A 72,089-nucleotide genomic window follows, 5' to 3' on the forward strand; every position below is an offset into this window, starting at 1 on the left:
GCAAAAGTTTCTTCGACAATCTGGAGGTTTTCCTTTTACAAATTCTGAAAGCTGTAAGTGAAAAAGACCCCCCAAACACACATGGCCAGTAGAATAACAAGAAGGTGCTATTGATTTTTATGGCAGAGTGATATTTGCGCAAATGTTTATCAAAACAATATTGGGCTAGATTCAGGTAGGACTTACGCCGACGTATCTCGAGATACGCCGCGTAATTCAAAATGTGCGCCGTCGTAACTATGCGCCATACCCCCCAAAATAGATACACCTGAAATTAGGCTTCTCCTGACCGACGTAACTTTCCTCCGCCAGTGTATCTTAGGCGCATTTTTACGCTGGGCGCATCTTGCACTCCCATTGATTTCCTATGCAAATATGCAAATGAGGGAGATACGCTGATTCCCGAACATACACGCGTTCGGCGCAGGCTACGCGGGGTGCGCGTAATTGGTACGCCCAGTGCAAACTTGCTCCTCCTAAAAGCAGGGGCAACTTAGCAACAGACGTCCACAGGTCAGCTGGAGAGCAGCTACAGCAGCACCGTTATGGACGAGCTGAGCAAGCTGAGCACCCACACTTGCAGGACAACACATCTGTATGCCAACATGCCAGGGGCAGCCATGGTCCTAGCAATTCTACTGTGTGAACCGACTCGTAGGAGGGCACGGGAGCGGATATACCGCACGCGCATGAACATCTTTGGCATGGGTGATTCGGAGGTCTTTTGCATTTTCAGATTCAGCCCTGAAGCCATCCAGGAATTAGCCAGAACCCTGCATGATGACATCACCAGCAAGACACATCGCTCACAAGCAGTGCAGCCACTGGTCAAGGTCCTGGCAACACTGCATTTCCTTGCCAGTGGCTCGTTCCAGCATACAAGTGGAGTTGTGGCTGGGATGTCACAATCCTCTCCATGAGCAGATGTGTGCACCAGGTTGTCCCCGCAATCCTCAGACGCATGTCCCACCACATCATCAAACCCAACCAGGAGCATCTGCGGGTGAAGGCAATGGCGGATTTCTATCAAATTGCAGGATTCCCACGCACCGTGGGGGCCATTGATTGCACACATGTGGCACTATGGCCCCCCGTGCCACAGAGCACATATACTGCAATCGTAAGCACTGGCATTGCATCAACGTACAGGGGATAGTCGATGCCCAATGCCTCATATGGCACGTCCGTGCCAAACACCCCGGGGCCAGCCACGACTGCTACATATACTGTCAAAGCCATATCTCCACAGAACTTGAACAGAACGTGTACAAGGACAGCTGGCTGGTTGGTGAGTGACATGGGTGTCAGGCATGACTGTCCGCCCCTATGATGCAGACATCACGAGGGGCACATGCACGACTAACATCCTCCTGTCTTTTCCCTTCCAGGTGATGCGGCATATGCACTTGGACCCCATCTCATGACTCCATTCCGGAATCCCCAAACCACAGGAGAGCAAAACTACAATTATGCACACACGCGTACCCATGCAGTGGTGGAACGCACCTTTGGCCTCCTGAAGTCCCGTTTCAGATGCCTGGGTAAGTCCGGGGGGACCCTGTTGTATTCCCCAAACTTTGTGTGCCAGATCATCGGGGCATGTTGCATTCTGCACAACTTCGCCATGAGAAAGGGCCTGGAGATTGACATACGTGATGACCTGACCCCCCAACCACACAATCCCCCCCTAACCAATGCTACCCGGTCTACTGAGGGAAGAGCAGTCAGGAGTTGCCTCGTGGAACGTATCTTTGCACGTTAAACACACACATTCATCATGGCACAAGGAGAATGCACGCATGCACACCACTGTGGTCCCTAGCACACACCCCACATCCTCAACCAATTGGATTAGCCCAAGTCCACCAAGCAGGACTTGGGAGCAGCAACGCCGCGCCAAGGCACCAATTATGTTGCTGAACATTCATACACCATTCACACGACCGAGGGTGACACCCCTTTGCCGGCAGGAGTGTCACCCCCCCCCACATTCACACACCAGTCACACTGTAGTTTACACTCCTCACCGTGTGTAGGAACTACAACTTAAAAAATAAAACTCATACTTTGAGCATAAGAAAAATAATAAGCAAGCTCATACTTTGAGCATAAGAAAAATAATAAGCAAGCTCATACTTTGAGCATAAGAAAAATAATAAGCAAGCTCATACTTTGAGCATAAGAAAAAAATCAAAAATTATCTGAGCAGAAATGAACAAAAAAATTAGCACTCATCTGCTCTTACGTGGGCAAAGGCTGTTGCCACGGGTGCCACGGCTCCGGCTCCTCAGTTGGCGGGAGGGAGCCTGGGGTGTGGGGGGAGAGGAGCATCATCCTCTGCTCGGTCACTCCTGGCATGTGGTGACTGCCTGCCCTCCATAGCGATGGCGAGGCGGGTGAGCACGGAGTTCGTCTGTGCGAGCATCCTTAGCTGGCGGGTCGTGTTGTGGTGCTGGTGCCGCTGGGTCTGCCTCCCCTCCGCATGCACAGCAGCAGTGTTGGCCTCTACAGCCCCTGCCAACCTCCTCACCTCCTCCGTGCACGTCGCCATCGCCACACAGTTCGCGCTGACATCCTGCAGGCTCTCGGTCATTTTGCCGCCCTGATCAGCATGCAGGGTGAGGGTCTGCTGCAATGTCTCTGCGCATGCAGCCTGGGACTTGGACGAGGAGGCCAGGCTGTCCGCCAAATGTCGCAGGTCACCCACCATAGCCCCGATATGGCGGGTCTGCCAGTCCTGCTCCTTCTGCAGCCCTTCTTGCAGGGCTCCGGGTACACCACTCGTCTTCCTTAAAGCCTTCCTGGGGGAAGGAGAGGCTTGGGCCCGTCCATATGGGGAAGACCGGGATGGGGTTCTCCACAACAACCTCAAGAGCTGAGGTATGGTCACTCCCCTCCACCAACATGCCCAGGATTCCCAGGGGGGCCGACTGAGCCACACGATGTTTTTCCGGGGAGGGTGTGGGTCGCACAACAGCCAACGACGGCCCAGCTTCATCCAGCACATCTGCGGATGACACAAAAAAAAACACATGTTGTTGGCCCGACACACTTATCACATGTTCCTTTCCACCCCCTCACATGCTACACACCGAATGGAGGATAAAACACACTTACCTGTCCCCAAGTCCCGATCAGTGGAGTCATATCCAGGAACGCCCTCCACCTGCTCCTGCAAAAGACACCTGGCAATAATCTCCTCCTCAGGTGTCAATCGCAATGCACAGGCTGGTCCTCCTCCCGTGCCACTGGCATGCTTTTTAATCAGGACCAACTTATCCCGGACCCGACGTTGCATGTCATTCAGCTTCTTCTGAATGTCATCCCAACTCCGGGTCTCTTTGCCAATGGCATTAACATCCAGGGCAATGTTTTTTTAAGAATTTCCCTCCTCTGTGCCTTGGTGGTATCCTTACGTTTGGCACCATGCAGGGCGGCATCGTACTTGGTCAGTGCCACCAACATTATCTCCATCTCTGCAGGGTTGAAGTTGTGCTTCCTCCTTTTCTCCTTGCCCACTTGAGGAGGTGCCATCTCCAGACAAGACAAAATTACCTTGCTCAGGGGAGAAAAAAGCAGATGTAATTTTGCGCCGCACGGGCACATATCTGGGCGTATTTATGCGCTCGGTGTAAGCCGGTGGGCCGGCGTATCCCAGGAAGTAGGACCAGCGTAGTTGTGAGCATGCGCACAGGGAAGAGATCATACGTCCACGTGACTGCGCATGCTCCGTCTATGATACGCCGGGCATAATCCACTGCTCCAGGTTCAGCCCATCATTTGCATAAGGACACACCCACTTACACTTACGCCGGCTTTCGCCTTCAAATTTACGGTACGCCGGCGCAACGTAACGATCAAGTGCTTGGTGAATACTATACTAACCTCACAAAATTACCCCGGCGTAGCGCATATGAGATATGCTACGCCGGAATAAGGATGCGCCCATCTACCTGAATCTAGCCCATTGTTGCTAAAAATACACTAAAATCTTTAATAGTGCACATAAACACAACATAGCTTGCAACATTCCTGCTAAATTACTACTACAGCCTCGTTCCCATGTGGAATACTAAAGTGTATGCCCATGGGGGTCCATGTTTACCTGCACAGGGATGCACAGGTGTTCCATGCACCCCCATTTATGTCAATTGGGATGCAACGGCTGCAAAGGCATAGCTGCTGTTTCCAATCTGACATGCGTGTAGTGTGGGTACATGACCCCGAGCAGACAGTGTGAACTCGGAGACATGCTTGCGGACCTACATTGATGTAGTTCGTGCAGGTGCTACATCCCAAATGACATCCATGGGACTGCCTTCACAGAGATGCACAGAACAAATGTGCATCCCTGTAAAGGTATGCTGTGTATGCCCTGTATGAACAAGGCCTTAGGCCCCCTTTCACACAAGCACACCAATCGGATCTGGCTGTCCATTTTTTAGGCGGGCCCAATTGGACCACCCATTGGTCTCTATGGAAAGGCTGATGTAAATGGACATGTGTACGTTCACACCCACCTGCATCCGATCCAGCCCAGTCCACTAAAAATAGAGGGATGTGGATCCCATTCCCCATCCATCTAGCAGATCTGATCGGATGTTCCATTTCCATCCGACTGCCCCATAGAGAATAGGGGGCTACTTCCATGTCTGCTCTGCATTAGCAGAGCAGACACGGACCTATCATCTGCCTGCTCTGCGGGGATCAGAAAACAGATCCCCGCTGAAGGGTTAATAATTAACAGCAGATTTTAATTGCTGAACAATTTTTTAACTCTGATCAGCAAGAGTCTGCCGAACAATACTGCTATACGTTTATGGTCATTGAAGTGATCATGAGCTTATAGCAGAGGGATAAATAAGGTCCGTACAGTGTACAGACAGGTCACATGCGAACACTTCTGTAGGTCTGTATGATGTACGGACCGGGCAGTCTTTCACTGCCCTCGGCTCCCGGATGTTTTATCCTCGGAACGTACAGGGGTGCGTTCCTTGGATAAGACTGTAGGCCGTCTCAGCCAATCAGGTTCACCGATTCTGGTTATCGGTAACCTGATTGGCTGAAGCGTCATTGAGGGCGGGAGAGGACATCGAGGGACGTGGAAGCAGAAAGGTAAGTGCATTTTACAGGGCACAGCGGCGACAATGTACACAGAAGCGACAAAGGGCACAGTGGCATGGCATCGATGGGTACAGTGGTGACAGAGGGCACAGTGGCAACAATTAAAGGGCACAGTGACATGCACAGTGGCAACAATGGGCACAGTGGTGACAATGGGCACAGTGGCAACAATTAAAGGGCACAGTGACATGCACAGTGGCAACAATGGGCGCAGTGGCGACAATTAAAGGGCACAGTGGTGACAATTGGCACAGTGGCGACAATTGAGGGGCACAGTGGCTGCGTTTGATGGCATGGCACAGTGATGACAATTGGTGGCACAGTGGCTGTGTTTGATGGCATGGCACAGTGACTGCGTCTGATGGCATGGCACAGTGGCTGCGTTTGATGGCATGGCACAGTGACTGCGTTTGATGGCATGGCACAGTGGTGCGAATTGATGGCATAGTGACTGCATTTGATGGCATGGCACAGTGGTGATAATTGATGGCACAGTGGCTGCGTTTGATGGCATGGCACAGTGGTGACAATTGATGGCACAGTGGCTGTGTTTGATGGCATGGCACAGTGGTGACAATTGATGACACAGTGGCTGCGTTTGATGGCATGGCACAGTGGTGACAATTGATGGCACAGTGGCTGCGTTTGATGGGCACAGTGAGGCTGCACATTTTTTTTTGCGCCCCCCCCCCCCAAAAAAAAATTTGAGCACCAGCCGCCACTGACCAGGACCAGATGGCTTACACCCGAGAGTCCTCAGAGAACTCAGGTTATCTTTTTTTTTCTTTTTTTTTTTTTTTTCTTTTTGCCACTTCAGACTTCACCACAGCAAGAGACTTGCTCATGATTTTATTCATAATTCCGTCTCTACATCTGGTTTAGCATCATTTGTGGTGTATTTCTTTTGCAAGTTTTTATACTTGTTATAATTTTTATTTTATTTATTTGTTTATTTTTATATTTTCCCCTTTTTTTTTTTTTTTTTTTTTTCCTCACCGTTTAGAACTCACTCTTTTATAGTAAGTACGGAATTTTTAAAAGATTATATCTGCGTGACAAAAAAAAACAATACCCAGCACCCCATCTCCCCCCTCCCCAACTAAATCCCCCCTCCCCCCCCTACCCACCCCCTACCCACCCCCTCCCTGAACCATCTCACGACTCCACTATAAGAATTCATTCTCTTAATTGAAAGATGTGTTCCTATTCCTCTCTCAGGTTTTCTGCGAACCTCCAGGACTTTTTAAATTCCAACCAGGGTAACCATATATCCTTTTCCCCTTCCTTATGTTTATAGCTCCCGTATTTTAATTTCTCTCTCCTATAAGTGTCCTCTACGGAGTCGATCCACTCCCACATTTGCGGACTTTTCGCGTCTCTCCATTTAAGGGGAATCAATCGTTTTGCTGCGTTCAGCAAATGAGGGATCAATGAACCCTTGTACTCCTTCTCTGGAATCTCCCCCCCATGAAAGAGAACTACCCATGGGTTATCTTCCACTTCTTTTTTTGTTATTACCTTTATCAGGGACAAGATTTTTTTCCAATAGGCTTTAATTTTCCGGCAGTCCCACCAAAGGTGTGCCATTGTTCCTCTTGACTCACAACCTCTCCAGCATTCCTCTGACTCTCCTACTCTGAATTTTACCATTTTATCTGGGGTGGCGTACCACCTCGTCAAACATTTGTAGTTCATCTCGGCAGTTCTTATATCTACTGCCGAGGTGTGAGTCATTTTCAGGATTCTTCCTATGGTCGTTTTCCCCCTTGGGACCCCTAAGTCTGTTTCCCAATTTTGGATGAATTTTGGCGTGTCCAACTCTTCCGTTTGCTGTAAGTAATTATAGATTTTAGATATATTTCCTTTTGAGCTTTCGATGCTACACAATTGTTCCAATAAGGTGTAATCCTCTTGTGACCTCAAAGGGTGTGGTAGGCGCTTGACGAATGAGACTAACTGCAAGTATCTCCACTCGTCGAGCGCCCTAATTCCAATCCTATATTTAATATCGTGAAGTGTCCTAATTTTGCCATCTAGTGTTATATCTTTTAACTGTGTTCTATTTGTGATCCAATTTCCCCCTACTTCTTTTGTCCCCGGAATGAAATAATCATTTTCTTTTAAATCAATAAGGGGTGAGTTGAATTCTGTTTTTAATTGTTTGTGAAGTCTATCCCAGATCCTCCATGCATTGTGAGTAATTGTGTGTGTTGAGGAGTGTAAGAATCTGTGTTGTGGTGGATTCCAAATTAATCTCCCTAACTGTGCCCTCGCTAATGTGCATTCAATATTTAACCATCTTTTGTCCTGGGACTCTTTAGCCCATTCTATAACCCGTGAGAGAACCGAAGCGTTATAATACAATCTGATATCGGGTACAGCTAAGCCTCCCTTTTTCTTGGCCCGTTTTAGGATTTGAGCAGACACCCTGTGTTTTTTATTATTCCAAATATAGTTCATTATGAGGGAGTTAATTATTTTGATGTATGACGGTGGTAGGTAAATTGGGACCATTTGAAACTTGTATAGGATTTTTGGGATGAGAACCATTTTTACCACATTTATCCTCCCAAACCACGAAATTGGTCTATTATATATGTTTTTAATTTCACTTTTTATTTCGTTGAGTAGGGGGATAAAATTTATTCTATATATTTTCTTGATGGTATTTGCCAGTTTTATTCCCAAGTATTTTATTTCTTTTTGCCATTTGAAATTATATTTCTTCCGCAGATATTGTTCTTCTTCTTTAAGAATGTTGATATTCAGGATCTCCGTCTTTTCTGTATTCATTTTGAAGTTTGACACCTCACCGTATTGTTTTAAGGTAGCTATTAAGTTCGGGAGGGTGACTCTTGGGCTACTTATATAGAATAGAATGTCGTCTGCGAAGGCGGATAATTTGTGCTCATCTTCTCCAACTTCTATTCCATATATTTCTGGATTTTGTCGAACCATTGCAAGCAGGGGTTCCAATGATAAGACAAAAAGAAGGGGGGATAGGGGACAGCCCTGTCTGGTTCCATTTCTCATCTCAAAGGGTGCGGATAGAGATCCATTGATCTTGATCCTAGCACATGGATGGAAATAGAGCGTTTGGATCCATTTGATCATCCTTGGGCCTATTCCTATAAATTCTAGTGTTTGTATCAGGAACCCCCAGTCTACCCTGTCAAACGCTTTCTCAGCGTCTACTGACAGGAATAGACCGGGGGTCTCTCTTTCTTTAATCTGCTCCATGAGAAGAAGTGCCCTAACTCCATTGTCCTTTCCCTCCCTCCCAGGTATGAAACCGACCTGGTCCGGGTGGACAATGGCAGTCATTACCCCCTTCATTCGTTCAGCCAGAATTTTTGCATACAGTTTGGTATCTGCATTCAGGAGTGAGATAGGTCGGAACCCTGAACAATTCGTATTGTCCTTTCCTTCTTTTTTAATAACAGTGATCGTAGCTGTTAATGCCTCTCTACTCATCTCATAGTCTAGCCCCAACCCATTGAAATATTGACATAGTCTAGGGACTAAGATGGTGCTAAACCTTTGTATGTAGGCAGACGTGAAACCGTCTGGTCCAGGACTTTTCCCATTGGGAGTATTTTTTAGGACCTCCCTTATTTCCTGCTCAGTTATACTTTCCTCCATTCTTTCTATCTCATGCTCTTCTATCTTCGGTAGATTAGTTTGCTGTAATACTGCCCTGATCTTATCCTTTTTTTCGGCTGGGTCCCTGATCTTCTGTTGGACGTCGTATAGTTTTTCATAATAGCTTCTAAAGGATTCTGCTATTTTATTTGTCGCATATACTAAGTCCCCATTCTCATTCCTGATTTTTTCGATAAAATTCCTGGTTTTCTTTTTTCTTACCATTCTGGCCAAGTTTTTACTAGGTTTATTTCCCCAGACATATCTTTCTCTCTCTACCCTGTCTATGAAATTCTTGGTTTCTTGCCCGGCAAGGGCTTTGTATTCATCCCTTGTTATAGTTAACTTACGGAGTGTTTCCCTCTTTTGGCCCTGTAATTTGTGTTCCTGTTCCAGCCTGTAAATCTCCTCTTTTAATGTTTTTAGTTTACTCATTCTTGTTTTATTTTTCTTTGCCCCCTCAGCAATAAAAATCCCTCTTATATACGCTTTGTGGGCGTCCCACAGGGTTGCTCCTGTGATTCCCTCCTTGTCATTCTCCTGAAAATACCATTCCAATTCTTTCTGTACTCTCTCGACCACATCCTCGTCTCTCAACAGACCTTCATCCAATCTCCATTCAGGAGGAATGCATTTTTGTATGGATGTGCTTATTTTCATGGTTATAGGGGCGTGGTCAGATAGCGTTATGATCTCGCACCTTGCTTCGGCCACCCTCTCCAAAAGTCTATGGTCTACGAGGATGTAGTCGATCCTCGAGTACGTCCCATGCACAGGGGAAAAAAACGTATAGTCTCGTGTCTTGGGGTTGAGGATTCGCCAGACATCCATCATTTGGTTTTGTATCATTTGTTTTTTCAGTAGCTTGAGGTGCTCACCGTTATTCCCCTGAGCATGGGACGTACTATCGAGGCTCGGGCACATGCAAAAGTTAAAGTCCCCCATTAACACCACATGTCCCTCTTCGAAATCTTTTAATTTTCTGAGAATTTTACTAATATATTTAGCCGAATTCACATTGGGTGCATACACATTTGCCAGAGTATAGTCCTCCTCTCCTAGTTTTACTTTCAAGAACAAGAACCTCCCCTCCGGATCGTTCAATCTGTCAACCAATGTGCATCTAACTCCCCTTGCAAATCCTATGGCGACCCCCCGGGATCTCGATGAGACAGTGTCTCCATAATACCAGACGGGATAATCAGATGAATATAACTTTATATTAGACTCTAAGGTAATGTGGGTCTCTTGTAGGTAGGCTATGTCTGCTTTATACTGCGTGATTTCGGCAAGAATTTTATGTCTCTTAATATGGGAGTTTAATCCTTTTACATTATATGATAAGAACTTAATATCTGTCATTTATCTCTCTTTTTTTTTTTTTTTTTTTTTTTTTTGAGTTTGAGAAGAATTCCTGTGGAGTCGTTCAGATGGTCCCCCTCCCGTTACCCTCCCTTCCCCCATTTCCCATTTCCCCCCCCCCCTTCCCCCCCTCCCCCTTGCCCCAACCCCCCCTCCCTCCCTCCCTCACCCTGGCCCGCTCTTGGCCTGGGAGCCGCTGGTAGAAGACTACTCGCCTTCATCCTTGGCTCCTCTTTCGTGGTGGTGTTCGGGGCTCTCCCTTGGCTCCGCCCTCCCCACCCCCTCCCCCCACCTCACCGTCCCGCTTCTCAAAGTTCCATGCTAGGCAGAGCCCATCTAATCAACCCAATCAGGGAGTTCAGGAATTGTTAAATCCATTTTGAGGCAAAATACATTCAGTTCCTCCGGGTACCTAAGTCGTGCTGTTTTGCCCCCCTTTATACCTATGAGGCACGCCGGGAATCCCCATTGGTACCTAATATTTTGTGCCCGCATCAGCTCTAAGAGGGGTTTCAAGCATCTCCTCCTTGCCAGTGTTTCTTTCGCCAGATCGGAGAATATTTGTAAGTCTGTGTCTCTATATCTCAGGGGGGGTTTTCCCCTAAGCCTACTCCATATTTCTGCTTTATCGGCGTAACTCCTGAACCTCACTACCACATCCCTTGGGCCGTATCTTTCCATCTGTTGGGGGTTCCCCACACGGTGCAATCTCTCAATCTTAAGGGGCTTATCTTCTACTGATCTCTCCAGCAGAGGGTTAAAGATTGTATTCATAATGCTTCTAAGGTCTTCATCCTTTTGTTCTATCAACCCCCTGATTCTAAGATTCTGTCGCCTGTTGCGGTTCTCCTGGTCCTCGATCCTATAAGCCGCCAATCTCTGATTTTCAGTCAGAGCCTTTACTTGCTTTTTCAAGGAGTTTATTTCCTGGTCCTGCTCCTCTATTCTCTTTTCCGTCTCTACCACTCTTTCACGAAGCCCTCCAAGGTCTATTCTTACCTTGTTAATTTCTGTCCTTATAATATTTTCCATGACATTTTCCATCCTCAACAGCATTGCGTTCATCTCTGCCTTTGTGGGGGGCTGTGTATCTTGGGCTAGTTCCTCAGCATTATTTTGCTCTTGCTCGCTTTCTAGTGTCGTTTCACCTCTAGAGCTCTCCACACTACCTGTTCCTACATCTTTTTTTTTTTCAGTTTTCTTCTTTTCAGTTTTTTTTGCGAGACCTGGGCTTTTAAGGCTCCCTTCCTGCGTCAAATATTGCTGTATGGAGCTATTCCCCGAGTTATTCTTGGTTGGTTTTGTGGTACCGCCCCTCGTTGATCTATTCATTTTATTAGAGGGTCGAATTCTCTTCCCCAGTTTGAAAGTGGATTTTTTTTTTTTTTTTTTTTTTTTTGTAATTAGCACCCTTTTCGGCTCAGAATTTTCTTCACCTATGGATGCTCCTATCTTCCCCTAACTGCTTCTCATGCCCTGGGAGAATAGATTTTTTAATATAGAGAGGGCCACAGGGAGGCGAGAGCCCCGAACTGAAAAGAGGAGGTACAGGGCTGGTCAACACGAGAGAAGACGTTTACTGCTGTGGGCAGAGTTACTTGGACTACCGGCTTTTCTTCTTATTGGGTGAAAACTTTCAGTGTATTTACCGAAGTTTCTCTTGTGTTGCATCCGCCCAGTACGTCCTAATTGTTCCGGTCAACAAGGTCGACACTTTGTGTCAGGAAGGGTCTAAATATTCTTTCCCCTATTCCCCAATCATTGAAACTGGGATTTTACCAGCTTCTCACATTCACGTATGCGTTTTGTACCAGTTCAGTCCGGAGAAAATAATATATTTTTTATTTTTGACCGCTTCAATGCCCAGGCCCTCGAGGTTGTCGTTAGTTCCGCTATAAGCCGGGCAATTTAGGCAGGTCACGGACGGGGAGTTTTGTGTTAGAGTCTCCCTAGGTTTCCCTCCTGTTTAACTCCACAGGCCCACCCGGGCTCGTCAGAGCGGTTCAGAAAGGCCAGTACAGGCAGTAGAGACAGGGGCCAGAACTCATTCATAAGTCCCAGGCCCAGCAGGCAGAGCAGATAGTATAGAGATATTGCAACAGGTGGGGAGCTCAATTAGACCAGATATCATTCCCCTCAGATTATCCTTCAATTACTTCACCTTGTCCCAGTATGAGTTATATATTTAATTATGTATTCGATTACGTTTTGTTCTCAAAATCCTTTCATATGCAGCAGACACAAAATTCAAGTCCAATGGTATGATAGTTATTCTCCAATTTTACACAAGAGGGCGCCTTATGATGTACATATGTAGGAACTTCTAGAGAGCAGTATTGTAACAAACGGGAGGGGGGGTCACGGGGGGGGGGTGGGGGACCTGCTCAGACTCGGCTCTACTGAGCGTCTCACCAGTCCCTTTGATTTTCCTCCTGGGCTGCTCCCTGGCGACGCATCTCCGATGGACCTCTACAATCCCAGCACGACTGCTGACCCCCAGCGCTGAACTCACGGCAGCCTCCGATCCTCCGGCGCGTGTCCAGTGGGAGCCCATTCACCGGCGCCTCTCAGGTAAAGACCCCCTGAGTATGCCTGCACCCGAGCAGGGATGAGGCATCCGCTCGCTCCTCGCAGATCCCGGCCTCTCACGCTGCAGACAGCGGGGCCACGAGCGGTGCTGACGGAGCCTTGGAGCGGCGTGTGTCTCCTGCCGCCATGGAGCCGTCCGGCACCTCCCACCTCACTCGCGTCACGTCCTCCGCATCCTCCTCCTCCTGGCATCTTAAAGGGCCGGGAGAGAACTCAGGTTATAATCATTGTTCGTGATCTTTGTGGATGGCATACCGACAGGATTTGTACCAGCTGATTGGAGAAAAACCAATTGGTAATAATGTACCAATATTCAAAAAAGGACAGAGACAAATCCCTGGAAACTACAGCCAGCCTAACATCAATCGTTTATAAATTATTGGAGTAGGTGATAAGGGACTATATCCAAAAATGTACTGAGGAAAAAAATATCATAAGTAGTTATCAACATGGGTTTACGAAAGGTCATTCTTGCCAGACCAACCTGCTAACATTCTACGAGAAAGTGAGCTGCCAACTAGACAGGGGAAGGACTGTGGATTTAGTGTACCTGGTTTTTGCGAAGGCATTCGATACAGCCCCCCAAGCGCTTAATCTACAAGTTGAGCTCCGCAGGCATGAACCATAAGGTTTTTCTTGGGTAAAAAAACAGGTTACAGGGGCGTGTCCAAAGGGTAGTGATAAATAACATGTACTCAGAGTGGTCTGGAGTGGTAAGTGGGGTACTCCAATGTTCTGTCTTGGACCAATTATATTACATTTATTCATAACTGATATAAAGGAAGGGATAAATAGCTCAATCTCAGTTTTTGCGGATGACACAAAAAAAAGCAGGGCATGACTATGGTATAACAGATGTGCAATTAAACCGTATTATTACCCCTACTACCCAAAACCAACCTTCTTCCCATTAAATGGAGACCACACCAGTTGTTGGGTAAAATAATAGGCCGTAGCAGCCTTATTTTTATTAAAGATAATAATTTAACAATTTTAACGTAAACAACACACCTGTCCTATAACGATGCACTTCAGGAACCATTCTGCCCCAAAGCATCCCCGGGACCCCCAACCAGCGCACACAAGCTTCCTCCCTTGGGAAGCCCAGTTGCCGACCATCCAGCCTAACATCAGCCCGCCTTGCTCCCCATACTACATATGAGTGGCCCAGGATCCACACCAAGGCCGGGTTTCTGAAAGAAAGATATACAAGAAAGAACCGGGTAACTCACAGCACACCAACACACTGACCCCCAAATTTCAAACATGATACACACCATGCACTTGTCCCCCCCCCTCCTCCCTATCAGGGATTAACTATCCAACAGATGAGGGCGGACGTAGCTCCTAAATCTCCTAGATTCCCACCTGCCGATTTGCTTCACCACCTCTACTCCCAAACCGCATCTATGTGCTTCAGTTGCCGCACCAATGCGGAAGGAGTGAGAAGAAAAACTTTTCTCATCCACTCCCCCCGCACGGAGCCCTTTTTTAAAAATGGTAACAAATTGGTACCTGGAAAGGGGGGACCCATCACCATGTATCAAAAAGGAACCCTCTGCCCCCGGGCGCATGTCAAGAAACGCCCGAACCGCCCCCACCGGGCACAGCGTAGACCCCGGCAGGGCAAATAGTAGAACCTCTCGTCCCTTTCCCATCTGATCCGTTTTTGACTTGCGCAGCCAAAGCGACACCCTGTCTCGCCCACAACTTACCTCTTGATAACTCAGGCCGCCGGGCCTCTTCTTCGATGGGCTCACCAACTCCCCTATCCTGAAGGTCCCAAAGAACGCCAATATGAACGCCACCTTAAATAACGCTGACTCGTACTCCGAGGAACAAATACCCGGCAACTGCCCCACCAAACCTTGCAGCACCGAGAACGAAACCGGGCGCCTAACATCCCGGGTCATACAAGCTTTCCTATACCCCTTGAGTGCCTGCCTAACCCAAAAATCCTTGGTGAAATCTTGGCAACCCCGCAACTTGAACAGGAACGCCAAACCCGCCATCTTCTGATTTAGTACCGATACTGACACCCCATCCTCCATGCATCTAGCCACCCAATAAAATAACAAACCTCGCACGTCCGGCCCACAAGGATCAATCGCCGCCCAGGTAGCCAACGACTCCCACTCTTGCCATACCTTACTGTACGCCACCCATGTGGCTTCACTCACTGACTTTCTGAGCCAACCAGAGATCACGCCAACGCAATCCTCCACAGCTCCTCTGGACAAGGCACTCCGTGTTGTTCCGATCCCGGCACCAACTCTCGGAACCTGTCCCACTGAAAACGAGATAAGGCGTCAGCAATGACGTTCTCCACTCCCGGTATATGAACTGCATGAATAAATACATTCCTTTGCAGACATCTCAGCACCAGGTGTTGCAGCAATCGCACCACCGGTGGCGAGGATGCCGACACCCGGTTCATCGCCTGCACCACTCCCAGGTTGTCACAGTGAAATCTCACCTTTTTATCCCTAAACTCTGCCCCCCACAGTTCCACCGCCAGAACCACTGGAAACAATTCCAGCAGGACCAGGTTCCTTGTAAACCCTGCTTCCACCCAGCTGACCGGCCACGGGCCCGCGCTCCACCTGCCCCGGAAAAAAGCTCCGAAGCCTGTGGACCCCGCAGCATCCGTGTATAACTCCAAGTCAAAATTGCTGACAGGGCCCGTCATCCATAAAGCCCTCCCGTTAAACTCCTCCAAAAATGAATGCCATACCCGTAGGTCCTCTCTGTGTATTTTTTGTAAGCTAACAAAATGTGTAGGAGCCACCACCCCCGCTGTGCTAGCCGACAGCCGCCGACAAAAAACCCGCCCCATTGGCAAAATGCGGCACGCAAAGTTCAGCTTCCCCAGCAATGACTGGAGCTCCTTAAGTCGAACTTTGCGCACCCCTACCATGCCCTTTACTTCAGCCTTAAGCGCCACTACCTTATCTTCTGGCAACCTGCATTCCATGACTTCGGAATCCAAAGTGATCCCTAGAAAAGTCATGACCGTGCGCGGCCCCTCTGTCTTCTCAGGGGCCAGCGGAACCCCAAAACTCTCCGCCACGTGTTCCAGGGTGGCCAGGAGCACTGACGCCACCCTGGAAGAAGCCGGCCCTACGCACAGAAAGTCATCCAGATAATGGATAACCGAATTCACTCCCGACACGTCCCGCACCACCCATTCCAAAAAAGAGCTAAACGTTTCAAAGAACGCACAGGAGATAGAACACCCCATGGGAAGGCACCGGTCAACGTAGAACTGTCCTTCCCAGTGGCATCCCAAGAGCCTAAAGCTGTCCGGGTGAACCGGCAGCAGCCGAAATGCCGCCTCCACATCCGTCTTTGCCATTAACGCCCCTTGCCCATATCGCCTAACCCAGTGCACCGCCGCATCAAACGATGTGTAACTGACCGAACAAGCCTCCGGATCAATGGCATCATTGACCGACCCACCCTTCGGAAACGACAGATGGTGTATTAGCCTGAACTTGTTAGGTTCTTTTTTGGGCACCACCCCCAGCGGAGAGACCACCAAGTCCGCCAAAGGTGCTACCCCAAAAGGACCTGCCATGCGCCCCAGAGCCACCTCCTTTCTCAGTTTCTCCGAAACCACGTCCGGATGAAGTAACGCAGACCGTAAATTTCGTGGCACCGGGGGAACAACCCCCAGCTCACACGGAATCAAAAACCCCACTGAAAAACCCCTCTCCAACATAGCCGCCGCCCTTCTATCCGGATATCTGCCGAGAAACGGCCGCATCTTTTCCACCTTCACCGGCGTCGTCCCTCTTTTGAGCAAACTCCCCGGTACGGCCCCTGCTCTGCTTAAAACACTTGGACTGCGGGTGGGAGCCACCGCAGCCCGAGCACTCGTGTTTGTACCGACAGGCACCCCCGAACTTGCAAGAGCCCGCATTAAATTGCCAACACACCCCTTTTGCTCTGCCGGCCGGTTGCCCCTGGGAACTGGAACCCCCGGCCCCCCCTGGAAATAACTGCCCTGGAGCCCTGGCCGCTGTCATCAAGCATAACCACAAGTTCATGTCTTTTTGATTCCAACGCAGGTCAGGCCGGACCGCCATCCTCTGCCTAAACTGTTCGTCGTACCTAAGCCACGCCGAGCCCCCATACACCCTGTGAGCCTCCCCAATGGCATTCTGGTAAATAAACAGACCTGAACAACATTCCGGCTACTTTTCCCCCACTACACATGCCAGTATGCTAAATGCCTGTAACCAATTGGCGAACGTACGCGGGATCAGCCGGTACCTGCGCCTCTCCTCTTCCTCTTTCTTGGATTTGTCCGGTTTCCCCCTATCCAAATTACATTTTTCTAACGGGAGCAAAGAAAAAATCTCCACATACTCACCCTTCCAGATCTTTTCCCTGACTTCAGACTTGAGATGAGTCCCTAGAGATGCTTCATAGCAAAGATATATCTCACATTTCGCCGCTGCATCTGTCAAGCGGATAATTTCCTGCCTGGCAGCAGTGTCCCTGGCCCCTTTTCCATCCCCTGCCGTCGTTGGAGCCACCACACTGGCCTGAGCCACCACAGGCGGCACCACCGGTGGAGTCACCGAGTCCCCAGCCTGTGGAGCCGTTGAGGTTGCTGTAGCGGCCGGGGCCGCGGGGGCTACCACCGGCGGGGGCAAGCTTGCCACCACCAGCGGAGCCGCCGGTGCCGCCGGAGCCACCACCACACTCGGCCCCCCCCCGCGGAAGCCGACCATGCCGCCGCTGGACCAGGCGCCTCCCCCCCCGCGCTCTCAAACCTGCCCACCAGTTCTTTCATGCACGCCAAGAAACCCGCAAATCCCCCCGCCAAACCCGCCGCCCCCCCCCCCCGCCTGACACATTGCCAGGGGGCGGGGACCCGCCCCTCCGCCGACAGAAATACACCGGGCACCCCTACCCCCCCACTGCCACTCTCCCCCCCACATTCAAATGCACAGCAGGAGAATAAGGTGAATTTGACTTACCCGGCTGCCTAGGGTTAGAACCACTAGCCGACCCGATCACCTCCACCGCAGCTGCCCCCCGCCGGGGGGGTGGTTCCTCATCAGACTCCGAAAGCTCCCCTTCGGACCGGAGTGTAGCAGGCTCATCCGACACTTCCGACAACTCACCAGGGGAAGGATCCCTGGCGGCCGCAGGCCTGGCTTCCGACCGCCCGCCAGACCCGTTCGCCGTTTTCGCCGTCGCCTTCCGTGGGCCAGGGGGTGGGACCCCAGCCCCGTCGACCGCTACCACGCAGTTCACTGCCACCACCGCCACATCTGGAGACAGGCCACCGGCTGTGGAGGTGCCGCGGCCGCCCCAGGACTGGCGGACCGGCTGCCCGCAGAACCCCGTCCGCGCTGGGGATTCCTCCTGGACCCCCCCAGAATTCTTGGCCGCACGCTTCGCGGGGGGGCCCGGAGGGGCCCGAGGATCGGGATTCCCAAAGTGACGCTGGGCTCTTGGGGACGAATCCGGAGAAAAGCGCTCCGGAGGCCTAGACCTGCGAGCTTGTGCCGACGCGCGTCCCCCCTCGTTCGCTGGTGCGGGAGCAACCCCCAGTATAGGCCGCAGTTGATCCCGCAGCCAGTCAGGTCCATGGGCAGCTGCTTCAGCCTGCATCTGGGCCCAAATAGCAGCAAGGTCAGACATACCTGTTGCTCTGAACTTTTCAGCTCACTGTGCTTGCCCAGGGGCGGGAACAGCCCCTTTTATGACCTCCTCTCTCCTCCCCCTCAACCCCTCACAGCAAATGGTTAATTTTCACTGATATTGCAGTCATGGGGGCCCTACTCTGAGTCACTGCGCTCCTGGATCCGGGCCTGCTATAACTTCACATCAGGATATGGAAATTTTTCAGAAAGACCTGAACAAAATAATGGAGTGGGCCAGTGCATGGCAAATGAGGTTTAATGTGGAGAATTGTAAAGTATTGCACTTGGGGGCAATAATCCTACCACTGGTTAGACCACATCTGGAGTATTCTCTCCAGTTCTGGTCACCAGTCCTCAGAAGGGATGTGCTTGAACTGGAGAGAGTCCAAATAATGGCAACAAAACAAATGGGGACTGGAGGGCCTCAATTACGAAGAACGACTGCAAACACTAAATCTACTATATATCTACAGTATATATGGAGAAACAAAGCTTGAGAGGAGATATGAGAGCGATTTACAAATACCTTAATGGCGATCCCAGCATAGGAAAATAACTATTCAGTCTCAAGGGGCCAGATCCACAGCCAGTCGCCGTAACTTAAATATTCCCATTTAAGTTACACTGGCTGAAAATTTCTACCTAAGTGCCCGATCCACAAAGCACTTACCTAGAAATTTTCGGCTGGGTAACTTAAATCCGGCCGGCGTAAGGCGTTCCCAATTCAAATGGGGCGAGTCCCATTTAAATTAGGCGCGTTCCTGCGCCGACGTACTGCGCATGCTCGTGACGTCATTTTCCCGACGTGCATAGCGCGAAATTACGTTACGCCGAGCTTCGTGAATCGCGCCGGGTCAAAAAAGTTGCGTCTGGAAAAAAAACGAGTTGCGGCGGGAAAATTAAAAAAAAAAAAAAAGACAGCGTAGCTGGAAAGAAGGGTCTGCTTTTACAAGGTGTACTAACTTTACACTTTGTAAAAGCAGCCCTAATTTTACGATTGCAAACTAATACTTACGGAGAAAAAACGAAGCTGAAAAGCTTTGTGGATCTCCGTAAGTGCTAATTTGCATACCCGAAGCGGCATTTTGACTCAAAATGCCCCCAGCGGCTAATGCGGTACTGCATCCTAAGATCCGGCAGTGTAAGTCCCTTACACATGTTGGATCTTCTGTCTATCTCTTGGAAACTGATTCTGTGGATCAGTTCCAAAGATAGAAAAAGGGATACGCAGGCGGAACAGCAGATCCGCCTGCGTATCTCTTTTGAGGATCTGGCCCAAGGAGTGTAAGAGGACAAGGGGCCACCCTATGAGATTGGAGGAGAAGCGGTTTAACCTTAAACTGTGCAGCAGGTTTTTCACTGTCAGGGTAATAATGATGGTGAACTCTCTTCCACAATTGGTGGTGGCTGCGGGGAGTATGGATATTTTAAGAAAAAGAACAAAAACATACAGCGCACAAGGGTTAAGTGAATGTCACTTTATAGTCTGTAAAATATGGAGAAACATATATGCATGAAAAAATTGAAAAATTGAAATAGCCACTAATAGCACACAGGAAAATAGAACATTAAAATTCTAAAAAATCTAATAAAAATAGTCCACATTACATAGGCAGAAGTTCACGTGGAGATGGTAGAGTGAAAACACATACACTTCGGGGGAGATGTTAGGAGTGAATCCAAATGGTAAGCATACACTTGTATGCAGAGGTAATACGATACCTCAACAAAAGCAGCCGCTTGTACGTCTCAATGCGGGGAGATGGAATCCGTTGGTGGGAAGATGACAGCCACGCTGGGAGCAGGTGTAAAAGCTATTTCCATGCAGAGAGGATACTGCCGTTTTGACCTCACTAGCTCAGGGGCTGATGGAAAGGAAAACTTCCTCGCAAACAGGGATCTCAAGCGGCAGGGGAAGTCCTGGAGGGGAACCACCAAGCCGGTTCAGTGACGCAGCCGCGTCACACGGGAGCGAGGAGAGGGGGACGGAAGCCTAATTGAGTCACACAGAGAGAAGGAGGTGTCCGGACACCATCGATCAAGCGTCAGGTGACTCCAGGCACCAATCAGTGTGGGCAGAAATCGAGCAGTAAGGGTGCTGGCGCTAGCGTCACTGGAAGGATTTCCCGAGTGTCGGCACTACACATCAGCTGCAGTGTGCTTGCTGCAAACATATGGGGGCATCAAAGATAGTAATGGTGAGCCGTGACTGACATGTTTCGCGTGCCAGGATGCTTTATCAAAGTCACGGACAGGCTCCACCATCTAGTTATTAAAGGGAAAGGAATAATACCATTGGACAATAACACGAGGAGGGGGAGGATTCATGGTCTTAACCCTACCATCACCACCACATTGATAAAAACATCTGAAAAAGTGAAAGAATATACTCGTATATACACACATATATAGATATATATAATGTATATGTATATGATGATCTCTCTCATGAAAGAGTATATGTACATACATAGAAAACTATTCTGAAAAACACCCACAATACAACAATAATAATAATAATAATGAAAATATATATATATGAATAAAAGAAAAGAAAAGAATAATAATAATGAAAATAATAATAATAAAAAAAAAAATCTATATATTTACTAAGTGAACATTAACTTTACTAAAAAAGCATTCCATAAATCAACCCAGCTGTGTCCTCAATTGTACACGTTATATATTTTTTTAACTAAGTATGATGTGTACAAATGTAGACCATAGCAATACAAGCTTTTCTTTGGTTGATTTTTTTTTGTTCTCAACACATAGACAGAGATGGTGATGCTAAATAAGGTTACTGTTAAGTGATTTATTTCCTCCTTTCAACTTCAATGGGATTTAAATGGAAACATGCTTGTTGTTTTCCCCTGAAAACCATGGATATCAATATTACACAAAAATTGTCATTCTTCATCTGAATTGTATACACACTCGGGTCCTTGCCTTTAGATGAACTTTACCTTGGCTTGAAACCAATGTAATACAATGGTTAGATGCCCTGGGAGTCTAATTGTTTCAGTTACTTTTCTGACATTCAAACTAGAATGCATTTTAAAACTGAATTGCATTAGCAGGATATTAATCTTACAAAACAATGGGGGTTATTTACAAAAGGCAAATCCACTTTGCACTTGTAGTTTGCACTTGTAATGCAAAGTGCACTTTGAAGTGCAGTCGCTACACGTTGCGAAATAATTCTGTATTCAACCCACAAGTATCAGACAATCAACACATTGAAGTCTTCAAAAAACTAGTCCTAGAAGATCTAGAATCTTTGGAACTCAAGAAGAATTTTGATCCAAAACAAATTAAGAAGGGAATAAAGCAACTTACTGAAAGGAATGATATAGTAATCCGCCCAGCGGATAAAGGGGGGGGGGGCAATAGTAATACAAACAAAAGAACAATATTTGGGAGAAATAGACATACGGCTACAAGATGAAGGAACTTATATCAAACTATCAGGAAATCCCACTAACAAATACAAAAAGGAACGAAAACTTTTGGTCAATTTGGGGATCAAGAAAGACATCTTAAACAAAAAGGAATCCAGATATCTTGTACCAGAAACCTGTAGGATCCCAGTCATCTACACTGTTCCAAAAATCTATAAGTCAAAAAATAATCCACCTGGATGGCCTATTGTTAATGGCATTGAATCACTTACCTCCAGGATGGGACAGTACATTGATGTTTTCATCCAACCAGCAGTGCAGAGTACAACAGCGTACCTCAAAGACACTAAGCATATACTCCAATTAATCAACTCAGTCCCATGTCACATCGTTATATACCATCGTTGGACATCATGATGCGTTTCATTCCACAAAATGGCTACTACGTACGCATAGCAATTTGATCTGCAAACAGCGCAAATATCTGATCAAATGTTTGGAGTTCTGCCTTAAATATAATTATTTCTGGCATGACCAAACTTACTATAAACAGGCTATAGGTATAAAAAAAAGGTGCAAAAAACAAGGCATATAATGCACTTCCGGTGCCAGGGAACAGTGGGGCAAATCCTCAAAAAACCTGCCTAACTTAACTTTTAGCAGTTAAGTTACACTGGCGGAAAATTTCTACCCAAGTGCCCGATCCACAAAGCACTTACCTAGAAATTTTCGGCTGTGTAACTTAAGTGCCTCCGTCGCAAGGCGGTCTTCTCATCCAGGGGGCGATGACAATTTAAATAAGGGGCGCTCCCGCGCCGGACGTTCTGCGCATGCGTGTGACGTCATTTTTCCCGACGGGCAGTGCGCAAAATTACGTTACGTCGGGCTTTGTGGATTGCGACGGGACAATAAAGTTGCGTCGGGGAAAAAAAAAGTTATGCGGCGAAAAATAAAATTTGAAATTTAAAAAAAAACGCGGCGATCGAAAAAAAGGTATGTTTTTACAAGGTGTTACTAGTTTACACCTTGTAAAAGCATCCCTAAATTTACGCATGCAGAACGTAACTAACGCAAAAAACACAAAGCTAAAAAGCTTTGTGGATCTGCCTAAGTCCTCATTTGCATACGCAAAGCGGCATTTCGACTCGAAATGCCCCCAGCGGCGGATGCGGTACTGCATCCTAAGATCAGACAGTGTAAGTCTCTTACAGATGTCGGATCTTCTGCCTATCTTTGGAAAACTGATTCTGAGGATCAGTTCCAAAGATAGGCACAGGGATACGCAGGCTGAACAGCAGTTCCGCCTGCGTATCCCTTTTGAGGATTTGGCCCAATGTATCAACTATTCCCAAGTATAGATAAAATGGTGTATACTAATCAGAAAATATAAAGAAAATACCAATAAACTGTAAATGGTATTATCTAAAAAGCAGCTATTTAAAATAAATGGAATAAGCCCATTTAAAAGAATATAACAAAGTATCAAGTAATCTATGAACTAAAAGTCCAAATGATAAAACAGCGCTGAGAACTGGTGAATTCCAGCTCCATATAAAATTAATAAAAAGAGAAAAATGAGGTGATGTGATAGGCGATCCTAAAACGGGTATTAGTGCACCCTACAACAATTAAAAGATTCACCAAAAAAAAAGTGGATTACTCCCCCCTCCAGGGTGCAGGCTTACCACAAGCAAGAAAAAAAACAAAAAAAACAGCTGTTTTCCTCCAAAATCACACCATCCATATTCCTCCAGGTACTGTCAGGATTATTCTCAGTAGAGGTACATATAAGACAAAAAAAGCACTGAAATAGTGTGATATTGCTTTAAAATGTAAACCCCAGATAAGTCAGGAAAAACCCACTAATAATGCCCGTACAGAAAAGCACTTGTAAATGAACATGTAAGGATAAACAAAGGGTTCACCGCTGTCACCGCCGTCCTCCACACACATGCTGTGAAGCTAGTATGGTAATCCAAGTTGGCTGGTTAGCAGTGGAACACAATGTGTCTTCCTTGTTGCGCCGTTGTAGCCACGCCCTGACGCGTTTCGTCACTTCCGACTTCGACAGAGGGCGTGGCTACACAGCGCTGTCACTTTCTCTTTATACTCTCTCAACAGCGGCTATTGGGTGTGAACATTCTGCCCCCAGTCATGATAGGTGCAACTCAGACCGGAAGAACAGATGGACGTCAGCCGTGTTGCAACAGAGATTTCAAAGAGGTTGTGATAAAAAGTCTATGTACTGCACTTTAATGGAGTTGAAACTATAAAATCGTGATATGCCAAAATGTTAATACGCTTGTCCCATAAGTCATGAAAGATCATTAATAAATGATCAGTACAAGCGCAAACATAGAAATATTTTTAATATAAAGAGACAATGATAAAATACACATATACTTATTGTGTGTTTTAAACAATCATGGCTGATGTGGGCGTGTATCAAGGTCTATTGTGGTTAGTATGTGTGTGTGTCACATAGCTGTCTGGTCCTGGAAGGCAGGATTCAGATGCTGCAAAAATGAGTGCATACTGGCTTCATTAAGTGGGACTCACGGTGCAGATTAAATCCATAAGGTATATAATGTAGACGTTACAAAAAATTGTAATAGTTTTTATAAAAAAACAAGTCTAAAAAACACGCAATGGCCATAAAAAAAATGAATAAAAAGGCATAACGCGCACACACACTACAAAAATGTATATATATAAAAAAATATATGAAAAAAACATACTAACTCTAAAAAGATCCACAAAACACATGTATATAAAATATGAACATATAAATATATATATATAAGCGATGTTTATACATAAAAACATATATTAAATATATACACACATATGAGTAGGAGTTTTTAAAAAAAAAAAAAAAATATATATATAAAAACATATATTAAATATATACACACATATGAGTAGGAGTTTTTAAAAAAAAAAACTTTTCAATGGTATTAAGCAGGGGACTGCTATTACTCACGCTTTTAGTTCACCCTATGTTCACCCTCAGGACACTCGAGCATATAGACCACATGGGTCAAGTTGCAAGTAATAAAGGCTTTAACGTGGAACTGAGTGCCATTAGATGTAGAGGTAAAGGTATCGATAGAGCCTCTTGATCTATCGGCCACTCTACATGGGAGACATTTTTTGCAAGGAAAGAAACCATCCTTATCCCAGATGGATGGAGGCTTTTTTGGAGGGTCTAGTACTTTTTTGACAATTTTGTCACCGAAGCCGATGGCCTTCCTATAGATAAAACAAGGTTTTGTTGGAAGGACTGTATTAAGTGTTTTGTCCAAAAATAGAATGTGCCAATGATTTTTGAAATTTGTTTCCACCTCTTTGTATTGGCTGTGGTATCCTGAGATGAAGCTCCACTCATGCGTGTTTTTCTTATTAAGGGATTTTGTTTCGGCTAGGCAGCTTGATCTTGGTATTAGTGCTAATTCCTCTATGATCTTTTCCAGATGGTTGTCCTTATAGCCTTTCTCTATAAATTTCCCTTTAAGCAACTGAGCCTGAGATATAAAATCATTATCATTTGTGCAGTTGCGTCAAATTTAGCCATGGGGGCTAAATTTGCCCCAAGTGTGGCCAATGCCTTTATGGCACAGTGGGAGGAAGAGGCCATGTATGAAAACACACCCACAGAATTAATATTGTACAAAAGATTTATTGACAATGTTATTATATGGAACGGAAGTAGAGAAAAACTGGAACAATTTTTGGAGAAAATGAATAATAATGAAAAGAACATTTGCTTAGTATGGAAGATTGGTGAAAAAACAGTGGACTTTTTGGATTTAAGTATAACGCTAGAAGAAAATAAGATCACGACTAAAACATACTTTAAAACAGTGGATACCAACAGTTACCTGTCAGTAGAGAGCTGTCATTATAAACCTTGGCTTTACAACATACGAAAATGACAGTTGATTAGATTAAAAAGAAATTGTACCAAGGAAGAAGACTTTAATGAACAGGCCAAACTGATCGGAAAAAGATTTGAAGAGAAGGGATATGACGAATCCTGGATCAAAGAACAAATCCGACATGTACAAGACATGGATAGAAATTATATGCTACAAAATAAGATCAAAGCAAAACATCAAGAAGATGCACCCTGTCTGATATTGGACTACAATGTCCAACATAAAGAAGTGGCCAAATTGGTACAACGCCATTGGCATATCCTACTAAATGATAAAGATCTGAAAAGTGTACTCCCAGATAGACCAAGAATCATCTACAAAAGAGCACCTACCCTGAGGGATATGCTAGTACAATCGGTTATTGCACCCCCCCCCCCCAAAACCAATTTATTCATTCTTTAATGGGAAAGGTTTCTTCCCCTGTAGAAACTGCTATGCATGCCGACATGCTAAACCATTCCACGGCAAAAGAACTAAGTTTGTTGGTACCAGTACAGAACACACACACACCATTAGAGAATTTATAGGATGCCACACGGAGGGAGTGGTATACATACTCCAGTGTGACTGAAAACTACAGTATGTGGGCAGAACTAAAAGGGCCCTCAAAGTTAGAATAGAGGAGCATACCAAACATAGTGTATCGCGACACTTTGCACAGGTACACAACCAGGATCCCACACAACTACAATTTTGGGGGATAGAGAAATTTAAGGGGTCATGGAGGGGAAGCCATAAAATTAGAGCTATTAGCCAGAAAGAATCACGTTGGATACACACTCTTAGAACATTAACCCAAGGTGGAATGAATGTGGACTTCGACCTAAATTGCTTTCTGAGTAACTTTTAAGACTTTATCCCTGTCTATATTAGATTTATTGTGGGTTATATTTCATCTACTGATTATGTACCCAGTTGTATAATTTTTAACTTTACTCGTAGGTCCATTATATATGCATATTGGGTGTGTGTCATTCCACTACACATTGGGCCAGACCCACAAAAGGGATACGACGGCGTATCTACTGATACGCCGTCGTATCCCTGGGTCAGATCCACAAAAGGGATACGACGGCGTATCTACTGATACGCTGTCGTATCCCTGTTTCTATCTTTGGAACTGATCCACAGAATCAGTTTCCAAAAGATAGGGAGAAAATCCGACATGTGTAAGGGACTTACACTGTCGGATCTTAGGATGCAGTACCTCGGCCGCCGCTGGGGGCATTTCTCGTCGAAATGCCGCTTCGGGTATGCAAATTAGCACTTACGGAGATCCACGAAGCTTTTACGCTTCGTTTTTTCTCCGTAAGTATTAGTTTACAATCGCAATATTAGGGCTGCTTTTACAAGGCCTAAACTGTTTAGGCCTTGTAAAAGTAGACCTTTCTATCCCGCGTCGCCGTTTTTTTTTCACATTTTTTTTTTCCCGCCGCAACGCATATTTTTTTTTTACGCCCGTCGCGATTCTCAAAACCCGGCGCAACGTAAAACCGCGCAAAGCACGTCGGGAAAATGACGTCGTGAGCATGCGCAGTACGTCCGGCGCGGGAGCGCGCCTAATTTAAATGGGACTCGCCCCATTTGAATAGGAACACCTTGCGCCGGCCGGATTTAAGTTACACAGCCGAAAATTTCTAGGTAAGTGCTTTGTGGATCGGGCACTTAGGTAGAAATTTTGCGGCAGTGTAACTTAAATCCGAATATTTAAGTTACGGCGGCTGGCTGTGGATCTGGCCCATTGTGATTGTGATTATGTATTTTGACATGTCTTATTTGATGACCTCGGGTTTACGACAGTGTAGTAAGTTTCAATATCTATTGGTTGTGGAACCATCTAGTCAATGACAGTTATTTTCCCACCATAGGGATTGTTTTATACTAATATTTTATTAATTATATATTAATACTATCTGATACATTTTAATAATAGTTTACTAATTTACTATACATCCCAATATATTTCCATGCACTGTAGCTGTAATCCATTTACAGTATATGTTCAGTTTAGAGATGGCCATTTTATAGATATCTCAGGCATAAGTAACTCAGGTTTAAGTAATGAGTTACATTACCATATGGGATAATATACACATTGGGCCAGTTTCTCAGCAGAGTTACGACGGTGTATCTCAGGAAACACCGTCGTATCTCTGTTTTTTGACCCGGGTATCTATGCGAGTTATTCCTAGAATAATTTTCGCATAGATACGGCCAAGATCCAACAGGTGTAAGTGACTTACACTGTCGGATCTTAAATGTAATTCTCCGCTGGCCACTAGGTGGCGTTTACGTTCAGGTCTCATTTGACTATGCAAATGAGCCTGATACGCCGATTCCCGAACGAATTTGCGTCGCGTAGTCGTCGCTTACGTCGTTTCCGTAGGCGTAAGGTTACCCCTGCTATATGAGGGGTAACCTTACGCCAGTCCGCCGTATGCCATGTTAAGTATGGCGTCGGGTCCGCGTCGTCTTTTCCCGTCGGGTACGTCGTTTTCCCAAGTCGTTCTTAAATACGACTTTACGTCAATGACGCACACGTCGGCGTCATTGACGTTTTCCGTCGTGAGCTGGAGCATGCGCACTGGGCTATTTTTCAGCCCGGCGCATGCGCAGTTCAATCAACTCGGGGGCACGCTTAATTTAAATACAAGCCGCCCCCTTTAAATTACGTGGGGATACGCCGGGCAATTTACACTACGCCGCCGCAAACTACGGAGCAAGTGCTTGAGGAATACGGCACTTGCTCCAGTAAGTTGCGGCGGCGTAGTGTAAAGGCTTACGCTATGCCGCCGCAGAATGTACCAGAATCTGGCCCATTGTGATCTTTTATCCCTATTTTATTGCCATTTCTTTTGATTATTTTTATTCTAAATATTGGTGCATTATCATTAATATTTATGTAAATTGCCATATTCTAGAGCGTAGAGTAAAACTCAGTATGCCGGTATATTGAGTGTGGGTCGCCATTTAATGTTGTACTATGGATTATGATCCACTGAACCAGTATTAGAATTACCAGTACTACTTTTAGTACCTACGTTCTTGTTCTCCAAGAAAATGGTGGATCACTTAATAGCTATTGCACCATAACAATGGCCGCGCTGTGAGTCTGCTATAGACCACAAGAAAATGGCGGAACGTGAACTTCCGGTTTTGAGAATATATATACAGTGACCTGATAACCAATCAAGTTACCCTGATGAAGTCACGAGGTGCGTGACGTAACGACGTAGGGATCGGGATCACATGAGACTATCGTAAGCCGGAGGCTATCAGAGGAGACGTAAGACAGCACTGTGGACGCCGCGTCTTGTTTTATCAATGCACAATTTAAGTAAGAGTCCATTTTTAGTCAGCTAATAAAGATCCCCCTATTTTTACTATATTTCACTATTGGAGGCATCCTTCTCTTTTTTCTCCCCCCCCCCCCTTCACATATACGGAGCACTGAGCACTTTACAGGTACATCATCCATTGAGACCAGCACCACCACTAGGTTTATGAGGCAGTTGTAGAGGAGAGAAATCGGGAAAGGATTGAGCCACGTATCCCAGGATACACGTACACTCAAACTACATGCACTACTTAGCAGCAGCAAGGTGAAAGTTTCGGGAGACTGGTTACGGATGCCCATTGCTATATTTAGATGCACCATTAGGAATTCCAGGGAAGATTGAGACATTATTTGATCACCTCACCCTTTTGAAGAGGACAGTTCCCATTTTTTTAAAGAACACTATTTTCCTTCCATTTTTGTCTTATAGGATTCACTGGGGATTTTTTATCACTGCTTTTATGATATCACCATGTATTCATTATTGATTTATCTATTGATTTATTTTTTGTGGAGATTTTTTTGTGGACACCTACCTCAGTAGTTCTTTCAACTACAGTTTGAAGCGCTTATCACTTTTTTTATTACCTTCAACTATGTAGTGCAAGAGCCTGCCTAATTGGATTCAATTGAACAATGTGTTTAGTTTTGACCTAATATTATATGTTTTTTGGTAAATCTAAAGGAAAATTGTACAAAAAAATTGAACATGCAGCACAGTGGTGTAGTGAGTAGCACTTTCGCCTAACAGCAAAAGGGTCGCTGGTTCGAATCCCGACCACGACACCATCTGCTTGGAGTTTGCATGTTCTCCCTGTGCCTGCGTGGGTTTCCTCCGGGTACTCCGGTTTCCTCCCACACTCCAAAGACATGCTGGTAAATAAATTGGATCTGGTCCAAATTGGCCCAGTGTATATCTGTGTGTATGACTGTGTGTCACGATCCTACGGGGTAAAATTACCACACCAGCCAAGCAGACACTGGCTGGAAAAAGCGCCTAGAGGCGATTCAGTTCGCATGTGTAGCGCTATACAAGTCATTCATTCATTCTACATGTATGGCCAACCTTAAACACTCTCAGAAGAAATGTGATGGGAGATGTCACTAAGCTTGTTTGCAGATTATGCAGATATACATTCAGAAGGCTCTTGGAATGCTACTCCTTTTTGTCTATTCTGACTCCAGTCACTATAATTAGTAACCACTTTGCACTTGTAGTTTACACTTGTAGTTTGCACTTGTAGTGCCAAATGCACTTGAAATTGCACTGAACATGCACTTGAAAGTGCAGTTGCTGTGGATCGGAGGGGGACATGCAAGGAAAATAAAAAAAAGCATATTGGCTTGCACATGATTGGATGATAAAATCAGCAGAGCTTCCCCTCATTTCAGATCTACCCCTCAGATTTACAGCGACTGCACTTCCAAGTGCACTTTCAGTGCAACTTCAAGTGCACTTTGCACTTGTAGTGCAAAGTGGATTGGCCTTTCGTAAATAACCCCCCCATGGTTTCTATTCAAACACTAGCTGCCAAAATCCAACAGAAGTACTAGAATTTTATTCTGACGATCTAAATGAAAAAATAACACCTTACTGACATCAAGATAAAAGAAAAAATGTCGTTTTTATGAAACTGCCTAGAGAAGCACATTACATGTTTCAAAAACAATTATGTGCGTTACAGTAAGTCTGTACATTTCACCTGAATTGTAAATACGAAAAAATATATTATTTTTTTTAAATCCATTTATTCAGATGATTGACTTATATTTACAGAATAAATGTGCACAGCTTTTCCTTGCTCTTTGGAATTACTTTGGAATGATTCCTGATGAAAAATAAAATAATAGAATTGTTCAAACTCTAAGAGAACAGACATTACAATGAATTTCTCAGGAGGTGTTCTGGCTTTAACACATTAATTTTATACCTGACCAGTTTAATATAAAGTTCAAAAGGACTTCACACTCTTTTCTTTAAATGAAAAGTAAATATTAGTTCAATATTCATTTTCCTATTCAGAAGACACCTGCTACAGAAGTGTTGAACTAATTTAATTATTATTAGCTTTGTACAATTGCTGTCTCAAAAGTATAAAAACACAAATAGGGCTAATCTAGTAGGGCACTGCAGTATATGTACAACCTGCTTACAGATATAGAATGAAGGCACCTAAGTACCTTCACATACCTGCATGTTTTTAGCATCCCTCATATGTCTGAATTCTCGTGTGTGTGTGTGGTGGTGGTTTATATCCAAGTCTGTGGTTACAAGTGCAGGTATCAAAAACAGCAAAAATAAAACATATCAGAAAATAAAACCTTGCCACTTTGGGCATCTATCTAGAAAACACAGGTGTAGTGATGTAGTTGTTTGATGATAATTATTTATGTAGGTGTTATTATAATGATGTGAGTAATTTCCCGCAGCAACCCGATTTTTCCAGAGAGATACACTTTCTTCTTTGTTGGTAGTCAATAAAGTCCATAAGATACTTGCAACAGATGACAAAATCCAAAATAGTAAATATGACAAATAATAGTGGCCTTCAGAGTCCCGTTTTTCTTGGACATGGAGAATGACTAGACTGAATACCAACTTGAATCATCCCCCCTGAAATACTAGTACACTAGGAGGGAGTTTTTGCTAGGTCAACCCAAAATAGACTTGAGGGGGGTAACAATAAGATCAAAGTATAATTACCATCAATAAATACTTTTTCTATGGTCCTTTATCACCCTTAAGTATGTAAACAATGTACCCTTTAAAATGTTCAGTTAGGTCATAACAGGCCATACCTCACACACCTAGGTAGACTTGCAGAAGATCAACATATCAAAGGGTCATTAGCTGTCCCTTTGATGTATTAAAATTGAGTTGGCTTGGACAACTCAACCATTGTGAACTGTATGTTGGCCTGGTCAATATTGTACTGTATGTGTACATATATATATATATATATATATATATATATATATATATATATATATATATATATATATATATATATATATATATATATATATATATATATATACATATACATATATAATAATATAATATCCCACATATTACAAAAACTGGAACCTATCTACCTGGTCTAGAACAGCCTACCGCTGCCCAAAAACCTCTTTGACTAAAAGACTTTTAGCTGGATTCAGAAAGATTTACGCCGGCGTATCAGTAGATACGCCGACGTAACTCTGAATCTGCGCCGTCGTAAGTTTAAGTGTATTCTCAAACTGAGATACACTTAAACCTAGCTAAGATACGACAGCCTGCGCCGTCGTATCTTAGGGTGCAATATTTAGGCTGGCCGCTAGGTGGCGCTTCCGTTGAGTTCGGCGTAGAATATGTAAATCCATAGATACGCTGATTCACGAACGTACGTGCGCCCGTCGCAGTAAAGATACGCCGTTTACGTAAGGCGTTTTCCGGCGTAAAGTTATTCCATCAAATAACTGGCCTAGTCAATGTTAAGTATGGCCGTCGTTCCCACGTCGAAATTTGAAAATTTTACGTTGTTTGCGTAAGTCGTCTGTGAATAGGGCTGGACGTAATTTACGTTCACGTCGAAACCAATACGTCCTTGCGGCGTACTTTGGAGCAATGCACACTGGGATATGTACACGGACGGCGCATGCGCCGTTTGCAAAAAACGTCAATCACGTCGGGTCACGAGTAATTTACATAAAACACGCCCCCATCCTCATTTGAATTAGGTGCGCTTACGCCGGCCACATTTACGCTACGCCTCCGTAAGTTAGGAGGCAAGTACTTTGTGAATACAGTACTTGCCTCTCTGACTTAAGGCGGCGTAGCGTAAATACGATACGCTACGCCGCCTTAAAGATGCGGCGCCCTACTTGAATCTGGCCATTTGTTTCCTGTGTGTTAGGGGCAGATCCACGTAGATCGGCGCTTCTCTCCGCGGGGCGTAGTGTATCTAAGATGCACTACGCCGCCGTAACTTTTTTTTTTCGAACCCTCAAAGAATTTGCGCAGTAAGTTACAGCGGCGTAGTGTATCTTTGGCGGCGTAAGGGCGCGGAATTCAAATGGATGTGATGGGGGCGTGTTTTATGTAAATACGTTGTGACCCGACGTAAACAACATTTTTTTTAACGGCGCATGCGCTGTCCGTGGGCGTATCCCAGTGCGCATGCTAGAAATTAAACCGGAACAAGCCAATGCTTACGACGGTGACGTCATTATACGCAAATCCCTATTCGCGAACGACTTACGCAAACGACGTAAAAAATTCAAAATTCAACGCAGGAACGACGGCCATACTTAACATTGAGTACGCCTCATAATAGCAGGGCTAACTATACGCCGGAAAAAGCCGAACGCAAACGACGTAAAAAAATGCGCTGGCCGGACCTACGTTCGTGGATTGCCGTAACTAGCTAATTTGCATACTCGACGCGGAATTCGACGGAAACGCCACCTAGCGGCCGGCGGAAAAAATGCACCTAAGATCAGACGGCGTACTAAGACGTACGCCTGTCGGATCGATCCAAGATGCCGTCGTATCTTGTTTTGTAGATACAAAACAAAGATACGACGCAGGAACTTTAAAATTACGCGGCGTATCAATAGATACGCCGGCGTAATTCTTTTGTGGATCTGCCCCATACTGTGTAATATGCAACATATATATAGTATATCGTGTTTTTTTCTCAGAGATTAGTCAGTTCTGGTCTGAGTCTTGGAGCCCAAAGGCTTTGTAGAGCTTTGGGTGATAGAGAGATAAATCCTTCATTCCTAAGTGATGGTAGCCAGTCCTTAGAAATTGTAAGTCCGAGTTCACATATATGTGAATTGAATGCAGGGAATTCGCATGACAGGTGAGTGTGACCGGCTTTCAATGAAGCCGGTTCACACAGGTCCGGGACAGCCGCAGTTCGGATTGCAGAAGGTTCCGTGCTTCTTTGGGTCTGGTTCAGGTGCAAATTCAGATCTGAATTGCAACTAAACTGGTGAACAGGAACGCACCAGACCCCATGTTATGAATCACGGGCCACACATATGTTAACTGGGCTTTACTCACCGGCCAGCCCACTGACAACCGAATCAACCTATCTAATAGTATGCTTTAAAACAGAGGTTTAGTCTGCACACATTTGCAAATACATGCGTAAGCCACATAGCCTTGTCACAGCACCCTGGTATCTTTTGTCCTATCACTAGCTTATGAGAGACTACAATGGAAGCATATGCATTCTGATGGATAGGTAGAGGTCAGGTGGACTGAAGGGAGCCCACCCCTTCTAAAAGGTATAGGGGCACACTGAATGCCCAGCAAATCGCACTATAGCAGCAAAGGTGCAAAGGTGTCAGTGCAAAGCCTGACCAATATAACAGTAAATTACAACAAAAAACTGTGTTTATTACCCCATCTATAACTGGCCATTGCAGCTAGCAGCATTGGAAGGCAACATATGATATAAACAAGACCAAGAATGCCCCTGATCACACACATTTATTTCCATGGTGCAGGGTGGCCAATGCGGATGCACACTGCACACTGTTAGCTAGATTCATGTACCCTGTCCTAACTTTGCGGCGACGTAGCTTAGCGTGTTTAGGCTACGCCGCCGTAAGTTAGCGAGGCAAGTACTTGGGGCCAGATTCACAACCAGCGGGCGCAACGTAACTTTTCTGATTTAAGTTACACCGCCGCAAATTACACAAGTTAGTGCCCGATCCACAAAGCACTTACCTGGAAATTTGCAGCGGTGTAACTTAAATCCGTCCGGCGCAAGGCGGGCCCAATCGAATGGGGCGAGTCCCATTTAAATTAGGCGCGCTCCCGTGCCAGACGTACTGCGCATGCTCCGTCGGGTAAATTACCCGACATGCATTGCGCTAACTGACGTCGCACCGACGTCATTTGCTTAGACGTTAACGTAAATGGCGTCCAGCGCCATTCACGGACGTCTTACGCAAACGACGTTGATGTTTAAATTTCGACGCGGGAACGACGGCCATACTTACCATGGCTTAAGAGAACTAGGGCTCAGCCCTAGTTTTACGCGGCGTAACTCGACGGAAACTACGTAGATTTAGATCGACGGGCCGTTCGGGACGTTCGGGGATCGCCGTAAGTCTTCATTTGCATATTCTACGCAGGCCGCAATGGCCTCGCCACCTAGCGGCTGGCCTAGAATTGCATCCTTAAGATCCGACAGTGTAATTCAATTACACCTGTCGGATCTTAGGGCTAGCTATGCGTAATTGATTCTATGAATCAGTCGCAAAGTTAGAAACAGAGATACGACGGCGTATCAGTAGATACGCCGTCGTATCTCGTTTGTGAATCTGGCCCATGATTCTCAAAGTACTTGCCTGCTAAGTTACGGTGGCGTAGCCTAAAGCGGGCGGGCGTAAGGGCGCCTAATTCAAATTTGTCTGAGGGGGCGTGTTTTATGATAATGAGGCTTGACCCGACGTGATTGATGTTTTTTCTCAACTGCGCATGCGCCGGGCGCCTACATTTCCCAGAGTGCATTGCGGCTAAGTCCGCCGCATGGGCCTATTGATTTTTTTTTTTTCAAAGTGTATTTTGTGCGTGTACTCGAGAGAGGAGCCGGACTGCAGGAGTTGGGAGTAGGCAGGCCTCCCCAGAGGCAATCTGCCATCTTTCTCCATGCCCCGGGTGGCAATGGCGGGTGTGTGAGGGGGTCCTCCCACACAGCCCGCCCTACCTGCTCCGCTTTGAAGCCCAACAGGGCAGAGGGACTCCCTATAAGGGAGTGAGAGGATTTTGCCCGCTCAACCAGCCCCGTTAGTCCTTCGCCTCTCTTTTTTTTTTAGAGGCCGCGTGGTCAAAGTGCGTGCATGTTAACCCAATTTCGAGTGCGTGTAAGTGTGGTGGTTTTTGTGGGAGGGGGGTGGGCGTACTAAGCGCAGGCTTACCTCGCATAGCACACCCACCGGGAGCCAGGCTGAGGCCACCAAACTCAATTCACATGTAGCCGAGACCGGGATCCGAACCCCTAGCTGCAGAGGTGAATGGCTTGTCAGCGCAGTGCCAATCGCGTTAAGCCACCACAGCTCCCGTGGCCTATTGATTTTGACGTGGATGTAAACTACGTAAATCCCTATTCTCGGACGGCTTACGCAAACGACGTAAAATTTTCAAATTTCGACGCGCGAATGGCGGCCATACTTTACAATACTATTCCATCTATTTGATGGAATAACTTTAGGCGGCCTATCTCTTATGTAAACGGCGTATCTGTACTGCATCGGCCGGGCGTACGTTCGTGAATAGGCGTATCTAGTGATTTACATATTCTACGCCGACCGCAATGGAAGCGCCACCTAGCGGCCAGCCTAAATATTGCACCCTAAGATAGGACGGCGCAAGCCGTCGTATCTTAGATAGGTTTAAGTGTATCTCTGTTTGAGAATACACTTAAACCTAGGTCGGCGCAGATTCAGAGTTAGGTCGGCGTATCTACTGATACGCCGACCTAACTCTTTCTGAACCTAGCTATGTATCTCTTTGTTATGGTTTAACAGCCTGAACCACCTGCACCATAGAGATGGATAACCTTGATCCAGGGCAGGCATTCAGAAGAGACCAGAAGTGTTCTTCAGTCCAGACCTGCCCCACCTCCCTCCCCACTTCCATGGTACCACAGTGACAGTGAAGATTTGAAGGCAGATGAAAAAAAGGTGAGGGAGGTATTGAGGACTGATGGGATGGGGGGGTCTCAGGTCAATGGAAGGGTGGGGGCTGTCTGAGGCTCTCTCCCCTCACCAGACAGAGATATTGGAATTCTTTTTCCCCAATTTTTTACACCAGATGTGGTGCAGGAATGTGCACAAAAGTGAATGTTTTCCCTCACCACAAAAAAACGAGCTGCATTTTACATGGGTTCCCTTTTTTCTTAATGGCATCTCCATGAATCTAGCAAATTCGTATTTGCACTTGCTAAAATGTTTTTTTACCACAGCATGTATGCAACAAAGGTGCTGCACAATTTTTTAAATCACCTTGGTACCTTTTTTTGTGTTTAATGCGTATAGGGCAGTTTACTGAAAATGCAATACACAGGAACATGCAAAAAAGTGTACATGCTTGGACACACCTCCTCGTGTATATGAGCCCCTAGAGTGGCGCACCCTGATACTGTGCACACTTTTAGCCAGTTCCGGACTTCCCCACTTGCATATACTGCAGCAGGGTGGCCCAGCTGCACAAAATCACGTACAGGTATGTGATTTGCGGACGTGGGTAAGGGACGAACACACGCAGGGTCGGTCCGGAACAGATCACTCATCGGGTCCAGGCCAATGATTGCCTGGACCTGCTGATCAACTCTGACCAATAGAGAAACCTCTTGTGCCTGTGTAATGTAAACACATGCACAGGAAGTGATGCAATCTCCCCTCCTGGAGCCCTTTTCGGTTCCAGCGAGCGAGGAGAGAGCATCCATCTACCATGAGTAAACAAGCACTACATTGACACCAGCACACGTAGGCATGTATTTCACCCCCTGATTACCCCCCAGTTAACTGCTAGCACTAGCAGTTCATTTTAGTAGCAATTCAAGCAGTCTGTGACAACCCGTGAGTTACACTAGGTACCTGTAAATTTAGTGGCCAAAATGTCAAACGAAAGGTACTCTAGTGAAGAGGCCTACAGGATACTGAGCATGACAGATGAGAGCAGGAAGTCCTCACTGTCATATTCAGGGTCAGTATTTGAACCTGTAGAGAGCACCCCGATAGCTCTGATGACAGATAGCTCTGAGTAGTGGTCCTTGCTAAGGTCAGGTGTACCACAACCGCCTGATACTTGTATGCAGCAGAGTGTCAGCACTAGTGCTGTTTAACGTTCTGGTGAACTGGCGAGAACCAGCAGCCTAGTACACCCTGGGCGTAGACAAGCCAGCACTGCAGTAACACTTGTGAGACATTTTTGCAGCCTAGCGGTGTACAGGACCCCAAAACCAATCACCGAAACTTGTGGCAAAATATAAAATATTCCATGCACTCAACATGCACAACCCCCCTTCCCCAAATGACCCCATTTTAGAAAGTAGAAACCCCAAGCTATCTTGGCCTCTAAAACTGTGATAGGTAGTGAGGAGTGAAATCAACAATTTACGACCTTAGAAAGCCAGAAGGCGGTGCTTGGTTTTCGGGGTCTTGTACGCAGCTAGGCTCCCAAAAAGTCTCACACATGTGGTATCTCTGTACTCAGGAGAAGCAGCAGAATGTATTTTGGGATGTAATTCCACATATACCCATGGCATGTGTGAGCAATATAGAATTTTAGTGATAACTTTGAAAAATTTAAAAAATATACAAACAATTTACACAATCACTTGTGACAAAAAAATGAAATATTGAATGGGATCAACATGCCTCTCAGCAATTTCCTTGCGGTGTCTAATTTTCAATAAGAGGTAATTTGGGGGGAGGGGGTGGTTCTACTTCCCTGCCATTTTACTACCTCAAGAAATGAGATAGGCAGTCATAAACCAAAAGCTGCGTAAATTCCAGTAAATGTACCATAGTTTGTAGATGCTATAACTTTTGGGCAAACATGTGGCTAAATAAAATGTGACCTAAATATATGACTAAAGATTAGTTTAAAGATATTTTCTACCTTTTGTTAAAAAAAGACTGAACATTTTGAAAAAAAAAACATTGGACTTTATAATCACAAAAAAATAAAAATTCCAGTGGTGATCAAATATCACCAAAATAGATATCTATTTGTGGGGAAAAAACGGTGCAAATTGTGTTTGGGTACAGCTTTGCATGACTGCGCAATTACCAGTTAAAGCAGCGCAGTGCCAAATTGCAAAAAGTTCTCTGGTCGGGAAGAGGGTAAACCTTCCAGAGCTGAAGTGGTTAAAGAGTACCTTGACTGATTAAAGGTTTATAAACACTGGTACTGCTGTAGCAACCTTGTTCTGCACCACATAGGAGCCATGCAAACAAACAAAGCCAGTCATTGACATTTGCCTAAATGTGTCTAAATGTGCATAAATGCTAGAAGTGTCTAGTGGTTGGGGGTTAATTCACTCCAACGGCCAGAATAAATGAATACTGTGGCCAATAAAATGCATTAACGCTCAAAATGGTAAACGCATGTGCAATATGGGGCCTTTAGCACATTTTAGGCTGGATTCACACCTATGCATTTTTAGTGCTTTTTGCATTTTGAAGATTTGCACTACAGCCTATTTATCATGGTTTCCTATGGAACACGTTCTGTAGAACAAATCTGCAAAATACAAAAAGCACTAAAAATGCATAGGTGTGAATCCAGCCTTAAGCAGAATTTTCCTGCCAGGAGTTTTGACGTTCAGGCCCTGTGTGCACGAAGCCTGAACTAAAAAAAAAGCCTGTTTTTATGGTGCACCTTCTTGTTTGAACATCTCTTATTTCAAAATAACAGAGACACTGTACGTTAAGGATGCCTTTTTTTAAATTTACATTATGAAACACATTCTCCAAATGACAAGGTCACTCTACAGTTCGTGTTCAAGGAAAACAAATTTAATATAAGTTTTGTGAATTTTATTCAGAGAATTTCAGATTACAAAAATAATACGACAATTTGAATGACAGAAATTAGTTTTTAGAAACTTGAGACTCAGTATAGGAGATATCAGTTCTGAACTTAAAACAGGTAAGTAATGATGCTTCAAGTACTAGGTATCAATAGTAGAAGGGTGGGGGGAAAGAGTGTTAAGTTGAAGGCAGTAAGAAGAGAACAGGGAATATAATGTTTAAAATCATAGATTAACTGATGTAATATCTTTATACTAAATTAGTACTGTTAGTGGGTGGTGATGTTTGCAGAGTAGTTGGTTCAATGGGCCCAAAGTTCTTGCATTTTAGATACTGAAAGGTGTGCTTTTGCATACATAAATTCTAACTGAAAGTGTTGATCTTTTTTTTGCAGAGGGAGCATACACACGGCCGGGATTCCCAGCCAAAAGCTTTTCTCGCAGTTTTCTCGTCGGAAAACCCGGTCGTGTGTACGAGGTATAAGGCACCACACCCTCTCCAACAGGAGAGAAACGGGCTAGCTTTGTTGGTGTTAGGTACCAATGGTGTAGGATTTTCTTTGCTGTTTCCCAATGAGTTAGGCGCCTGGAGAATTTAAGTGGGGCTTTTGTAGCGTAGTGCCAAGTTTTGATATCTAATGAGAAGTTGAGAATTTGCTCTCATTTGGCCATTAAGGGTTAGTTTGGTGTAGCTTTGTTAAAAATTCAGCGCTGTGAGATCCCTTAATCGGGGTATGAGGTTTTTTCAAAAATTCTTAGAATGTCAGCTGTGAGGGTGTTGTCTGATCACGTAACTGTTCGTAGAGCGTGGCGTATTCAGAGGTATTTGTAGAACTCACGGTTGGGGATCTGGAGCTGCGAGTTGAGGTTTTGGAATGTGCGCAAGGCACTCATATCGTATAAGTCACCAATAGTTGATATTCCAGCAGTTGACCACGTAGAAGTGGATACATCAGCACATATGAGTTTTCAGGGAGGAGAGAGAAAGGAACTTTAGAGTCTTTGTGAGCCCTTTGGCATGTTGGCTGCAAGATTTCCAGACTTTAATTGTGGCATTTACTTAAGAAAGGAAGGGTGTGTGTTATATTGAAGCCAGATTGCGGCAAGCAGATTAGTGGGGTATTCTAGGGAAGCTTCTTCGATTTGGACCCATAATGGGCGTTGCGATAGTGACCACCGGTGTTTAGTTTGACTAAGGAGAGTGGCTTTGTAGTACTTCTTAACATCTGGTACACCCAATCCAGCTTTGGATGTTGCTGTGCACATAGTGGAATTCTTTCATATGGGATAACAAATATCCCAGAATAAAGTGATAATGACTCTTTGTAGCGTAGACAATTGAGTAGATAGTATGGGCAGAGGAAGCGTGTGGAGAAAGTACAATACGTGAGGCATTAGGAACATTTTTGTCATTGCGATTTTTCCAGCCCAGGAAGCTCTGGTCGAGCATAGAGAGGAGCTGAGTTTTTGTATTTTGCAGAGTAAGGCTTCATAGTTAATTCGAAGGATGTTGTTAGAAGGGGTTGTTAGTTGTGTTCCTAAATAGGAAATGGTGTGAGATGGAGCCCAGGAGAAAGGTGACATGCATGAGAGACAGTTTTTATGGTTTGGTCTAGGCCTATTCCAATCATGGAAGACTTAGTGCAATTAACTTTATAAAGGGATATATGACCAAAGAGCATTAGTAGGTCATGCAGGGCTGGTAGAGATTTGAGGGGGTTTGTCATGGTTACAATATTATCATCTGCATACAGACCTATTTTGTGTGTGACATCTCCAACTTGTATGCCAGATACAAGGGTGTATTCTAATGGCTTCCGCTAGGTGTTCCATTATGAGGGCAAATATCAATGGGGAAAGGGGGCATCCCTGAATCTCGAACTGATCAGATGTTAAGCCTGAGGTCCAGACTTTAGCTGTTGGTGAGGAGTATAATGCTAGGAGTACTAAATATATATTCCCTGCAAATCCAAATTTTTGGAGAGCTGCTCTGAGGTAGGACCAGTGTACTCTGTCAAACGCCTTCTCTGTATCCAAGGATAGGAGCAGAGAAGGCATTTTGTGATGTTCTGCCTTTTGTATGAGATTTATAAATCTTCTGGTACTATCAGAAGCCTGTCGGTGCGAGACAAAGACCATCTGGTCTTTGTGTACTAGTTTGGGAATATATGAAGATATGCATGTGGCTAGGATTTTTGCATATATTTGTAGATCTGCGTTCAGGAGGGAAATGGGGCGGTAATTGACAGGTTCGTCATGAGGTTTACCAGGTTTTGGAATGGTGACGATAAGCGCCTCAAGTGACTCTTTAGCGATGTCACCGTTGTGCATTATGTAGTTAAAGGAATTGGTTAAATGGGGTGCCAGGAGGTGTGCGAATGTTTTGAAATATCCATTACAATACCCATCTGGTCCAGGGGCCTTGTGGAGCGGAAGTAATTGGATTACTTTTAACACTTCAGTTTCCGAGAATGGCTCGTTAAGCTGTTCTAGTTGATCTGAGGTGAGTAGGGATGAGCCGAACACCCCCCGGTTCGGGTTTGCATCCAGAACGTGCAACGGACTGAAAGTCCGCGCAAACTTTCGAACACCGTTAAAGTCTATGGGACTCGAACGTGAGAAATCAAAAGTGCGAGTTTTAAGAGCTAATATGCAAGTTATTGTCCTAAAAAGCGTTTGGGGACCCGGGTCCTGCCCCAGGGGACATGTATCAATGCAAAAAAAGTTTTAAAACGTCCGTCTTTTGGTGTTCAGTGATATTAATGATGCTTAAAGTGAAAAATTCAAGTGAAATATTCTTTTAAATATCATACCGGGGGGGGGGTGTCTATAGTATGCCTGTAAAGTGGCACGTGTTTCTCGTGTTTAGAACAGTCCCTGCACAAAATGACATTTCTAAAGAAATAAAAGTAATTTAAACCGCTTGCGGCTTTAATGTAATGTTGGGTCCCGGCAATATGGATGAAAATTATTGAGAAAACCGGCATGGGTACCCCCCTCCCAGCCCATTACCAGGCCTTGTATGGATATTAAGGGGAACCCCACACCCAAATAAAAAAAAGAAAAGGCATGGGGCCCCTAGGCCCTATATACTCAACAGCAGTATACAGGCGGTGCAAACAACACAGGGACTGTAGGTTTGTTCTTAAAGCGGAGCTCCGCTGGAAAAAAATATTAAAAGCCAGCAGCTACAAATACTGCAGCTGCTGACCTTTAATATTGGGACACTTACCTGTCCTGGAGTCCAGCGCCGTCCGCAGCAGAGGATGAGTGATTGCTCATCACTCTGCTGCCCCCTGCCATCCTTGGTGAGGGAACCAGGAAGTGAAGCGCTCCAGGTTCACTGCCCGGTTCCCTACGACGCATAAGCGAGTCACGCCTCGCCTGTCGATTGGCTCCTGCTGTGTACTGGGAGCCGAGTGTTCCCAGAACACAACGGGGGGGGGGGGGTGACGTCATGCCCGCAGTCTGCCTGAGACTGTGTGGCCGGAAGTGGGTGCAAATACCTGTCTTTAGACAGGTATCTGCACCCCCCTCCCCCCTGAAAGTTGCCAAATGTGACACCGGAGGGGGGAGGGTTCCGATCAGCGGGAGTACCACTTTAGGGTGGAGCTCCGCTTTAAGTAGAATCTGTTTGGAGCTACACTTACAAAATGTACCTGTTCCAAAAAGCTTTTTGGATAATATAGGGAAGGGTTGTCACCCCTGTAACATTTGTTTTGCTTTCTGTGGCCCTGTTCCGAAGATTTCACCTCACTTTCTGTCCCAATGACAAGTGGATTTGGGATTTTTAGGGAAACAAGGATTGGTGATAAAGCATCAGTGGAGAGTAGACACCTTTTTCCCATATTAACTCTTAGGCCCCATACTCACGACCAAACATGTCTGCTGAAACTGGTCCGCAGGCCAGTTTCAGCAGACATGTTTGGTCGTGTGTGGGCGCGAGCGGGCCGAATTCCAGCAAACATTTGCCCGCCGGGCCTTTTCCCAGCGGACAAATATTCCTGGACTTGTTTTAAAACAGTCCGCTGGAATCCTGCCCGCTCGGACATGTACGGTCGTCAGTACAGACCTACCGTACATGTCCAGGCGCCCGCCGTCCCTCGCATGCGTCGAATGACTTTGACGCATGCGTGGAAGCATTTTAAAGGCGGGCCGCCCACGTCGCTGCGTCATTGTCGCGGCGACACCGCGTCATCGACGCGGCGACACCGCGGACACGCCCCGCGTATTGTTTACGCGCGGACTTCTGTACGATGGTGTGTACAACCATCGTACAGAAGCCCTCTGGCAGACATGTATGGTGAAAACGGTCCGACGGACCGCTTTCACCATACATGTTTGTCCGTGTGTACCCGGCCTTACAGGAGAGAATTTCCCTTGGATAGTCACTCAACATCAGCATAGGCTTGAAGGGATCTCACATTCATAAAAAAAAATATTCGGTTACATCAGCATCAGGTGCTTGGTAGCTGGTAGCTGGTGATCCAAGACTGATTTATTTTTATGAAGGTGAGCCGATCATCCGAGTCGGTGGACAGGCGCACCCTGTGATCAATTACAAAGTCTTCAGCAGCACTGAATGTGCATTCCAAAAGAATGCTGGATGCAGGACAGGCCAGTAACTCAATTGCATACTGTGCAAGCTCTGGCCAGTGATCCATCCTCAAGACCCAGTAACACAGAGGATTTTCGGTTGGAAAGATCTCCAAGTCTGATCTTGCCCCTAGGTATTCCTGCACCATGTAAATCAGACGTTGGCGATGGTTGCCGAAACCGATCAGACCTTGGGGCTGCAGACTAAAAAATTGTCTGAACGCATCGGTCAGATGGCCACCTTCTCCACCGCTCCTTCTGTGACTGAACGAAGCATCAGCAAAACGTTGTCCAGGACCAGGAATTTGTAACCTCCCAGGCTGCACAAACCTTTCTGCAATGCCTCCCGAAGATGTTTCATCCTCTGAAACCTCTGCAACGGCTGGATAAGGTCCACAACCTTACCCTTATAACGTGGTTCAAGGAGTGTTGCCAGCCAGTAATGATCCCTCTCCTTGATACCATGAATCCGAGGATCCTTTCGCAGGCAGGTTTGCTGAGGCATTCATTCCTGCGTCCTCTGGGTCACTAAGGACGACATGATCCACAGCCACCTCCTCTCAGCCATGTAAAAGTCCATGGGTTTCTGGGGACTGTAAACGATCCCCTAAAGACTGCTGCTGATGCTGAGTGCTAGGCTCTACCTCCATGCTGACACAATCCTCCTCCTCTTCCTGTGTGATTAGTGGGCCCGCAGGAACACTGTCTGGATAAAGGGGGCCTTGAGAGGTAAGGAAGTCCTCCTCTTCCTCCCTCTGTTATGCCACAAGTGCCCTGTCCATTATTCCATGCAGCGTGTGCTCCAACAGGTAGACAAGAGGGACAGTATCACTGATGCATGCACTGTCACGGCTCACCATCCTAGTGTCCTCCTCAAATGGTGACTGGACAGTGCATGCATCACTGATCATGAGACACTGGCGTGGCAAAAAAAAGCCAAGCTCCCCCGACCCTGTCCTGGTGCCATAGTCGCACAGGTATTGGCCCTCTACTGCATGTGCAACCGCTGCAGCATGGCCAAAGTTGAGTTCCACCTAGTGGGAATGTCACAGATTAGGCGGTTTTGGGCCGGCGTATTCCTTTTGGAGGTCAGCCAGTCGAGCATTATATGACCGGCGGAAATGCACACAGACTTTTCTGGCCTTCTTCAGATAGGGTGCCAAAAGGATTGAAAACTTTTTGTAATAAGGATATGAAAAGCCATCAGGGCCGGGGGCCTTATTTGTCTTCAACCCCTTAATAACCTCCATAATCTCCTCAACTAATATGGGAGCCTCCATTTCATTACTATGTAAATCCTACAGTCTTGGAAGATCCAAGCCTTCAAGGAATTCTGTCACTCCATTAGAATCACAGCTGCCATCGAAATGATAAAGCTTTGCATAAAAATTTTGAAAGGCTTCCATCACCTGTTGAGGATTTATAGTAAGTGAACCATCAGCTTGTTTAATCTTGGGAATAATTCTTGATCTAAATCTGGGTGAAAGTTTATTCGCCAAAATTGGACCAATTTTATCCCTCATTCGATAAAATTTTGTCCCGGACCATTTAATAGCTTCGTCTGCTTTAACCGTAAGTGCTAGGTTTAAAGCAGTTCTAGCCACGTCTAAAGTGGAAGTAGGAAATCCAATAGGGTCTGTTTTATGTTGTAAACTCAAATCAGTAAATTTCCGTTCAAGTTTTTCTATTTCCAATTTTTTCAATCTTTTTTGTCTAGCTGCTATCTGTATCAGTTTGCCTCTAATCGTCACCTTGTGGGCTGCCCATAAGATTTCCGGCGAGATCCCGTCTACATCATTAGTATCAAAATAATCTTTAATGGTTTGTTCAACTTCCATAACCATATTGGGGTCATTTAAGAGTGATTGGTTAAGGGTCCAATGAGAAACCTTCAGGTTGGTATTCATCCTCTTCAAAGCCAACATAACTATGGAATGATCAGACAATGGAACATCTATAATAGAGGAGTTTAGAGCACAAGGGATATGATGAGTAGATAGTAATATGTGATCTATACGCAAAAATGATTGATGGGGATTAGAGTAGTGTGTATAATCTTTTGCTGTCAGGTTCAATTCCCTCCAGATATCCGTCAATCTGGATTGGTGAATTAAACAAGCAATTTGAGTGCTGGCTTTAGTCGGTCCGATTAATTTAGCCTTTGATGGTCCAGACTTATCTAGTCCAGAATCAAAGGCCAAATTGGAGTCACCTCCCATAACTATGATTCCTTCCATAAAAGATTGGAGAGTCTCAAACATATGGTAAAAAAAAAGTTTCTGTCCCCTATTAGGAGCATAATAGGAAACAAAAGTATATATTCTGCCATCCAAGGTACCCTTAATCAGAATAAACCTACTGTCTGGATCAACATACTCCTTAGACAAATCAAAATTGCAGTGTTTGGAGAACAAAATAGCTACTCCCTTAGTTTTATTTTCAGCCTTGGATAAATAAAACGTTGGAAAATTTTCATGTAAAAACGAGGGGGTGTACCGCTTTGGGAAGCGAGTCTCCTGTAGAAATACTACATCGACATGAAGGGACTTATAGAATTGCAATGCCTTTCTTCTTTTGATTGGAGAATTTAACCCCTGTGCGTTATGTGAAATAACACGAAGGGGAGAGGGAGAACTAGCTATACCAGCCATGGATCGGGATAGTAACGAACCTAAGCAACATGCCCATCTGGATTTTGGCGGTTCCAGAACCAATATTATACGAGAAATAGACAGTAGATTGGCCGTATAACTGTAGTAATAACCTTATCTCAATAAGACCATACATTGGCAGGTAGGCTAAAAAGACAAGAAAAACAGAAAAGATAGAGAAAATCATAGAAAAAGAAGAAAAATATAAAGTTATCAGTATAAAGCAAAATAATAGAGAGCCAAAAAATGGCCCAGAAGGAGGGGAAGGTGAAGACCCCCTTCCCTCATTCAAAAAGATAACATTAGAATAGCCCATAATAAGGGCTATGAACTCACACCCTAGGACAACCAAACGTCAATCTAAGGAGTGAGTTGAGACCTAATGACTCACCACTGGCCTGCTATCATTGTTTTAAAAAACAATCATAAGATAATGTCACATTTAAAAGAGATTCAGTTCGGACATACTGTAACCATCGAACGGAACTTATAGTAATTTGCATTTTCATAACGTTGGAAAAAAAAATCCCTGTCCACTAAAAATACTTAAAGCGGTGGTTCACCCTCCTTAACAACAGTCTAGCATTACATTTGGCATAGTAGCGCGAGCTACAGTATGCCTGTCTGTATTTTTTTATCCCCGTACTCACTGTGCAATTGTATATTGAAGATTCCGACTCCCGCGGGGAATGGGCGTGCCTATGGAGAGGGAGGATGATTGACGGCCGGCTCTGGCACGTCACGCTCCCCGAAGACAGCCGGAGTAGGTCTCGGCTCTTCACGGCGCCTGCGCACAGGCTATGCGCAGGCGCCGTGAAGAGCCAAGCCTATTTCGGCTATTTCCGGAGAAGCGTGACGTGCCAGGGCCGGCCGTCAATCACCTTCCCTCTCCATAGGAACGCCCATTCCCCGGAATCTTCAATATACAATTGCACAGTGAGTACGGGGATAAAAAAAATACAGACAGGCATACTGTAGCTCGCGCTACTATGCCGAATTTAATGCTAGAGGAAATTTTTTTTTATATAGGGTGAACCCCCGCTTTAAGCATAAAATATATACGGACATATATACCCGAATAGATACAGAAATATCATATGAAGGATATTCCATCCCCTTTACCATTGTAGATATACATGGATAATGGTATTGAAAAAATATAAGTCTCCTTAGAGAAAAACAAAAAAAAAACATTTTTTTTTATCCCTGTCCACTAAAAATACTTATGTATAAAATATATACGGACATATATACACACGAATAGATACAGAAATATCATATGACTTTTAAAAAAAAAAAAAAAAGGGGGGGGGCGGAAAGGATATTCCATCCCCTTTACCAATGGAGATATACGTGGATAAGGGTATTGAAAAAATTCAAATCTCCCTAGAATTTTTTGTTTTTTTCAATTAAAAAAAAAGTATTTTTTTCCATTCAGGTAACAGAGTTATCTTTAACCTTCCTGTGTTTGACTTTGGTCCATGCAGAAGAAGTCTGGCTTATAGGAGTTTGTCTTTTAGCAGAGCCCTGCTGGATCGGTGTAGTGTCCATATCAGGTTCCATAGAGATTATATTCAGACTCATCAGTAGTCGTTCACCTTCATGAAAGTTATGGACCACGTAGTGGTTGCCATTGTAAGAAAACTTTAGCGCAAAAGGAAACGCCCATTTATATCTTATTTCTTTCTTCATGAGGGCTGATAATAAAGGCTTCATTGACCTTCTTTTTTGTATCGTGTAAGGGGAAATATCAGGAAAGATCTGGATATTGGCATCTTGGTAGTTCAGTTGTACATGTTGTCGAGAGCTTCTCATTATCTCCTCCTTTGTAGAGTAATAATGTGGTTTAACCACCACATCTCTTGGTAAGCCATCTTTCCTAATCGGTCCCAAAGATCTATGTGCACGGTCCAATTCCAGTTTATGACCTGAAATAGATGGTAATAGAATTTTAATAATGTCCCGTACTGCAGAGTTAACATCAAGAATAGATTCTGGCAGACCTCTGATCCTAAAATTACCCCTTCTAGATCTATTCTCAAGTTCATCGATCCTAGCCTGCGCTATGTCCAGTTGTTCCTGCATGTATTGTAGGTGATCAGCATTTTGAGTCGTTCTAGTAATATTAACATCCAGATTATGTTCAATAGTCTCAATCCTTTTACCCAGGCTTTGAAAGTCAGCTCTAATGTCTCCAGTTATCCTCTTAGCATTTTGTGCTAAGCCTCTGTCCAGCATTTCAGATATTCTAGCAAACAGTTCAGAAACATTAAAGGTAACATCAAGAGCCTGTTCACTGCTTGTGGCCTTTTGGGCTGGATTACATGAGGAAACCAACACAGGTGTCAATTGGCTAGTTTCCACAGGGTTCGGTTCCTGAGGTAAAGCTTGATGCATTACAGGGGACACAGAATCCTTATGTGAAGGAGGCACTTCAGCTGCAATTTGTGCATATGTATGAGGTACTGTGGCCATCGTGAAAAGATTCGTCACAGCAGCTTGCTTATGATCATTTTTGCCCTTTTTTTTCTTAATATATTTTTCGGCATGTGCCCGTATCTCACTATATTTTCAATGGAACCACAAGGAGTATAACGGGGATCAGTAAAATTTATAAAACATAGAAAGAGATCTGGGAGCCGGAAGCCTCAGAAATACCTCAGTGCTAATCTCCTAGAAATAGGGGATACAAGACCGTGGCGAATATTACTCCACCTTATAGAGAGGAGCATAAGAGCACCAAAGGGGGTGCAAGAGGAGATGCTCCATAACAAGACCATAGGGTCAAGGTTACACCAAGGGAAGGGGGGAGAAGGGTGGGGGAGTAAGCAAGGGGGTAAGGGGGTTGGAATGGAAGGGGGCGGGTGGGGGAGGGTTGGAAGAGGGGGCGACCATAGGGTCAAGGTTCCATCATGGGATGAGGGGGAGGGAAGGAGGGGGGCAGGTGGAAGGAGGGGGCGGGTAGGAGTTTAGGTTCGGTTATCTGTCTGATTGAGGAAAGAAGGAGAAAAAAAAAAGAAGAAAAAAAAACATGTCTAATGTAAATTTTATTACATACAATGTAAGAGGCCTCTGTTCCCCAGAAAAAAGACACATGGTCCTAAAAGAAATTGAAAGATATTCTGCAGAAATAGTCTTTTTACAAGAAATACATATAACAGTAGATTCCAGTGTCAGACTCTATTCTCGGGCAGTCCCAACATGGTACTATGGAGACTCCCCACAGAAACAATCTGGGGGGGTCGCCATAGGGATAGGGAAAAATATTAGCTTTAAGGTGGAAGAAAGAAGAGTTGACCCAGAGGGTCGTTACCTGTTTCTAAGAGGGGCCCTACAAGGGAAAAAATACACGCTAGCAAACATATACTGCCCCAATAAGCACCCCCAAAAATATCTTAGGGGGATTCTAAATGCACTAATGGATTTTAAACATGGTTATGCAATTCTAGCAGGTGACTTTAATTTCACATTGGAACATCAACTTGATAGTACGTCTTTCTCACAGATGCGAGATTTTAAGCAACTGCGATTATTGAAAAAAAAATTGTTCAACCATCAATTAATAGACCCATGGAGAATTGCATATCCCAATAAAAGGGACTATACACATCATTCATCCGTGCATGATACGTACTCAAGATTAGATTATCTAATGGTAGATCACGGTGTATTGGAATATGTAAATAAAACCTCAATAGGTATAATCTCAATCTCTGACCACGCCCCGTAACAGTTAGAATATGTTTCAATGATATAGAACAAAGAAAAGGGATGTGGAATTTACACCAAGATCTGATAGACGATATAGAAGTAAGTGACATAGTAAAAAAAGAGATTGAGCAATATTTTTTGACAAATAATACACCGGACGTTAGTTCTGCGACAATATGGGAAGCCCATAAGGCATGCATTAGGGGTAAATTAATCTCTATAGGGGCAGGGGAAAAAAAGGCAAGAGAAGCAAACAGAACAAATATAATAAGGGAGTTACAAGACCTTGAACAAAAACATAAAAAAACAAGGAGAAAGTGAAACATATCAGAAAATAGTCATAAAAAGGGCCCAACTTAGAGACTTGATGGAACTCGAAACCAGAAACATATTCAAGAACGTAGCAAAAGAAAGATACAAATGGGGAAATAAACCGGGGAAATATCTTACTAGATTATCTAAGGAAAAAAAAAACACAAACTATATTGAAAAAATAAAAAACCAAGTAGGGCAGATAAAAGACCTCTGAAATTGCAGAGGCCTTTCAGACCTTTTATAGCGCATTGTATTCCATCAGAAAGGGAGAAACTCAGGAGCAGAAAGAAACTAGGAAAATAAAAATTAAGGAATACTTACACACGACCGGTTAAAACCGATGAGAATGGACTGAGGCTCAGTTTCATCGGTCCAAACCGACCGTGTGTACGGCCCATCTGTCTTTTGTCCTTCGGACCAAAATGATAAAACTTGCTTTAAAATCGAACCGATGGACCGCTGACCGATCGGGCCAAACCGATGGTTAATACACAAAAGCATTGGTTCAAAACCCGCGCATTCTCAGAATCAAGTCGACGCATGCTTGGAAGCATTGAACTTTGTTTTTTTCAGCACGTCATGTGTTTTACGTCACCGCGTTCTGACCCGATCGGTTTTTGAACTGATGGTGTGTACACACATCAGACCATCAGGCCACTTCAGCGGTGGACCGATTAAAACGGTCCGTCGTACCATTCTCATCGGATGAACCGGTCGTGTGTACAGGGCCTTAGAGGAAGCTAACTTTACAAAGCTGTCGCAAGACAATGCCAAACTCCTAGATGACCCAATAACGCAGGGGGAAATCCATAAAGCCATCCAAGAAACATCTGGAGGTAAGAGTCCAGGCCCGGACAGGTTACCGATTAAGTACTATAAAAAAATTAAAGAACTCTTGGTCCCAGAACTATGCAACTATTTCAATAGATTGGGAGAAAAGGAAGAAATAAGGAAAGAATCTCTCCTCGCCAATATTTCAAGTATTCCTAAAATGGGAAAAGATAGTACTTTTTGTTCCAATTATCGTCCAATAGCATTATTAAATGCTGACATTAAGGTTTATGCAAAAATATTGGCAACAAGAATAAAGGCATTAATGCCGGACTTAATAAACGCAGATCAGACGGGATTCGTAATAGGGAGAGAAGGGAGGGATAATAGTCTAAGAACTCTACTGCTTTTACAGGAGGATGAAAATAAGAAACCCTTAGTCACACTCATGTCAATAGACGCTGAAAAAGCTTTTGGACAGAGTCGACTGGGGGTTTATGATGGAAACTTTGCGAACTATAGGATTGGGACCTAGATATATGAAATGGGTGGAAAACCTATATAGTTACCCGACGGCAAGGGTGAAGGTCAATGGAAGTGTGTCGTCTGAGTTTGAAATGATGAACGGAACCAGACAGGGCTGCCCGCTCTCGCCCCTCCTGTATGTAATATCGTTGGAACCATTACTGCCCAGGATACGGAGCAATCCGGGTATAGGGGGGGTGAGAGTGGGAGAGGAGGAGCACAAGGTTGCGGCGTACGCAGACGACATACTCCTATATGTGACCAAGCCTGGACTCTCTCTTCCCAATGTAATGACAGAAATAAAAAAATATGGGGAACTTTCGAATTTTAAAATTAATCCTATAAAAACGGTAATCCTGAACCTGGGAATAGACGCAAAAGAAGAAAAAGACTTACAGAAAGAATTTCCATTTATCTGGAAAAAATAACTACTTTTTAACATATCTAGGAATAAAGATTACACCTATAGTAGAAAAACTATACGTAGCCAATTACTGTATTTATTGGCGTATAACGCTCACTTTTTTACCTTGAAAATAGAGGGTAAACTGTGCCTGCGTGTTATACGCAGGGGGCTGTGGATAGTTTTTTTACTGAAACTTTCCTCTTAAAGTTAGGGTGCGTGTTATACGCCTATGCGTGTTATACGCCGATAAATACGGTATATCCCATTAGTCAATGAATTAAAACAAGATTTGAAAAATCTAGCAAAGAGACTGATCTCCTGGGTAGGTAGGATCAATGCATTTAAAAATGATGATTTTACCGAAAATAATTTATAAGTTCCAAATGCTCCCTATAAGAATTCCACAAAGTTTTTTTAAGATAATAAAAACTATAATCTTGAAATATATCTGGCAGGGCAAAAAGGCTAGAGTAAACTACACTACTCCAAGTCTTAAAAAAAAACTGGGGGGTTGGCGCTCCCAGACATAAAAAGATATTACCAGGCCGTAATTTTAGCAAGGTTAGCTGAATGGACAAACATATACACTAAAAAGAAGTGGGCACAGATGGAAGACACAAAAAGTTTGACACAATTAAACAAGAATGTCTGGATTCCACCTAAATTTTGAAAAATGGGCACGGATACACACAGCATAACGAAGAATGTATTTAAAATATGGGACACATTATATAGGCAGGAAAAGTGGGAATATAACTCCCCATTAATCCCATTAGCAGGCACATTTTTGTTCCACCAGGCAACAAGACACGAATGGGCAAGTATTTGGGTACTAAAAGATTAGGGGAAGTGGTTACACAAGGGAAAATAAGGTCAAGAAACGATCTTCAAACACAGGAAGGGGTTCAACATTTTAGTGATTGGGAATACTTTCAATTAAAACATTTTGTGAGCACTTTACCACAGCCGATAAGAGATGATAAAACATTAAACTCTATAGAAAAAATATGCTCCATCGGAAAACCATTAAAACATGGAATTACGGTACTATATGGGATATTAACAGACTTAGAGATGGAGGGAACACTGAAATGCGTAGAAAAGTGGGGACAAGATATTGGGAAAAACTTTGAGGACTCACAAATGATAGGTGCAGTGTTCAAATATGCTACTGATATTACCGCAATTGAGACAAATTACAAATGTATGGTTCGCTGGCATCTAACCCTGGAGAGAATGAATAAAATTCACCCAAATACCTCAGCTCTGTGCTGCAGGGAGTGTAATCAAGTAGGAACCACAATGCATGTTTGGTGGGACTGCCCGAGAATACAAGAGTACTGGAAAGAAGTCCTAGAATATATAGAAGAAATTACAGGTGAAAAGATCCTACGAAATCCCTTGACCTGTTTGTTCCACGGAACGGATAGGTCAAAAAAACAGTATGGATCGACTTTGGTTCCGGTGTTGCTGAATGCAGCAAAGGGCTTAATCTCAAAAAATTGGCTACACCCACAGAGGCCATCCATAAAAGAAGGGATACACTGAGTTGATTATATATCTGAAATGGAATATCTGGGACGAGGAGAAATGGGAGGTGAGCCTAGAAGCAGAACAGTCTGGGAGAAATGGAAAGCTTTCAAAACGTCAGAAAAATTTACACAGGCAATGATAGAAACAGACAGGTGAGACCTAGGTATAAACAGAAAAATTAAACCTAAACAGTGACCGATAGAACCGAAGGGAGGTGGGGGGGGGTTAGGACTAGGGGGGAACAAAAGACGAAAGGAGTAGTAACTCAGGGGCGGGATTCTCTCTATGTAACAAGGGTCATAACTAATAATGTTCATTCAAAGGTGATTTTTCTTGGTACATAGCTGAAAGAAAAGAAACATAAAAAAAAAAAAAAAGAAACATACAAAAAAAAAAAGAGAGAGAAAAAAAAAAGAAAATAATATAATATAAAATAAGAAAAAAAATAGGTAAATAGATTGATAAACCACATGTGATGCGAGACCACAGAGGAGACGCGAAGGGCGGAGTTACCGTGAGCATGTCTCGCTGTCCTGCTTCCTGGTTGAGTCTGATGTGAAAAAAAAAAGTAAGATACTCTAACTTTAACTACGCACATATAAGGACAACTCTCACTTGACCTCACTTGGTTGAACTTAATAGCAGACCCTCTACTCTACCATACAGCATTTGTATAGAAGAATAAGTCCTTTGCTTGCTTTGGCAGCAGACTCAATGAACTCTATATCACATACCTGGTGCTGGAGGCCAATGGAGAAAGGTCTTTCCTTACGGCTAAGTTTCAGACTCCCCTGAAAGTGAGAACAGGTCGCCAGTGATGTTTTGCTGAGGAACTCAGAGGGGTTTCAAGTGTACTAACTAGTGGCTGCAGACAGGTGGCAACTGTGAGATGTGACAGGTCTGTAGTAGCACTGAGACAATGGGAAGTCAGTTCAAGCCAGAGTTCAGAGCCAGGAGGATAACAGAGCAGAGAGGGTCAAGGGGAAGCCAAAGTCAGACACAGGAGAAAGTCGAGAATATCCTTGGACAAGATCAGGTCAGGAGACAGGCATGAGAATAGTCAAGGACAAGCCGGGTTGGTAGCAGAGAACTTTCAGGAACAAGGTTCACGGGAACACAGTACAAGCTGAAGATCAATTATCAACTTCAACCACTAACAGACTTCCTTATAAAGACCCATGTGATGTTCTGGGAGAGATGCTGAGTCCTAAACCCTTCCCCTATCGTTGGTGTCTTGACAGATGTTGGGTACTAGAGTCCTTCTTCTACCATTGGTTCCCTTACACTCTAATTCTTCAGGACACTAACCAGTATCCTCTTTAGCTGGCACCCATTCAGTGACTTTATTAGCTCACAGTGATGTCCATAAACAGGATAGGCCACTAGACTTACCGTAGGTCTGTACTCACAGTAGCCAGGAACAGATCCTTCTAGGTGTGTCTCCCTCCCAGTCAGTTCTGCAGGTCATCTGGGTTGCAGCTTCTGCGACTCTGGCCCTCAGGTCAACTAGTAGTGGTAGCCTGTACAGAGGAGGGGCAGCAACCCCCCTTTCTCTGGGACCCCACTCTCCAGCCAAAGACCCATGCACACATGCTCTCTTGGTATACATACAGTCACCCAGCATGCCTTGAGGCACATTCCTCTGCCAATGGCCAGGGCTAAATCTACACCCATGCTCCCATTTGTCAGTTTTCCTCCCACTGTCCAATATGCCCCTTCCTATTGGACCAGTGTGAAGCAGGCAGACAATGTGAGCAGCATCTGATCACACAGAGCAGACCCTATAAATCTATCACTGCTCCCTATTAGACAAATTGATCACGTCGTTTTGGATAATGGTCGCCGTAGCGACGGCAGTGTATTTAACACCCGACGTGTATAGCTCCGCCCTGCTGAAGAAGTGTTTTCACGCAACGCGTCCGGGGGTCAGGAGCTTAACACACATCGCTCAGTGCTGCATCCTTAGAACTCTGTTAAGTCCTGTTTTGATTGTATGCTCGTTTGAATCGGCTAAAATGTGAGTAGCCTGCACACTTTATTGAATTAAAGAGATTGAATCCAGCGGAGGCTCTTAGATTGTCATTCTTTTCCCTGCATGTTCCTGTCCATATGCTGTGGTTGTGGCTGTTTACATAAGGATTTGAGACATCACCTGCTTCTTGGTTCATTTATGCTTATGTGACCATCTGGTAACACAGTGGTCTTGCGCTAAGGTGAGAGTACCCATCTGCACTGGTGGAGGGACACGTTTTAATTTTTGGTGTCTTATTTCTCACGTGGTGAAGATTCCTACAGGATTTGATCGTTGGATCTTTTCTCTATTTTGGGACTAACTGTGACCCTGTTTTCACCTGTTCACTTTAATATTATTGGTTTGCGCTGCACTGTTTTCTATATTTTATGCCCTATACAGTGCCTTGAAAAAGTATTCATACCCCTTGTAATTTTCCACATTTTGTCATGTTACAACCAAAAACGTAAATTTATTTTATTGGGATTTTATGTTATAGACCAACACAAAGTGGCACATAATTGTGAAGTGGAAGCAAAATGATAAATGTTTTTCAATTTTTTTTCATTTGGCGTGCATTTGTATTCAGCCCCCTTTACTCTGATACCCCTAACTAAAATATGGTGGAACCAATTGCCTTTAGAAGTCACCTAACAATATCACCCACGCAAAGCTGTGATGATGCACGTCTTGTGGCCACCAAAAAGTCGGCCCGAACCAGTATGAAGCGCAGGGAAGTGACATCACAGGAAGCAAGGAGGCATCTTGGAGAGCTGTACAAATCAAGCAATGGCAGGCTACGCACTTGGAGCATCAGCTCCTTTTACAGGCCTAGGATGGTAGTGCAATGGTAGTACTATTTATATGCATGGGCTGGCTGTGGAACAACAAGCTACAGCACATACACTCCATACCATCAGCTACATGGGATTAGGGATGAGCCGAACTTACCCGCGTTCAGCTTGCATCAGAACTTTCGAACGGACCGAACGTTCGCACAAACATTTAGAACCCCATTGAAGTCTATGGGACTCGAACGTTCGAATTCAAAAGTGCTCATTTTAAAGCCCAATATGCAAGTTATTGTTATAAAACGTCTTTGAGAACCTGGGTCTTGCCCCAGGGAACATGTATCAATGGAAAAAAAAGTTTTAAAAACTGTAGTTTTTTTCTGGAGCAGCGATTTTAATGACGCCTAAAGTGAAAAAAAAATGAAAAATTCCTTTAAATATTGTATCTACTGGGTGTCTATAAAAGTGGCACATGTTTAGAAATGTCCCTGCACAACATGAGATTACATGAAAAAATAAATTTAATACTGCTTGCGGCTTTAATGTAATGTTTGGTCCCTGCAATATGGATAAAAATCATTGAAAAAAATAGCATGAGTTTCCCCGCCACCACTCCCCCCAGGTCATTACAAGACCCATTGAATATCCTGACCTCCCTGGGGCCCTAAGCAAAATGACCTGGCACATTAAAAATGAGAAGCGGAGGGCGCTGACGACAGTGACATGTCACAATAAAGAAAGTTGAGAAGCGGGGGGAGGGGGTGTTCTGCTGTCGGAAATGACTCAGCCAGCGAGTTTAGAAGCGGGGTGAGGGGGCGAAAATGACTTCTCACTAGGCGGGGCCTCTAGTAGTTTGGGGGGCCCTTTGCAGCTTTACGGGGGCCCTAAGCGGCTTGCATAGTGAGCCTATAGGGAGGATCGGCCCTGACAAGACTCTTTGGCCCTATATACTTTGAACAGCAGTATACAGGTGGTGCAAACAAGATAAGGACTGTAGGTTTGTTAAGTAGAATCTGAACCATGTCAGACTTTGCTGTTGCATATTGCACAATTTCCTAAAGAGACCCTCAACAAACTACATGACACTTGTGCCTGATGAGGCCACTGATGTTCCAGTGGTGGTGGCCCGTGAGACTGTCTATGCAGGCTTGGCCCCCCAAAGCGCACGTGCTGTGTGGCAACAATATGTCGATTATTTTAGGGTTGGGGAGGGGGGGTAATTACAATGCCAGATCTTGGCTCAATAACATTTTTTTTGGGGAAAGAAAAATTCTAGAAAAAAGGGTGGTTGTTATCCGGGGCCCCCTTTGAACAAATTCTTTGAAGAACTCCTGTTCTCTGAAGGCCTCCATTATTTATGCAAGTCAAAATTAAGCAAAAAAAGCTAATATCAGTCAAGCCTTATGCCACGTACAGACGGTCGTTTTTTTGTGACAGAAAAAAATGATGTTTTATGTGATGAAAAAAAAACTTCGTTTTCAAAAACGATGTAGCATACATACCATCGTTTTTTCCAAAAGCTCTAGCAAAGCGTGGTTACGTTCAGCACGTACGACGACACTCTGGTCCATTCAAACTCGCGTCCTAACTTGCTTCTGAGCATGTGCGGGTTTAAAAACGTTTTTTTATGACACAAAAAACGACGTTTTGAAAAACGACATAAAAAATTCAAGCATGTTCGAATTTTTTTTTTGTCGTTTTTTTGAAGACATAAAACATCGTTTTGCCCACACACGATCATTTTAAATGACGTTTTTTAAAACGTCGTTTTTTTTCATCACAAAAAACGACCGTGTGTACGGGCATTAGCTTTCTCCCCATATCTAACCCACAAACTCATCCACTGATCATAAAGTCCAAAATCAAGTTTCGTATCGTTGTACTGCACGATCGTTTTTCCGACGTTTTCTACCGACTGTGAAAAACGTTCTCACTCACGCAATATCCCTTTATACACTGCGGATGTGACAAGTTCCGCACGTTTCCCCGCACACAGGCAATACAACACGTTAGAGCACTGCAGCTAGCATAATCTACTGCCTGCCAAATAGGAATAGCTGATCTAGCTAAGCTAAACAGTGTATAAATATATGTACAACCCCTAGGATGTATATATATCCTCTACACACTGTAAATTTAACTAAACTGACTAGCCTGCCTGCCATATCTATCTATCTATCTATCTATCTATCTATCTATCAGAAAAGACACGGGGCCAGATTCACAGCCGAGATACGACGGAGTATCTCAGATACTCCGTCGTATCTCTCAGAGTATCTATGCGACTGATTTATAGAATCAGTTACGCATAGATATCCCTAAGATCCGACAGGTGCAATTGTTTTACACTGTCGGATCTTAGGATGCAGTACCGCGGCCGCCGCTGGGGGGAGTTTGCGTCGTAAACCAGCGTCGGGTATGCAAATTAGGAGTTACGGCGATCCACAACGGTTTTTCGCGTTCGCTACATCGCCGCTAGTCTAGTTTCCCGTTGCAAAGTTAGTCGTCGTTTTGGGTGCCTTAACTTTACACAGCACAAGTATGTGCTGTATAAAGTATGGCCGTCGTTCCCACGTCGAAATTAAAAAATTCACGTCGTTTGCGTAAGCCGTCCGGGAATACGGAATTACGCTACGCCCGTCGCCGTTCGAAAAAATTACGTCACTTCACGCAAAGCACGGCGGGTAATTCAAAAGGGAGCATGTGTAGTAGGTCCGGCGTGGGAGCGCGCCTAATTTAAATGGCATACGCCCCTTTGAATTACGCGGGCTTACGCCGGATGCCGCCGGCGTAGGTTTTCATTGCAAGTGCTCTGTGAATCAGGCACTTGCGATGAAAACTCGCGGCGGTGTAAGGTATCTACGATACGTTACGCCACCACACTTCTACCTGAATCTGGCCCATGGTCTCTCTCTCTCTAACTGACTGACTGTCTGATCTGTTCTTTAACAACGCTGCAACACACTACACGCGGCCGACTTGCAGGCGGCCTTATATAGTGTGGGGAGTGTACCCTGGCTTTGGCCAATTATGACTCTCCGTTTTTTGCGCGCTGTGATTGGCCAAGCATGCAAGGTCATAGTGCATGCTTGACCAATCATCAGCGCGCAATGCCGCAGTGAATTATGGGCCTTTGCGCCACTCGAATTTGGCGCAAACGACCCATTTTGTTCGAATTTCGTCTAACGTACGAACAGACGATGTTCGAGTCGATTCGAACACAACGCTCATCCCTACATGGGATGCTCAAAGCAATCTGGAACCACAATGTATAATGCTGCGTACACACCATCACTTTATGTGATGAAAAAAAACAAAGTTTTTAAAAACGTCAATTTAAATGACTGTGTGTGGGGGAAAACGTTGTTTCATGTCTTGTGAAAAACGACAAAAAAAAATTGAAGCATGCTTCAATTTTTTGTGTCGTTTTTCAAAACGTCGTTTTTTGTTTCACAAAAATTTACCATGTGTAGCAAAAAACAACGTTTAAAACAACGTTTTTAAACCCGCGCATGCCCAGAAGCTAGTTATGAAGCGAGCTTCAATGGAAAAGAGTGGTGAACGTAACCTCGCTTTGCTAGAGCATTGTGAAAAAACGATGGTGTGTAGGCAACGTCGTTTTTGAAAATTGAAGTTTCAAAAACGTTGTTTTTTACTTCACAGAAAATGTCGTGTTTTTCCATCACATAAAGTGATGGTGTGTACGCGGCATAAGTCTAGTGGACAATGTAAATAACTGATACGAGGAACAAAGTTAAAAATAGCTGTAAAATAGCTATAAAAATTAGGTACGATCTGGAGGTGAATAGTATAAAAACGGGGATAAAACTATACAGTAAAAAAATCTAACTATAAGAGCATAATGTGGGCCAAAAGTTATTTGGAATGTTGGGTATAGCACTATGAAGGAGTGCTAAGACATATACACATATGCAATATAAAATACAGGTGACACACAAACAGTTCTGAGGAATTTCTTATATACCGTGTTTCCCCCAAAAATTACCCGGGTCTTATATTTATTTTGCCAACACAAGACCCAGTAGGGCTTATTTTCGGGGTAGGTATTAACATATTCAGGAATCCACAGTTTGAACAAACTTAAAATGCCCAAATCCTTTCTTTTAAAGTAGCACACAATACAGAATGTGTGTGCCCCTGCAATTCAACAGTGCCAAACACCTCAGATCTCCTCCACCTCTCCCAGCCACCAGCGATGGACCCTGGCCTCCCTCCCTCTGCAATGCTCAAAGCAGGGAACAGAGCACACCAGCATATGAAGAAAAATAATCTGTAAATACCTTGTGGAGTAGCCATGCTGCATACCGCACACAGTACTGTATAACATGTTGATTGCAGAGGCTCTGCACCGTACCTTCAGTGACCCGCGGAAGCTCTGCGGAGGGGGAGATCCCCCGCAGACAGGCAGGAGAAGAGGAGACCAGGGGGGAGATTAGCTGAGCGCTGCTCTGTAGCAAAGTCGCCTGACACCGCTAGAGACAGAGTCACACACACACACAGCACACTGCCGTAATATGATTATACCATGTTTCCTCAAAAAGCACACAATCACCTCGAACTAGGGCTTATTTTCGGGGTAGGGCTTATATTGCAGCCCTCCTGGAAAATAGCGCTAGGTCTTATTTTCGGGGTAGGTCTTATTTTCGGGGAAACACGGTATATACCCACATAACAGGCATGTGCAGACCCAATTTTTTATGTAAGGTTGTGGAGTATATTACTTACTATGACTGTTGATCTTAGATGTAAGGGAGGGAAGGACCATAAGTGACCACTAAAAGATAAGGGTCCGTGGCAGAAAAGCACAAGAGCATATACATAAATGCAAACCATATAAAGAAAACAGGCTTCACAGGAGGGTATGTACCTTAATGTCCTCATTTATCCCCCCTGGAGTACCCAAAGAATTAATCCAAAAAGTTTCCTGTTATCACAGGTGTTTAAATCGTTCGGCCACAGGAAGCGTTTTGGAAATGGATCCGATCATCCACACCCTGAGACCAACTGTGAATTTATTGTGATGCTCCAAAAAGCGTTTGGGGACACTATGTTGATCACAGCAATTCTTAATAATACGTCTGTGCTCACTAAAGTGTGCTCTGAGGGCCTTGATGATTCTCCAGACATAGAATAACCCACATAAACAGGTTAAACAATATATGACATAGTCGGTGGAGCAGTTATAGAATTCTTTGAGTGTATACGTTTTCTCCTTTACAGAAAAGTTTTGCTGGCCATGGTTGACGAACTGCCATGTCAGGCAAAGAGTTTTTTTGCACTGGTACATCAATACCAGTGGGATGAGAACCAGGGGATCTGAGATCAGTGGAGTGGGCTTGATTTTACTAGAAGCAATCTTACTTTTAATATTTCTGGAATTCCTATATGCCATTTTGGGTTTGGTTGCCAAGGAGTCCTTTAAATGGGGATTTTCAAGGCGTATTGGCCAATGGGTAGCAATGATTTTATAATTTTTTTATATTTGCCATGGAATTGGGTAATAAATTGTGTAGGTGGTCTGACCTCAGAAGATTCGCAGGCACGGGGGTTGGTGACCGGGTTTCAGTAGTATTCAAAGACCTCTTCAACCAGAGGGGTGGTGTAGCCCTTATCCAATCATTTCTGGGTATGGAGGAGACCACAGCTGTTGTAATCAATGTCCCTAGTGCAATTTTTCCGGAGACGACAAAACTGGCTCTAGGGGATGTTGCTAACCCACCTGGGGTGATGGCAGCTGTCAAAATGAAGAAAACATTTCCTGCAGTGGGTCTTTTGCATATATGGCTCCAGGAAGGCTAGGAAATTTTGTGTCCAAGACATGGCTGAATGATAAGCCTAAAGTGTTATTGCAGTACTACACAAATGCATTTATTTCCTGGAGTGAGCCATTCCATATGATCACTATGTCATCTATGTAGTGTACATATTAGATCACATGGGCCGCAAACAGATGGTTGAAGGAGAGCTACAGATGCTCCCAAAACACATGGTAAGGTAGGCATAACTGGGGGCAAAGTTTGCTCCCATAGCTGTGGCGTTAATCTGCAAATAGTGGGTCCCTTCAAACTCAAAATAATTATGTTTCAAACAGAACAGCAGAGCTCCGAGGATAAATTGGGCTTGCCAGGGATTGGTGATGGGATCCTCGGGCAAACAAATTTCAGCCGCCTGTATCCCCACATCATGAGGGATGGAAGTGTACAAGGACAACTTTTAATCGTGCACTCCACAAATCTGGTATTTATGGAAGCGTGGCAAGAAGAAAGCCATAAGTATCCCTTGCAGTTTGCGAGAAGCCATGTGGGGACACAGCAAACATGCCGAAGAAGGTGTTTTGTTCAGATGAGACCAAAGAAAAACGCTATGTGTGGCAGAAAACTAACACTGCACATCACCCTGAACACACCATCCCCACAGTAAAACATGGTGGAGGCAGCATCATGTTGTGGGGATGCTTTTCTACAGCAGGTACATGGAAGCTGGTCAGAGTTGATGGGAAGATGGATGGTGCCAAATACAGAGCAGTCTTAGAAGAAAACCTGTTTGCACCCGTTTCAAGTCTTTTGCAAACTCAGAGATTCACCTTCCAGCAGGACAACACCCATAAACATACAGCCAGAACTACAGTGGAATGGTTTAGATCAAAGTATATGCATGTGTTAGAATGGCCCAGTCAAAATCCAGACCTAAATCCAATTGGGAATTTGTGGCTATTTTGCAAAGAACATTTCACTCTCTAGATGTGCAAAGCTGGTAGAGACATTCCCAAAAAGACTTGCAGCTGTAATTGCAGCGAAAGGTGGTTCTACAAAGTATTGACTCAGGGGGGCTGAATACAAATGCATGCCACACTTTACATATTTATTTGTAAAAAAAAATAAAAAAAACATTTATCATTTTCATTATGTGCCACTTTGTGTTGGTCTATCGCAGGGATATGCAATTAGCGGACCTCCAGCTGTTGCAAAACTACAAGTCCCATCATGACTCTGCCTCTGGGTTCATGCTTGTGGCTGTCAGAGTCTTGCTATGCCTCATGGGAATTGTAGTTCTGCAACATCTGGAGGTCCGCTAATTGCATATCCCTGGTCTATCGGATAAAATACATTTATGTTTTTGGTCGTAACATGACAAATGTGGAAAATTTCAAGGGGTATGAATACTTATTCAAGGCACTGTATATAGGTAACTTATTTCGTAGCTCTGGACATATCATTTCTTTATTGTTTACCAGTTATGGTAAGTTAAGATGGTAGGATTTAACCTATTGCTATTTATAATAGCATACTGTATATAGAATATTATACACAATTTTGGATAAAGATACAATTATCTTTTTTTTTTTAGGTTATGTACTATAGTTACATAAAGATGCAATTGTAAATGTATTCCATCAGACAGTTTTCACTCTAACATTCCATAGCTACATCACAAAGTAAATAAGAAAAAATTTAATCTATCCAGAACACTGTGAAATAATTGAAAACAGCATTTAAAGTAATGGTGAATATTAATTAAATCTAAAATGTTCTCCATTGTGCGTGCTAATTGTGCAGTTGTTATTCAGTTAGACCTCTTGATTTTTGGTGTTAAATAATCAAGCATATATTTCGCCTTAGCTTCAGTGTTTGTTTAACCAATTAATTAAACAAAAGGGATATTCTGCATTGATTATCATGAAAATGAGAGAATGAATTCCCTGCGGTGAAACTATCTACATATGCTCCATATTTCATTCTAACCCCCGTTTCCACAGTTTATGCAACAATAATCCATCATGAAAAATAAATCTCTGTCAAGCAGGGGATTATCTGTGCAATATACCAGTGCAACTCCTCAAAAATATGGGCAGAAAATAATATACTTTACTATTTTTTTTTTCATTATAAAGGAATATACTGTTTTGCTGTAAAGATTTTTAACTGCACAGATGGCTAAAGTTAAGTCACTTTTGTTTTTTTTAGTTTTGCCTTTACCTTTACCCACAACTTTGAAAAATTTGAAACGGAGCACATGTTCCCTTTCACAATCTAAAATCCCCCTAAAGGCGGAGACCACATGCTTATAGACAGGTGCCTACTTGAGGTAGAATCTGGTCAAGCATTACCCAAATTGTTGATTTTTGTACTGCCTTTTATGGGTGTATTGTGCTACAGGCTACGCAGAAGTCATAAAGGGGTAAATTTGCTGGAACTTAGGTGTTCATGGTTCTGCCCCCTTGTGCGGGGCTAAATACAAGTGGAGGATATCTTGCTGACTCTTCTTCATCTCCCCATGCAGAGGACTGCTGCCACATGTAACTCTGTTTTTGGACACCCCTTTGTGAGTACCCAGTCAGGGTCCTGAAGACGGATTCATGGACTTATTTCTTTGGACTTGCCCTATTTATGAGGTATAATGCTGGGCAGCCTGAAGTTAGGATGAACTAGAGTCATGTGTGGAAGAAATGCATGAGAGACTGACTTTTACTTGAGGACTTTAGAACATGTACTGACAAAGTTTCAACAAGGTGCCTGATCTGACGTTTCTTAAGAAGGGGTGCATGCATGGTGTAGCAAAGAACCAAGCTTAGAAATGAAATTAAGTCAGTGAAAAGACAATACAATAGGTCCAATCCACAACAGAAAGTAAAGAGGCTTTACTGCTGTTGCTAAGAGTAACCAGGGTAATGTCAGGTGCTAAAGCAGCCAGCCAGAGAAGTTGTGGTGACTTGGCACAGGTGAATGAGGACCCTGGTAGTGAGGGTGTTCGCAAGCTTGGTCCCCTCCCTGGTGCGCCACACACAAGGACTGACATTGTGGCACAAGGTATCCCATGTACTTAGACTGAGAGGTCACGGAACAGCAGAAGTGAGTGAGAGGCCTCAGGAGTGAAGAAGGTTGGAAGTTTATGAGACTTCTCCCTGCCACATTGAGATCATCTTTTTACAATGTCACTGAGAGTGAGGTGGCATGTCAGGTTGTGCTGGTGAAGTGTGGTACAAACTCTGTGGTACCCATTTGGAAGAATGCATCCATTGGAAGAACTTAGGGCCAGATTCTCAAAGGGCTTACGATGGCGCAACGCCATTTGCGCCATCGTAAGTCCTAATCTGGCCCGGCGTATCTATGCGACTGATTCTTAGATATCCATTAGATCTGACAGGTGTAAGTCGTCCGTGAATGGCGCTGAACGCCATTTACATTAACATCGAAACCAATGACGTCCTTGCGACGTCATTTAGCGCTATGCACGTTGGGAAATTTTAGGGACGGCGCATGCGCAGTACGATCGGCGCGTGAATGCGCCTAATTTAAATGATCCACGCCCCCTACCTGGATCATTTGAATTAGACGGGCTTGCGCCAGAGGATTTACGCTACGCCGCCGCAACTTTACAGGCAAGTGCTTTGTGAATCAAGCACTTGCCGTAAAACTTGCGGCCGCGTAGCGTAAACGAGATACATTACGCCCGCATAGTTTTACGCCAGTATAGGAGAATCTGGCCATTAGAGAGCAGTTGAAGTAAAGTAGTGAGGTGAATGTTCACAAAGGGTGTTCACAAAGGGTGATGATGGTGAATGATTTCACGTGAATCCAGAGAGTTAACCAAACATGTGCAAAAGAATGTGCTCAGCTTGTAGATGCAGCTATTAGCAAATGCTACTTACAAGTTCCTGATTGGGTGAATTAAGCCCCGCCCCTAAGCTGTATGTTGTTACTTTTTTTTAGACAGTGTTAGAGAAATCAGCTTATGTTATAATCATTTATGCTTAGAAGTAGTATTATTTCATAATATAAGAAAGTCTTAATTTGTAAGTGTTGAACTTTAAATGACCTGTCTGCTTTATGACAAGTTAAACACAGGTGTTCTTCAAAGTGTATTAGGACAGTTCATTGTAAGTTCACTAATTAGAGAAGAAACATTTTGTCAGTTAAAATGTATATGGGGGGGGCGTGGCTACCGCGCTGCTAGATGGCCGCATGAGCTCGTAGCTCCTCCGTAGGACCGGGAACAGCAGCGGCCAGAGGCAACACCGACGATCGGCACACAGCACAGAGGCTTCAGGAGAGGGGTGAGACCTCCGCGATGGCCAGAAAAAAGAAGGAACCCGCCGGGATTAAGAAGCTCCCACACTTCTTCCTTCCTATGGAGCAGACGCATGTACAAGATGGCGCCGGCGGCTGCTCGCCGTCCGCCTCCAGCAGCTCATCACGCTCCTCACAGAGCCCTGCATCGCTCGGAGCTACTAAGGCTTCTCAGCCCAGATCACCAGCGGCTTCTACTCCTTCCATGCAGAGCCCTGCTAAGTCCAAACCCAGGCTGTCGGCTGGCTCATCCCCCATAGAGGTAAGCCTCAGTTGCAACTCGGCTGACACAACCAGGGAAATGTCCGATACATTTAACTCCTTCCCGGCCACAGCTCAGCCTGTCTCTGAAACAATATTAAAGGACATGCTGGTGTCTCTTTGTGCATCGTTGCAGACTGACATGCTGAAATGTGTAGCTGATTTTAAAGCTGAAGTGCATGAATTGGGAGGGACAGTTGACAAAATAGAGAACAAGATGGGTGAATTTGCTGCTTCCCACAACTCCCTCATAGATGCACATAATGAGCAAGATGACCAGTTAGAGACCCTCAAAGCCAAAGTCGCAGACCTTGAGGACCGCTCAAGGAGGAATAACTTGAAGCTTAGGGGTGTCCCTGAAACTGTCTTGAACACTCATCTTAATCAGTATGCCTGTGACCTGATTCATGAGGTTTTACCAGAGATTCCTGGCTCTGAAGTGGTAATTGACCGAATACATCGCCTACCAAAACCCTCTTACCTTTCGGATGACGTCCCGAGAGACGTGATAATGAGGGTGCATTTTTACCATGTCAAAGATCAGCTTATGGCGAACTTTCATAAAAAAAACACATATCCCTGAGCGATTTTCTCGACTTCAAGTGTATGCGGACCTGTCGCAATACACGCTGCAGAAAAGAAAATCACTTCTACCTATTACCAAGGCTCTCAGGAACCATGACATCATTTATCGCTGGGGTTTTCCCACAAAGCTTACCATTACCTACAACAACACTACCTCTGTGATAACATCTTTGGAAGAAGGTTTAGCTTTGCTTCGCTCATGGGACATCCTTCCCGAGCAGGAACCGCCATCTCGTCCACCTCAGTCCAAGCTGGATGATCAGGAGATGTGGCATACCGTTTCCCACAAACGCAGACAGAAAAGCCGCACAACCTAATTACCTCTGGCTACTAACCCAGAATGAATAGAGATCACCTTGCCCGGTCCGCTAAGACGCTATGACCACAATGTCCCTCCTCCTACTATGGTGCATTTCCCCTGCACTCAGATTCCAGTTGGAATCGCTCATGTTTTTACTACTTATCTGTTGCTTTTTCGCTGTTTTTTCTTTTGTTTCTGTATTTGTTTTGAAGCATCGTTTTGACATCTGTGGAAAAGACTTGGTCGGTCGACAAATCATCACTCCGGTTGCTGGCTCTCCTGCAACCCCTGCATGCCTGAATATCAACCTGCTCTTGATGGCTAAAGGTAAAGTGAGCATTCTTACCCTACCGCCCATATGGTGATTAAAATAACTTAATTCAATGTGAGGGGGCTCAATCATCCTGCAAAAAGAGCATCTCTCTGGAGGGAATCTCTTAAATTAGGGAGTGACTTGATCTGTGTGCAAGAAACACATTTTCTGGAATCTGCCCTGCCAACCTTGAACCATAAACAATTTCCTCACGTATTTACCACATCAGCACCACAGAAGCGGAAAGGGGTCCTCATTGCAGTTAAAAACTCTGTGGCATTCTCCCTCCATGATTCTATCCGGGATCCTAATGGCAGATTTCTAATACTTTTGTGCGACATCAATAACAGTCCCTTTACGATTGTGAGTGCCTATGCTCCAAACACTCACCAGCTACGTTTTGCAAACAAATTATTCCGCAGACTCTCGAAGATTAGACGGGGACAACTGGTGGTTTGCGGGGACTTTAACATCACTGCTGATCCTCGCCTAGATAGCTCTTCTAAACCAAAACGCCTCCCTTTGGCACTCCAACCAACGCTCCATAAGGAGGACCTCTACGATGCCTGGAGATGCCAACATGGCGAGGAACGAGACTTTACTTTCCACTCCGTACGCCACAACTCGTACTCTTGGATCGATATGATTCTAGTGGACAAATTACTTCTGCAGGCTGTGTCTTTCTCCAGTATCCATGATATTACGTGGTCGGACCACGCGCCGGTTTCCATATCGATTCTGGAGAAACACACACCCTCTCCTGCATATGTTTGGAGGGTTAACTCACAACTTTTCAATTCTGAACAGAATGTTATAGACATTTCTAAGCATTTGAAAGAGTATTTTCAGTTAAACTCTCATTCAGTCTCCAACCCTTCTGTTGTCTGGTGCGCTCACAAAGCCTTTATAAGAGGCATTTTACATTCAGATGTGCTCACGCATTAAGAGGCATAGGTCGTTGCGGCTCGATAGCTTATTGAGAGATATAAGGTCCCTTGAATCTTCTAATAAGAATAACCCCTCCCAATCCTCATGCATGGCCCTGTCTAAACTTCGAACAGACCTCCGTCTGCTGTTAATAGAACAGCATGACAAACACCTTAAGGCCCTCAAACTGGCACACTATTCCTCTGGCAATAAAGCAGGCAAATTCCTTGCTAATCGCTTCAGAGCGAAGAAGCTTCAAACTAAAATTGGGCATCTGATAGATCCAAACACGAAACAAAAACTTGTTAACCCCAAACAAATTGCTGACGCTTTTGCATCCTACTATGGTTCCCTATATAACCTAAAAGATGACCCTAACACCCCACAACCTAATATCTCTGATATCCAATCCTTTCTGGCTTCGTTACAACTCCCTATTCTTACAGATGCTCAGCTACAAGCGCTTAACGCACCTATAACCCCCCAAGAGATCACCAAAGCGATCCACGCTTTGCCGGTTGGTAAGTCGCCTGGGCCTGATGGCCTATCGAATGATTATTACAAGTGCTTTCAAGACATTATCACCCCGAGTCTCTCCTCGGTGTTCGCAGCTGCAATGACCTCAGCCTCCTTACCAGTAGAGATGTTACAGGCTTATATAGTCACCATACCGAAACCAGGTAAGGACCCTACCCAACCAGCTAATTATAGGCCGATCTCGTTATTAAACACGAATCTCAAATTATATGCGAAGATTATTGCCCGTAGATTGACTTCCATTCTCCCAACTCTTATCAAATCGGATCAAACGGGTTTCGTTACTGGACGCCAGGCGTCTGACGCAACCAGGAGAGTGTTGGGCCTAATTCATCATGCTGGAGCGAGTCGGGTGCCTTCTCTGCTGCTATCCCTGGATGTGGAGAAGGCATTCGACCGTATCCATTGGCAATATATGACCCAAACTCTCCAGAAATTTGGATTTACTGGACCAATTTTATCCGCTATACTAGCACTGTACACTACACCTTCTGCAAAGGTATAAACCTCCAACATCCTATCTCGCTCCTTTACAATTTCGAATGGAACCAGACAGGGTTGCCCTCTGTCCCCATCCATATTTAATTTATTAATCGAGCCCCTAGCAGAAGCAATTAGAATGTCCCCAATGATCACTGGCTTTGAGTTTCAAAATAGCTCCCATGTTATCAATCTGTTTGCAGATGATATAATCATTTTTTTTAACAAACCCCAATACCTCCTTAGCAGCAGCCCATGATGTCCTTACGACTTTTAGTGCCTTGTCCTATTACAAAGTCAACTACACGAAATCCTTGGTGCTAGATTTAGGAGTAGACCCTGCCCTTCGGAAAAAATGTTCACATGCCCAACTTCTAAAACATAGGTACGCTGGAGGCATGGGAATGGTAGATCTGTGTGATTATTGGGTAGCTACTCACCTAACCCAGCTCAAAAATTGGTTTTCGATGACATCAGACAAACTTTGGATAGATGTCGAAAGACACTGTAGTTCTACTCCCTCACTTAAAAATATGCTACTAGCTGATGCTTGGAAGCCGAGAACACTAAACCAATTGCCTCCCTCTACTCAGGCCTCCTGAGAGGCTTGGAGAATACTTTGCTCCATGAAACCCCCTCAAGATCAAGGAGTATCTGTACCTACTCCAATTAGGGTAGTGGAGCTCATAATCCCTAATGTATCTTTTCAATCCTGGGAAAGGAACGGTATCTCAACCCTCCAACAATTATTAAATAATAATATTCTCAAGTCCTTTGTTCAGATCCAGTCTGAATTCCACATTCCTGCTACAGACTATTACCTATATCTCTAACTATCTCATCTCCTGAATTCCCTTGCCCCCCCTGAAATAACTTTATATAAACAGAGTTGGCGCTTCTTTATAGAAGCTCCTTCCTCAATCAAAGGTACTTCCCTATTCTACAACATGCTACAGAGCAAACTTACTTTCCATAAATCCACCCCTTACCAAAAATGGGAAACAGACCTGGGGGAATCTTTTACCACCTATCAATGGCAGTCAGCTTTTAAGGCCATCTACCAAGCTTCCAAATGTGCTAACCATTGGGAACTAGCCCACAAAATTGCCCTGAGATGGTACCTCACTCCGTACAGACTGTCTAAATTTATAGCTTCATATTCCCCGCTGTGTTGGAGGGGCTGTGGGGGGGTGGGCCAGCTCATGCACATTTTTTGGTCATGTAGACACCTCACCAGCTTCTGGAACAAGGTGTTCTGTACAATTTCTGAAATTACTGGGATTATTACTCAACCTTCTCCCGCCTTAGCAATTCTCAATGTAGGTATAGATCTCTATCCCCCAGATTTTGTCACCCACATCCTATTAGCTGCTAGGCTGTTAATCGCCAGGAAATGGAAATCCAACTTATCTCCCAACGTGTCAGAGCTGGTTGATATAGTGAAACAAAACTTTGCTTTTGAGAACTTACTGGCGTATAAACACGGCTCTATGCAAGTTTTTGACCGTCATTGGCAGTTGTGGACCCTCTGGGTCAAAAACCGGTAAAAGTTAATTGACTGATTTTGCTGTTCTCAGGCCCGACCTCTCTCTTTTTCTTCCTCATTCTCTTCTCTTCCCTGACCGACCCACAGCTCGCACTCTGCATTCTAGATGCTTGTCGTACCAAGTCTGTTGTTTGTGTGTTATTTGTA

This window comes from Rana temporaria, chromosome 3, assembly GCF_905171775.1.
Source record: "Rana temporaria chromosome 3, aRanTem1.1, whole genome shotgun sequence".
NCBI classification, from domain to species: domain Eukaryota; kingdom Metazoa; phylum Chordata; class Amphibia; order Anura; family Ranidae; genus Rana; species Rana temporaria.